This window comes from Cupressus sempervirens, chromosome 6, assembly GCF_028749045.1.
Source record: "Cupressus sempervirens isolate cs-2001-9-10 chromosome 6, ASM2874904v1, whole genome shotgun sequence".
Classification (NCBI taxonomy): Eukaryota; Viridiplantae; Streptophyta; class Pinopsida; order Cupressales; family Cupressaceae; genus Cupressus; species Cupressus sempervirens.
The window spans coordinates 189,694,353-189,766,441 of record NC_143123.1 but is presented as its reverse complement, the minus strand read 5'-3'; positions in this window follow the sequence as shown (position 1 = coordinate 189,766,441).

Genomic DNA, 72,089 nt, shown 5'->3' with positions numbered 1-72,089 from the left:
AGCCTTATTTGGATCGTTCCACTTGTTTTCAAGTGAAAATATTATCTCCATTATACCCTTATTTCCATGAATAATAGGATCATGTATATCATGGAATAAATCACTGAAACCTAGTGTTTTAAGCATATTGTGGAATTCTGTTATTTTGCCCATGTTATTCTTGGTATTTGTTTTGCCCATCGTGGTAAATATTTAAACACAACTACAAGCCTATAGGGGTGATTCAAAATTAAAATCTTACAGACTAAATTTTTTTATATAATATAAGCAGTAAAGTTGTAAAATTTAAAATGCGGGACGTAAATTTTTAGGGTTTTAGTAGTTACACTTACCCATTCACTTTCAGGTTGCCCTTAGTTTCAATTTTTGCAGAGAGCTGAGAGTCTAGAGACTGTAGTTTGTTGCTTTCCTTGGACCACAATCCTCAACCTAGAAATTAAGAATTCGTAACTTTGTTGCGTTGTAACTTTGTAAATTGTAATTTGTAACCCCTTTCTAATTTCTAAATCTGCAGACAACATATAACTGCAAAATTAAAGAAACTTAATGCGCCAAAATTGTACAATCTGTACTCTATAGTCTATAGTCGTCACACTTGTCACACAGTACACTTTCAGTTTAAATGTGAGTGGAATCATGGACCACTAGTGTTACCTAACCCGTCATAATGTATTAATGTCATTCATAACGTCACTGTTAACTACAAGTGGAATGTGATTATGTCAATGTATTAACTGAGCAGTGACACGTGTCATGTTTCCGAGACGCATTTGAAATGATAGGGTTTCTTTTTCCTTTCATCCCAAAACTCAACTTCAGTCGTTGATCTATAAACATCCAACGACACCGGTGAATGGTGTGGTGGCCCCGTGGGTCGTGGGTCCCACTCCCATTAACTAAGGTAGTCAGGCATCAGGATGAGTCACATCGCGAGTCAGACGTGTCAGTGTCACGTCATCACCAAATTGAAACTACATTGTTATTTGTTGGTCGACTGAGGAGTTTAGTGATGCGTGTCATGTTTCCAGGACACGTTTGAAATGACAGGGTTTCTTTTTCCTTTCATCCCAAAACTCAACTTCGGTTGTTGATCTATAAACATCCAACGACACCGGTGAATGGTGTGGTGGCCCCGTGGGTCGTGGGTCCCACTCCCATTAACTAAGGTAGTCAGGCATCAAGATGACTCACATCACGAGTTAGACGTGTCAATGTCACATCATCACCAAATTGAAACTACATTGTTATTTGTTGGTCAACCGAGGAGTTTAGTGACATGTGTCATGTTTTCGCGATGCATTTGAAATGAAAGGGTTTCTTTTTCCTTTCATCCCAAAACTCAACTTTGGTCGTTGATCTATAAACATCCAACAGCACCGGTGAATGGTGTGGTGGCCCCGTGGGTCATGGGTCCCACTCCCATTAACTAAGTTAGTCAAGTATCAGGATGACTCACATCACGAGTCAGACGTGTCAGTGTCACGTCATCACCCAATTAAAACTACATTTTTATTTGTTGGTCAACCGAGGAGTTTAGTGACACGTGTCATGTTTTCAGGACGCGTTTGAAATGACAGGGTTTCTTTTTCCTTTCATCCCGAAACTCAACTTCGGTAGTTGATCTATAAACATCCAATGGCACCGGTGAATGGTGTGGTGGCCCCGTGGGTCGTGGGTCCCACTCCCATTAACTAAGGTAGTCAGGCATTAGGATGACTCACATCACAAGTCAGACATGTCAGTGTCACGTTATCACCAAATTGAAACTACATTGTTATTTGTTGGTCGACCGAGGAGTTTAGTGACACATGTCATGTTTTCGAGATGCGTTTGAAATGACAAGGTTTCTTTTTCCTTTCATCCCGAAACTCAACTTCGGTCGTTGATCTATAAACATCCAATGACACTGGTGAATGGTGTGGTGGCCCCATGGATTGTGGGTCCCACTCCCATTAAATTATGAGTATAGTTAGTATATTATTGTACTTACCGGTAGGCTAGTACTATTGCATTCAGTTTGTACAATAAGTGAATTAGTTTAGAATCAACCAACTAATGAAAATGAACTATTTTTCTTTTTATCAAATATTTCTAAAGTTTTTATATAAATTTATTATTCTCATATATTATCTATACTATTTATTTGAATGATAATTGGTTCTTTTTATTTAGTGTTATAAGACCCCTTTTCTCGGAGGCTGCCTCCATGTTCATTTATTTTCAGCTAGATTCTCGCATACTTTTTGACATAAATTTTCTTTTACATAGATTTCAATATCACAATTTGTAAATTGAATAAGAAATAATTATATTATTAAAAAAAATTAATAATTCAAGAAAAAAGAGTTTATTGGATTAATCTTAAGCTAGGTGATTCTGATAACATTTTGATATGCACTAATCTATAAATTATACAATTTTAAATCTAGAGAAGGATTGGTTAGAACCTTCTTCACTAACTTCATTTTTAAAAATTAAAATTAAATAATTTAGTAAACTATTTTAAATGTATATTTGTATAATTATATATATTCTAATAAAATATTTAAATTATTTTGTACCTAATTAGAATTTGTTTTAATTGAAGTTAAAATTAGTAAATTCATGTCTTTATTTTAACCAATATTAGAATTTTTGTATACCCTTCATAAATGTAATGCAAATTTAGAATTTTTTTCAATTTACTATAAAGACATAATATTTTAGTAAAAGTGTTAAATTTATTATTTAAATTATAATTTTTAATTAGTATAAAAACTATAACTTAACTCCATACTAATTCTATTTTTCTAATTTTTTTATAATAACTTTTAAAACATTAAATTAAATCCTAATTTCTAATTAGTCTGATAACTATTAGGCAAGTACATGCCACGACGTGGCACTTGTTAAATTATATAACTGCAATGATGTATATTAATTAAAATAGTAAAAAAAATATAAATAAACATTATAGTATCATGCTAAATTAAAATTACATGACATCCTAAAGAACATTTATCATACAAAGATATTTATCAACTAATTATACATGAGATATAGATAAAATTGTATAATTTTTTTTTTAAAGAGTTAAATTGATTAATTTCAATTATTAAATTGTTTGATATATCTTGTTCAAGTGACAAATTTATCCAATTGCAAAAGCTGGACAATATTCTTAAGGTTAAATATAATGCATTAAAAAAAAACATAAATTAATTTTAAAATAACATTTATGCTTTAAAAAAACCAAACACACTTATAATAAATAAAGTTGATAATATACCAAGCTAAATAAATTGAACTTTATTAATATTGATACAAAATTAATATTATGTATTTTAAAGTATAAATTAAAAATATCAATATAGTAAAAATTATATATGTTAAATAAATGTATAATCTAATAAAATTATATATATAAATAAAAAATAAAAGAAAATTTATTAAAAGCATTGGTTTAGATATGTAAAAATAAAAATAATTAAATTCTAATTTAAACTAATCCACTTGTCACAAGAAAATATAAGGTTGCAATTAATGCTTGCATTAATAGAGGTGTTGAAAAAAATAGTTGTATTTTTTATGAAGAAAATTGAATTTTTTCATTGCCTTTTTCATCATGAACAAATAAAGTTTTAAAAAAATTGTATTTTTCAATTTCAAAAAAATGCAAATTAATAAACCTTTTGCAAACATTGGTATATCAATGAAATTTTTAGATTATAGAACTAATATGGAACTAGGTGATTCCATTAGTTTCTTGCCAAAGGCAAGAACTAATAATATTTTATATTCGCATAGGCTTTTATAAACAATTCAATAGAAAATTAAAAAATGCAAAATATTGCAATGTTGCATAAGTAAGCATAAGAAGTTAAAACAATGAAATACAATTTTATATGGAATTGAAACTCGAGAAATTTTATTTATATTTCTTGAAATTTAGAAATTTACAAAATCGGGAGAAAACCCTAGACTCTAAAACTACTATACTATTCATTGTAGAAACCACCAGAATTGACCATGGTTGCGAATTCTTGTAGCCAGTTGTTGCCATCTTCCACTTCATCCAAGAAAAACCATTTTCGAAGACAATTCAACCCAAATTTTGTGCATTTCTTATGGTGCTGCAACTACCCAGTAGTCAAGTCCAGTAAAAATGGTTGCAGGACCACATTCTGGCTAGGTTCCAGAAGCTTGTGGACTTCACCCGCCCAAGGGATCCCCACTCCTAAAACTGCATGAGTGACAATTTCAATGTCATCGCCCAAATATACTACTTTAAAAATCTTCCTTAGGAGTAGCAGAATTTCAGCCCTTGCTTCTTTGAGGTCAAGTAGGGAGGCTAGAAATTGTGACGTAATGTCACTGTTGACACAATACTGATTCTCATTCTTCAAAAACTCATGCCCCAGAACCATTTTTATAGAAGCAATAACAAACTTCACACCAGAGCATGGAACAACCTCATTGCAAATTGACAAGAGGTTTTTCTCAGGAATGCGACCTAAAAAGGCCTTCTGCTCCTCTTCCAAAATGAATCTCAGGCAAATAGGGTTGTCCATCTTTACTACAATGTTCAAACTAACACCAAACGATTAACAAACAATTAACAAACCAGACCTATCGACTACCAAAAATGAGATGAGCAATGATGAAAGAAGTAGCTCAATCGCCTATAAATAAGCTTGGCGGGTAGGGTGCCAGAGATTATTTGTTTGTTTCCATCTGACTACCAATTCAATTATATTAAATTAGCAAATATTCTCAAATCTTGAACATAATTGCAAGTACGTGTCGAAAAGGTCAATTGTAATTAAACATTAATACCGTCCATTGTCCTGTAATGCGTGTGAAGCCACTTAACCGATGGAAAAGGCCAATTGTAATTAAGACTAATAGTAATAATACTACTGCTAGTGGACTGTGGCATGTCCTGTAATGCGTGCGAAGCCGCTTCGCCGATGGAAAAGGCCAATTGTAAATTGTAATTAATAGTGACAAGACATCAATATACTATCTCATGCAACTTAAGTGATACACACTAGACAGAAACGTGTCACCATTCCAGACACTTGAACAAGGTCGAGGGTTCATTCTAGACATGGCATGGCATTTAATTCTTTTCGGGTGCACTGTACTCCGTATTCAACTTACCTTGATACATGTCAACATTCCGGTGACTAACTTGACAATTCTTCTTCCTTCAAGAAATGTTGGCCGGAATTAAACCTCAGCCATTGATCTTGGATCATCAGATAGTCTGAGTTCTCAAATAATACATTTAACATAATTACAGTGGTAGTGGCCAATAATTTATGTAAGTTGGTATGTTAGGATATGCTACTTATAATCCATCTTTTGAAAATAGCCATACCAACTATAACTTTCTGAAACCATTCGCCATAACAAATAAATAAATTCAATTATTTGAAAAATAATTTCGCCACAATTTTATAAAAAAGGTATCGGTTATTAAAATATTCGCCAACCAATATCCATATTTCAAAACATAATTCACCATCAATATTAATAATTTTATTAAAAACAAAAATTATAATCGCCATTATTTTATAAAAATTGTCTAAACTATTAAAAAAATCACCACCAAATATCCATCCATTGATGCATAATTCGCCAACACTATTAATTTTTTTTCACCCAAATAACATCTGATCGCCACAATTTTATAAATTTTGGGAGGGGGGATTCCTAAAAGTTATCCCTGCCTAGGGATCATAGGACCCCTAGGGACATATTAGAATGGTTAATATGGGTCAAAGGAGGTCATAGGGTGACCTATGACCCCCTTTGATCCATGGACATATTGGAATGGTTAATATGGGTCAAAGGGGGTCATAGGGTGACCTATGACCCCCTTTAACCAATTAAATGATGACATATGTCCCTAGGGGTCCTAGGACCCCTAGGGACATATTAGAATGGTTAATATGTGTGAAAGGGGGTCATAGGTTGACCTATGACCCACCACGACCCATTAAATGACAAGATATGTCCCTAGGGGTCTTAGGACCCCTAGGGACATATTAGAATGGTTAATATGGGTCAAAAGGGGTCATAGGGTGACATGACGCCCTTTGACCTATTAAATTATGAGATATGTCCCTAGGGGTCCTAAGACCCCTAGAGACATATTAGAATTGTTCATATGAGTCCAAAAGGGTCATAGGTCACCCTATGACCCCCTTTGATCTATAAAATGACAACATATGTCCCTAGGGGTCCTTGGACACCTAGGGACATATTAGAATCGTTCATATGGGTCAAAGGGGGTCATAGGGTGACCTATGACCCCTTTTGACCCATGAAATGATGACATATGTCCCTAGGGGTCGTAGGACCCCTAGGGACATATTAGAATGGTTAATATGGGTCAAAGGGGGTCATAGGTTGACTTATGACCCCCTTTGATGAATTAAATGATGACATATATCCCTAGGGGTCCTAGCACCCCTAGTGACATATTACAATGGTTAATATGTGTAAAAGGGGGTCATAGGTTGACCTATGACCCCCCATGACCCATTAAATGACGAGATATGTCCCTGGGGGTCCTAGGACCCCTAGTGACATATTAGAATGGTATATATGGGTAAAAGGGGGTCATAGGGTGACCTTTGACCCCTTCTGACCCATTAAATGATGACATATGTCACTAGGGGTCCTAGGACCCCTAAGGACATATTAGAATGGTTAATATGTGTGAAAGGGGGTCATATGTTGACCTATGACCCCTATGACCCATTAAATGACGATATATGTCCCTAGGGGTCCTAGGACCCCTAGGGACATAGTAGAATGGTATAAATGGGTCAAAGGGGGTCATAAGGTGACCTATGGCCCCCTTTGACCCATTAAATGATGACATATGTCCCTAGGAGTCCTAGGACCCCTAAGGACATATTAGAATGGTTAATATGTGTGAAAGGGGGTCATAGGTTGACCTATGACCCCTCCACGACCCATTAAATGACGAGATATTTCCCTAGGGGTCCTACGACCCCTAAGGACATATTAGAATGGTTAATATGGGTCAATGGGGGTCATAGGGTGTAGTGCCCGCCCCTAAGTCGCATTTCTGTTATCATTGCCAAACTCTTTTAGGCCAATTTATGTTTGAGGATTAGTATTATTATTTTAGAGATTATCAGATGTTGTTTTACACTCAGTTTATTATATGATGAGATTACTTGGTACTCTATATTTCATGCATATATGATGATTATTCAATGTTTTCAGTTATCGATGATGATTAGTTAGATGGTTTATTATCACATGTGCCTTCTTATGGATACTTACCCCATACTGCATGTGTATGGTGTGCGTGTTTGTTTTATTTATGTATTGTGTTTCTGATGTGGTTAAGGAAGGGAGTCATAGTCACCTGCTAGTCGGGATCTACACGATGCACCACTTCCTGCCATTGTCTGTTTAGCTTAGAATATTGTGTTTGTACATGCGTGGATTTTATGCAGGTTGCAGGTACCGGGTATCGACTTCTCTGAATTGTTAGGATGAGCGTACCCTATCGCATTGTCTCAATGGTAAGAGAGGGGAGATAAACTCTTAAGTCCAATTCCTAAACCCTTTAGCCAATTGTCCTAATTGATAATTAGGACAAGTATCTGAGTTAAGTACCCTCCGAATGCATCAAATGATGTAATTTCGTGATTATAACCCTTTTTGTATGATTTAGTATGTGTTTTTCTATGATGGGTTTTCGTATGTTTCTTTATGAGTCCTTGGTGTATTTTCTACTAATTAAGTCTAATTAAAAAGATTAATTAATAATTTAATTTAATGGAAGATTATTATGATATTTTAATATTTGATTATATTTAATTAATTGAGAAATTAATTAAATAAAAGAATTAAATTTGGAGATAAAAGTTCAAAGATAAATTTAGAACAGGATAATATTTATTTAATTTAATAATAATATATTTGGAGTTCATTTTTAAATAAATGCTAAATATTATTGTTATTTAAATTAATTAAATATGTTATCAATTAAGTTTCTAAAATAAATTAAAAGTTGAAAGATATAAAATTATTAAGAATTCTAGATCGCATGATCTAAGCATGAGTTTAAATATGAGAAATAAATTAAAAGATTAAATAATAGAAATCAATAATGTTATTTTAATTTCACAAAGTGCACATGAGATTAAAGTAATAAATTAATTTAAAATAGAAGTCAAGTAGAATATTAAATAAAGTTATTTAATAAATCAACTTAATGTGCATGAAAGTTGAATGCAAAATAAAATAAAAGATAATAAAGGTTAATTCGGGAGTTAACTGAGTTGTGCAAAGAGTCTTCTCAGGTGAATGCACAATTAGTGCCCCGATTTGAGGAGAAAACTCCTTATCACAACTTTGGGGGTTCATTTTTGTGACACACGTATTTGAACGGGAATTTTTGGGAGACTATTTTTGGAAGCAAATTTCAGAAGGCTGAGATCAAGAAAGTTTTCCAGAGGAAGGTTATTGAGGAAAGTGAATTCTCTTACAGTTCCTGGAGATTGCATAATAGCATCAGGATCAGGTAGGGTCTTGTGTTTTTGATTATCGATTTATTACGCAATTATCCTTTCCTGTCTTCTTCGTGTCTGGGGTTTGTAAATCTAATTTCTCTGTGATGAAAGTTTTAACCTTTCAATATTGTGAATTCATTAATTGTTCGTCAATAATTTCTGTATTCATGGAGACTGGAAGAGTTATTAGAACCCTTGTTTTCTAGATTAAGAAATTAAGATTTAATTGAGTAAGGGTTTTGAATGTAAAATTGAAAGTTCTATTTTTAATATATATATATATATATATATATATTCCTTGGAGGATATTGTCTTAATAAAAATTAAATAAAATTAATTTTAAAATAAACATTATTATATATATATATATATATATATATATATATTGTTTTAATAAAATTAAATAAATCTAATTTAAAATAAAATAAATTTATTTTATAAATTTTTTAAAAACGAAATTAGAGATTTTTTTTAATATAATTTTTTTTAAAAAAAATAATAATATATATTTGGGGTGGGGCGGGGCCACCACTTCCCACGCCCCACACCCTTCCCCACGCTGCCGCAGCAGGTGGTACTGCTACCTGCGGTAGCAATAACACCTACGGCCGCAGGTGGACGGCAGGCCGGTGGGCCTTAAAAAATGTTGTTTCTTTTTAAAGTATTACGATTTCTTTTTTTTAAAAATCATTTTTTAAAAAATTGTTTTAAATATAATTATTTTATTTAATATTATTATTAGTTAATTTAAAATTTATTAAATTTTAAATTGTATTGAAATTTTATTATTTATTAATAATTTTATAAATAAATAAATTATTAATAAATATCATATGATTCTTTATGTATCATTAATTAATCTTATTTAGGTTTGACAACATTGAAACTGAAACCTTATTGTTTAACTCAACTGTATGTTTTCTAATCAAAACCAATTGTGAGACTATGATGTTTTCTATATATTGTTTATGTTTGAGTGTTATGGGGTTGGTTTAGCGTTGACCAGTTTAGGTTGTTACCAGAGGCTCGGGGTTGTGAATGTGATGTCATGATGATTTGGTCTCGATCTTTCTTAACCCGACCATGGTAATGTGATGAAGTGCTCTATGACATGATTGTATTTACTGTTTGTTATTGCTTTCCAGTTTCCTTGTGTGAAGCTAAGATGTATGTATTTAAGATACCTGACTTAACCATTTTTGAGTCTTGATCAGTTATATTTGATAACTATTTTTGAGTCTCGATCAGTTATACTTGGATTGCTTTTCGGTCGCTTGAGAGGACTGAAGTGTTGGTTATATTCTTGATGATGTCATGTTTTGACTTGACCATTTTGGAGTCTTCGATCAGTATTGTAATTTACTATTGAGATACTTTCTGGTTGCTCATTGGAGAACCATTGGATTTTGTGATTTATCATTGATGCCTTCAGTTGCTGATAGAGAACTGTCGTGATCATATGATTATTATTTGATGCTTATCTGTTGCTCATGAAGAACTGATGTAATTTTTGTGGCTTATCTTTTATGATGTTTTTTAGTTGCTTGTATAGAACTGAGGTGATTTTATTATGATTCTTTGATTCGTGATTTCATGAGCCTAGGGTAGGTTATCTATGTGTAGTGTCGGGAAGTGGCTTGCAATGGGGATTGGGGCCCTAAGAGGCTTCCTGGAGTAACCCATTGTAAGTTGTTTTTAATAAGTGAAAACATTTACACTAAATGAGAGAAAATGAACCTAACAAGATAATTGTATGTTCTCTCCCATGCCTTGAGTGCTAGTACAGACTAGGATGGGGTAGAGAGAATGCTTGGTTACGACCTTGCATTCCGTAGTATGCCTCATCAGTACGAGAGGATACTAGTGGCCGTAGGATCAGTAGGGACCCGAGATTCCTAAGGGATTGCTCGGGTAACTTCTACGTGACTTTTGCGATGACACTTTCTCGCTTGCATATTAGGTTTCCTACGTGTCTTGTGGTACCTCTGGGTTTAGATGTCGATCTTTATAGGAACCCTTGAGTTAGCATACTTATAGGATTTCTTGGACTTAGAGAGTATTTATGATTATAGGTTTTGTTATCCGATTTGGGACTTGAGACTATCTCCTCAGTGCAGTGGGAGTGGACCATTTAGGTTCCACGCGGTCGGGTGGTAGTGCTTTTACTCTTACCATTGAGATCCATCCATGGTCGCCGTGGCTAGAGTTTTCTTGGTTGGCATTTACCTTCGTTTTGTACATGGATGTTTTATCATTATGGATGTATTGATGTATCATGTATGGTGGATGATTTCATTTATTTTACTGTACTTTGTATCATGGATTTGATGATGATGTATCTTTATCTTTACATATGTATATTCTTTTAAGCCTTTCATATCCTGTGACTTGTATAGTGGATGATTGAGCATTTTGAATTAATTTGCCAAGGAGCATTCAGAAAAAATGTATATTATGGACATTGGAGTTTCTGATTATTCTTTCATATATATGTGATAGTTGTTAGACTTAGAATTAATTAAATTTAAATATGACTCAACATCTTGGGATCCTTAAGAAATGTAACTTGTGATGTATGGTTGTCGATGAGTACATGTTATTGCTTCCGCTACTATGTGTTTGATGTGTATGTTATACATTCTTACTTTAAAAAAAAAAAGTTTAGCAAACTTAGTGAAACTTTAGGTTAATTCTTTTGAATCCCTTGGCGAGGCGTTACATCTGGTATCAGAGCCCGAGTTTCTACATTGGGAGCTCTGGGTATATTGGAATGCCACTAGTGTTAACTAGTTGAACAAAAATGAAAACTTTAAACTATCATGTGTATCTCTTTCAAACCGAAACTTGAAACTAGTTGAACTGAAATATTATGTAAACTATTAGTTACCTATTTTTCATACTTCAACACTTAGACTTCAAAACTGAAATTATACTTAAACTGAAATTATAGGTAAACTAAAAATTGAAACTATCTTGTTTGCAAAACATGTGTCTTTTATCTATGTGTTTCAGTAGTATGTTTCATGGTTATTTTAGCATCTTATGTCTTGGATATTATTGTAGGATGGTATCTGGGATGAGATCTTCCGTTAGAGGCTGTAGCCTTGGCCATGGCAGAGGTCGTGGATGAGGCAGAGGTATTAGTGTTCATGAGTCTATCCACGAGAGCCCCATTCAGGAAGAGAATAGGGAAGAGCATGTCAGTGAACGTCAGGAAGAGAACCATAGAGAGGAGCATGCTGACTCGGAGGAGGTTGACATGAGGAAAATGATGCGAACCATCATTGATCACCTACCTCCTGTTCATGATCAGGATAGAGCACACCAGGCAGGTCATGAGCATAGACCTAGGTCTAGGAGCCCTCTGAGGGATCGACATAGATCCATTATATCTTCACAGATGAAGGACCTTCAGAGGTCCAAGGTCAAGCCCTTTAATAGGCAGGGTTCTAGATATGTAGCTAAGTAGTGGCTTATTGCCCTTGACAGGATTTTTGCTATGCAGGACTTTGACAATAATGTCAAAGCGAGGTTTGCTATCACCAACCTAGATTTCTTTGGGGCCACCTAGTGGACTATTGAGGAAAAGAAGCTGGGCTTAACCATGAACAGTGTCACATGGGAGTTATTCTTAGAGAGCTTCCATGAGTGATTCCTACCAGAGGAATGGAAGCAACATAGAGCAGATGAGTTCCATAACCTGAGATAGTACACTATGACTGTTATAGAGTATGAGCGCAAGTTCTTTGAGCTCATGCCCTTTTCAGGATTCAGTGACAACCCAGCACAGTTGGCACAACATTTCATTAGAGGTTTGAACAACCGTTTAATTGGGGGTGTTAAGGTGTTTAAACCTAAAACCCTCAAGGATGCGGTACATCGAGCCGTCCTTGTAGAGCAGAGTGTGAACTTAGGACATGGGGGTTTTGTAGGAGCACCTTTAGCATCAGGATCGAAGGGTGGTCAGGGAATAGGTGGCAATAGGAAACCTCCTTCTGGGGGTAATCAACGGTAGGAAGGTACTTATCCTCCAGCTTAGAGTGGTGTCGGTGGTTCCCATACTAGGAACTATCATAACGCTCAGCGCAACAAGCACATCCAGTATGACCAACCATCTCAGAGTGTTCAGTCTTATCCTAGTTGGGGTAGTTTCCAGCAGTCTAGTGCACCTAGAGTTTAGAGGAGCTTCAATGGAGAGTGTTTCTCATGTGGACAACTCGGACACAAGTCATCTCGTTGCCCTCAAGGGAAACCACAGTTCTCAGGCCAGAGACCCGTAGCTTCAGAACCTACAGTTGGTGGCATGGATAGAGCCCAGAGAGTGTACTCAGTGGAGTCTTATCCTCCTACAAGGGGAAAGGGTCCAATGGGACCTGCATAGTGAGTCCTTAGTTTTTCTTTTGTTGTAGGCTTCCAGGAGTAAGCCTAAGTCTAGGGGGGGTGGATGTAGTGCCCGCCCCTAAGTCGCATTTTTGTTATCATTGCCAAACTCTTTTAGGCCAATTTATGTTTGAGGATTAGTATTATTATTTTAGAGATTATTAGATGTTGTTTTACACTCAGTTTATTATATGATGAGATTACTTGGTACTTTATATTTCATGCATGTATGATGATTATTCAATGTTTTCAGTTATCGATGATGATTAGTTAGATGGTTTATTATCACATGTGCCTTCTTATGGATACTTACCCCATACTGCATGTGTATGGTGTGCGTGTTTGTTTTATTTATGTATTGTGTTTCTGATGTGGTTAAGGAAGGGAGTCGTAGTCACCTGCTAGTCGGGATCTACACGATGCACCACTTCCTGCCATTTTCTATTTAGCTTAGAATATTGTGTTTGTACATGCGTGGATTTTATGCAGGTTGCAGGTACCGGGTATCGACTTCTCTAAATTGTCAGGATGAGCGTACCCTATCGCATTGTCTCAATGGTAAGAGAGGGGAGATAAACTCTTAAGTCCAATTCCTAAACCCTTTAGCCAATTGTCCTAATTGATAATTAGGACAAGTATCTGAGTTAAGTACCCTCCGAATGCATCAAAGGATGTAATTTCTTGATTATAACCCTTTTTGTATGATTTAGTATGTGTTTTTCTATGATGGGTTTTCGTATGTTTCTTTATGAGTCCTTGGTGTATTTTCTACTAATTAAGTCTAATTAAAAAGATTAATTAATGATTTAATTTAATGGAAGATTATTATGATATTTTAATATTTGATTATATTTAATTAATTGAGAAATTAATTAAATAAAAGAATTAAATTTGGAGATAAAAGTTCAAAGATAAATTTAGAACAGGATAATATTTATTTAATTTAATAATAATATATTTGGAGTTCATTTTTAAATAAATGCTAAATATTATTGTTATTTAAATTAATTAAATATGTTATCAATTAAGTTTCTAAAATAAATTAAAAGTTGAAAGATATAAAATTATTAAGAATTCTAGATCGCATGATCTAAGCATGAGTTTAAATATGAGAAATAAATTAAAAGATTAAATAATAGAAATCAATAATGTTATTTCAATTTCACAAAGTGCACATGAGATTGAAGTAATAAATTAATTTAAAATAGAAGTCAAGTAGAATATTAAATAAAGTTATTTAATAAATCAACTTAATGTGCATGAAAGTTGAATGCAAAATAAAATAAAAGATAATAAAGGTTAATTCGGGAGTTAACTGAGTTGTGCAAAGAGTCTTCTCGGGTGAACGCACAATTAGTGCCCCGATTTGAGGAGAAAACTCCTTATCACAACTTTGGGGGTTCATTTTTTGTGACACACGTATTTGGACGGGAATTTTTAGGAGACTATTTTTGGAAGCAAATTTCAGAAGGCTGAGACCAAGAAAGTTTTTCAAAGGAAGGTTATTGAGGAAAGCGAATTCTCTTACAGTTCCTGGAGATTGCATAATAGCATCAGGATCAGGTAGGGTCTTGTGTTTTTGATTATCGATTTATTACGCAATTATCCTTTCTTGTCTTCTTCGTGTCTGAGGTTTGTAAATCTGATTTCTCTGTGATGAAAGTTTTAACCTTTCAATATTGTGAATTCATTAATTGTTCGTCAATAATTTCTGTATTCATGGAGACTGGAAGAGTTATTAGAACCCTTGTTTTCTAGATTAAGAAATTAAGATTTAATTGAGTAAGCGTTTTGAATGTAAAATTGAAAGTTCTATTTAATATATATATATATATATATATATATATATATATATATATATATTTCCTTGGAGGATATTGTCTTAATAAAAATTAAATAAAATTAATTTTAAAATAAACATTATTTATTATATATATATATATATATATATATATATATATATATATAGTTTTAATAAAATTAAATAAATCTAATTTAAAATAAAATTAATTTATTTTATACATTTATTAAAAACGAAATTAGAGATTTTTTTTAATATAAGAAATTTTTTTTTAAAAATAATATATATTTGGGGTGGGGCGAGGCCACCACTTCCTACGCCCCACACCCTTCCCCACGCTGCCGCAGCAGGTGGACGGCAGGTCGGCGGGCCTTAAAAAATGTCGTTTCTTTTTAAAGTATTACGATTTCTTTTTTTTAAAAATCATTTTTTAAAAAATCGTTTTAAATATAATTATTTTATTTAATATTATTATTAGTTAATTTAAAATTTATTAAATTTTAAATTATATTAAAATTTTATTATTTATTAATAATTTTATAAATAAATAAATTATTAATAAATATCATATGATTCTTTATGTATCATTAATTAATCTTATTTAGGTTTGACAACACTGAAACTGAAATTTAGGTTTGACAACACTGAAACTGAAACCTTATTGTTAAACTCAACTGTATGTTTTCTAATCAAAACCAATTGTGAGACTATGATGTTTTCTATATATTGTTTATGTTTGAGTGTTATGGGGTTGGTTTAGCGTTGACCAGTTTAGGTTGTTACCAGAGGCTCGGGGTTGTGAATGTGATGTCATGATGATTTGGTCTCGATCTTTCTTAACCCGACCATGGTAATGTGATGAAGTGCTCTATGACATGATTGTATTTACTGTTTTTTATTGCTTTCCAGTTTCCTTGTGTGAAGCTGAGATGTATGCATTTAAGATACCTGACTTAACCATTTTCGAGTCTCGATCAGTTATATTTGATAACCATTTTTGAGTCTCGATCAGTTATACTTGGATTGGTTTTCGGTCGCTTGAGAGGACTAAAGTGTTGGTTATATTCTTGATGATGTCATGTTTTGACTTGACCCTTTTGGAGTCTTCGATCAGTATTGTAATTTACTATTGAGATACTTTCTGGTTGCTCATTGGAGAACCATTGGATTTTGTGATTTATCATTGATGCCTTCAGTTGTTGATAGAGAACTGTCGTGATCATATGATTATTATTTGATGCTTATCTGTTGCTCATGAAGAACTGATGTAATTTTTGTGGCTTATCTTTTAAGATGTTTTTCAGTTGCTTGTATAGAATTGAGGTGATTTTATTATGATTCTTTGATTCATGATTTCATGAGCCTAGGGTAGGTTATCTATGTGTAGTGTCGAGAAGTGGCTTGCAATGGGGATCAGGGCCCTAAGAGGCTGCCTGGAGTAACCCATTGTAAGTTGTTTTTAATAAGTGAAAACATTTACACTAAATGAGACAAAATGAACCTAACAAGATAATTGTATATTCTCTCCCATGCCTTGAGTGCTAGTACAGACTAGGATGGAGTAGAGAGAATGCTTGGTTACGACCTTGCATTCCGTAGTATGCCTCGTCAGTACGAGAGGATACTAGTGGCTGCAGGATCAGTAGGGACCTGGGATTCCTAAGGGATTGCTTGGGTAACTTCTACGTGACTTTTGCGATGACACTTTCTTGCTTGCATATTAGGTTTTCTACGTGTCTTGCGGTACCTTTAGGTTTAGATGTCGATCTTTATAGGAACCCTTGAGTTAGCATACTTATAGGATTTTCTGGACTTAGAGAGTATTTATGATTATAGGTTTTGTTATCTGATTTGGGACTTGAGACTATCTCCTCAACGCAGTGGGAGTGGACCATTTGGGTTCCACGCGGTCGGGTGGTAGTGCTTTTACTCTTACCATTGAGATCCATCCATGGTCGCCATGGTTGGAGTTTTCTTGGTTGGCATTTACCTTCGTTCTGTACATGGATGTTTTATCATTATGGATGTATTGATGTTTCATGTATGGTGGATGATTTCATTTATTTTACTATACTTTGTATCATGGATTTGACGATGATGTATCTTTATCTTTACATATGTATATTCTTTTAAGCCTTTCATACCCTGTGACTTGTATAGTGGATGATTGAGCATTCCGAATTAATTTGCCAAGGAGCATTCGGAACAAATGTATATTATGGACATTGGAGTTTTTTATTATTCTTTCATATATATATGTGATAGTTGTTAGACTTAGAATTAATTAAATTTAAACATGACTCAATGTCTTGGGATCCTTAAGAAATGTAACTTGTGATGTATGGTTGTCGATGAGTACATGTTATTGCTTCCGCTACTATGTGTTTGATGTGTATGTTATACATTCTTACTTAAAAAGAAAAATGTTTAGCAAACTTAGTGAAACTTTAGTTTAATTCTTTTGGATCCCTTGGCGGGGCGTTACATAGGGTGACCTATGACCCCCTTTGACCCATGAAATGATGACATATGTCCCTAGGGGTCTTAGGACCCCTATGGACATATTAGAATGGTTAATATGGGTCAAAGAGAGTCATAGGTTGACCTATGACCCCCTTTGATCCTTTAAATGATGAGATATGTTCTTAGGGGTCCTAGGACCTCTAGTGACATATTAGAATGGTATATACGGGTCAAAGGGGATTATAGGGTGACCTATGACCCCCTTTGACCCATTAAATGATGGCATATGACCCTAGGGGTCTTAGGAGCCCTAGGGACATATTGAAATAGTTCATATGGGTCAAAGGGGGTCATAGGATGACCTATGACCCCCTTTGACCCATTAAATGATGACATATTTATATACTATTAATACTATTGTAGAATAATAATAATAATAATATAAATAAACACTAAATATTAATACTATTATATCTATAGTAATAATAATAATACTATTATAGCTATAATAATAATATATATAATAATACTATTATTGCATAGTATTAATATACATATTAATACTATTGTAGCATAATAATAATAATAATATAAATAAAAACTAAATATTAATACTATTATATCTATAGTAATAATAAGAATACTATTATAGGTATAATAATAATACTGATACTATATATTAATACTAATAAACCAAAGTCGGTTTCCCTCCAATTATTATTCTAATATTAATACTAATATAGAAAAGGCTGTTTTCCCTCCAAATCTCATTGGTTAAGATCAGATATCCGATTTTCCCTGGCACCAGTTTTCAACATATCCCTATCCCTGCAGACCTAACAACATCACTTTTTTTGTTCTTTTTTCACGATTTTTGCAAAAAAAGTGCGTTTTGGGGCCCAACCAATCGAAAAAAATTCGAAAATATAACCTTAGGTGTTCGAATTTTTCATCTCAATAGGGAGCAGTAGTCGTTGAATGGATAAACACAAAAGGAAGATATCCAATGAAGACATTGCAACATATAGGGAAAGAGACAAAATGGAACACCGAAGAAAAAGGCAAGGTATGCTAAATATCAATCAAGTTGATGATGAATTAGTCGAAGGTGAAATCATAGAGTCAAATAATGAGTATGTACAATTGGGGAATGAAAATGTACCTATTGAAAATGATAATGCCAAAATTAAAAATTTAGAGAATGAAAATTTTGAAGATGAAATGCTGCCAAGTCATAATCCAAATTGCGTAATTAACCATGTCGAACATGATAATGCACAGGAACCTAATGCACAAGAACGTTACATATTTCCTAATTATAATTGACATGAAGGTTCTAAAACACCATAATGGATAATTGAAATTGATGAAATGATTATTACTAGTTTGTAAGGGAAAAAATCAGAAAGAACCATTTGGTTATGGCTTCAAGACTATATCAGATGTTTTTTGGCAACAAGACAGTGGTAGAGCAATGTCAGCTTTTCATGCACTTATTAAAGATGCAAAAGATGAGACCTACACTTTCCAAATTGAAGATTCGTGTCAATAAAAAGTTGGAAAGAAATGCCATTATTGTGAAGAATCTTTTCAGTGCTCTCAATGGTATTGAAAAAAATAACAGGGAGAAGGATAACAGAGCTGCTCGAAGGGTTATTACAACCTCTTTGGTAAGTCATCATTTGAGAAAGGGTAGATATATGAGACAAACTTGTATTGTTTTGATTCTAAATTGTACTACTTTGAGAAGAGCACTTAGTCGAAGAGAGAATATTGATGATCCTCTTCAAAATGAAACATGAGCATTTGGTGGGAGACTTCCATGTTTTGATAAGAAGCCATCCGATGATGTGAAGGAACAAATTACACAATTTTTGCACTCTAACTCACAAGTATCACCCAATGCTAAAGATGCGTTAAAGTTGAGAATTGGCATCAGAGACCGCACTCCACATCCTAAACACTATTTGGAGGTAAGTCAAACTATGTTGTTCAAACAATTTAGAGAGAGTCATCCAAGTCTTCATATATCACAAAGGGCTTTTGAATCTTTGAAGCCATTTTATTGTGTGCCACTCAAAATTTGAAATACATGTTGTTGCAAATATCATGTTGAGTTTTCTATGCACTATGAACTATTACGCTCCATCCGTTCTACTTTGCATAGTAAAGAAATGTTGGAGGATTGTGGTGCTAGTGAGCTTCCAAAATCATCAAGAGAATTGCTAGATCAACTTTATGTTGTAGAGTTGATGGTTTTTTCTTTTATGGAAATGCTTGATTAAATGAGAAGTGTTCAAAATGTGGTGGCTTATCCAAGTCTGACACATGTTTCCATGAGGGGTGTGAACAAGATCTTAGAAAGACAATAGTGAAAAAAAAGGTATATGAAAAGGTGAAATACATATTGAAGAGTGGAGGTGAGAGCTCTAGATGTGAATTGGTTGGAAAAGATATCAATGTGGCTAGTTTTATTTCAAATTTCAAGGCAAATCTTGTTTACAAGTATGCAAGACATAGTCACAGGTCTAAGTGGTTGGATGAACAATTTAGAATGTGCAAGGAGACTTTTCCCATTTGCACTATTATATCAGTTGTTGATTTTGCTGAGAACTACACATTGCAACCTCAAAATGAGACACAATCTCAGTATTACAACTCTATTCAGATTGCTATTTTTGTTCACATAACATATAGACATGCCCCTAATAGTGCAAAAGATAATCATAAGATTATTAGAGAGTATTATTTTTATATAAGTGATGATAGATCTCACTCTCATGAGTTTGTGCAACATTGTTTTGAGAATTATTTTGATTTCTTACATGAGCATGCAATTGCTATGGATAGACATATCATTTGGTCAGATAACTGTATAGGTCAATTCAAGAATGCTTGCATGTTTTATTGGTTGTGTAGGATGCACATAGAGAGAGGGGTGCCTCATATTTGGAGTTTTTTTGAGTCCGGCCATGGAAAAGGGGAACATGATGGAGCAGGGGCATGTGTGAAGAGAGCTTTAATCAAGGAGCAACTGAAGATTTCAGCAGCAGAGCTTCTTGATGCTCGTAGTATTGTTGATTGGTGTAGTTTAGGATTATCATAGGGGGGGACTCTTGATTTAGTGGTACACGGGTTCTTTTGGTTGGTTGAGGAAGGGTCTGTAGCTGATAGATTAGATTGTGCTATAGTGAGAGACTCATCAAAAATGCATTTATTCCGAAGCTCTGATTCTAGTACATGGACCATTTGGACACGACAGCTAGCTTGCTTTTGTCCTAGTTGTTTTCAGTGTGATTGGGATCACTATGATTCAAGTGAGTGGGTGGACACATGGGGTCCACATTATCTTACTCCATTGTCTATCATATCCTCTATCAGAAATGATAACATGGAAAGTTCACTTGAGCATAACCATCTATCAGATCTACTTCAGCTAGGACATGTCTTTGCATTGGTTGCACCATAAGGGAATGATGAGAAATTTTATTATTGGTTAGCACATTGTGTAAGAGGTAAACAAAAACTTGCACAACCAATCATAGATGATGATGGATTCACATATCCTACTGGTTCAGTGGTTGTCGCTGGAACATGGCTGCAAACATACATGCTTAGAAGGAATGGAATTCCTACATTCAAAGACTATCAGAAGCACAAAATAATTCTCATATATTCGCATCTTATTATAGCAACAAATGTAAATTTATTGAAGCATCAAGGAACACCAAAAATAAAAGAACTTTTTAATATTGCTAATGTTGATCATGAAGCCCTGTTGGAGACCCTAAAACAGAGAGAGGACCCTATTGGAACACTCGACTAGGTATATTTACTTCTTATGTTATTTTCTTCATAATGATTCAATGAATTGATGATTATCTTGTTTAATACAATAAGTTACTAATTTTTTTTATGATATTGGAATGTAGGTACATCATGAAGAGTTGGGGGGGGGGGGTTGGTATTAGGGAGAATTCCTAAGATTTGTAATGTATTATGATGTAAAATGTGAACTTTTTTTGTATATGGTTTTTGTAATAATGAAAAAGACAGGTTAAACTAGTTGCACATTCTAATTTGTATTTTGGTAAGTTCTTTGTAAGGAATTATAAGAGGAAGATATTGAACAAGTTCTTGCAAATCATATTTGCATGTGATACAAGGCTATAAGGACAATTTTAAGAGTATTTATAACTATATGAAAGATACTTGCTTGCGGATATCTTATTACAAATTTGGTTTTTTCCTTATTTGACATAAAGCTGACATTATGATTATTAAAACTATTTTTATCAAACTAATCAAATAAGAAAAATCTAGAAAGTATGGATGAACAATTAGAATACTTGATTTCTTCCATTTTGCAACCAATGATGGCATTTGAAAGCATAAAGAGTCATAATATTGTATAATGTTTTAAAAGACTTTCATATTGAAAAGTTGTAATGGACCATGAGATTTGAACTTTAGTAATGTCTAAGTTGGCATAAGGTAAGTGAGTCATTACATAGGTCCTAATAAGGTCTCATAATAATCTGAAGTCATTTCATAAGTTGAAACATTCAATAAGTCACTTAAAATTTAGCTTATTGCTTTAGAAAATTCAAATCTTGAATGTAACGGCTACATGAGCATTTTGAAAGAAAACTCTATAGTTTAAATTTAATGAAATACAGGGAACACTAGTGCAAAGAACCTAATCATTTTTCTTTTCTTGATGTAATACAGTTTAGGGATAGATCTAATGATCTCCTTGTGACCATGATCCACATTTGTAATGGACACAAGACCCCATGGTGCAACTATAAGCCTTGGCCATCAATTGGTCCAATAAAGTGGATTATTGGTAAATTCCATGTTTTTTAGGTAAGTCTAGATGTTTAGAACATTATTAGGGTCCCTAAGATATTGTATAGTCTATTTTCAATCAAATTTGCAATAAAACTTGTCTTAGTGCAAAAATTGCAAAAAGTTGCTTAGCAACTTTTGCAATTTTCTTGACAACTTTTCAAAATCTAACTCCTAATGGCTAGAACTATTTGAATCGTCAGTGCCATTAGCTTTGAGTGGGTGAGTGAACCCTAGTGACACCCTTGTTCCAACCACAGAGACCCTCTATCATCCATGGCCACCCCGTATCGAGGAGTCCCCAAGGTTCTCTAAGTGCATTTTGAGGTCGATCTTCTGAGGGTCATAACTCGAAGCTCGTGAGGGCTATTGATGAACTATCAAATTCTACAGGACAGTGATGTTGAGGCCTAAAATAACCTATCTCATTTTCAAGAGATCACATTTCATTTGGATTTGGCACAACGATCTCGCTCGATGCCAAAACTTGTAGTGTGCCTCAGTTCATAGGTGCACCACAACGTAACTTTAAAACCGTTGATCGTGGCATCAAATTTTCAGCACCATTAGCTCTGGATGGGCAGATGAACCCTAGTCACATCCTTGTTCTGGCCATAGAGCCCATCCATCATTTGCGGCCACCCCGTACCAAGGAGTCCCAAGGTGCTCTAAGTGCATTTCGAGGTTGATCTTTTGAGGGTCATAACTCGAAGCTCGTGAGGGCTATCGATGAACTGTCAAATGCTATAGGATAGTGATGTTGAGGCCTAAAATAATCTATCTCATTTTTGAGAGATCATATTCCGTTTGGATTCGGCACAACGATCTCGCTCGATGCCAAAACTCGCACTGTGCCTCAGTTCATAGGTGCACCACAGCGTAACTTTGAAACCATTGATCATGGCATCGAATCGTCAGTGCCATTAGCTCTGGATGGGTGGGTGAACCCTAGTCTCACCCTTTTTTCAGCCATGGAGAGCATCCATCATTTGCAGCCACCCCATACCGAGGAGTCTCCAAGGTGCTCTAAGTGCATTTCGAGGTTGATCTTTCGAGGGTCATAACTCGAAGCTCATGAGGGGTATCGATGAACTGTCAAATTCTAAAAGACGGTGATGTTGAGGCCTAAAATTACCTATCTCATTTTTGAGAGATCACATTCCAGTTGGATTCACCACAATGATCTCGCTCGATGCTAAAACTCATAATGTGCCTCAGTTCATAGGTGCACCATAGCGTAACTTTGAAACCGTTGATTGTGGCATTGAATCATTTGTGCCATTAGCTCCAGATGGGTGGGTAAACCCTAGTCACACCCTTGTTTTGGCCACAGAGACCATCCATCATTTGCGGCCACCCCGTACTGAGGAGTCCCCAAGGTGCTTTAAGTGCATTTCGAGGTCGATCTTTTGAGGGTCATAACTCCAAGCTCGTGAGGGCTATTGATGAACTGTCAAATGCTACAGGATGGTGATGTTGAGGCCTAAAATAACCTATCTCATTTTTGAGAGATCACATTCCATTTGAATTCAGCACAACGATCTCACTCGATGCCAAAACTCGCAGTGTGCTTCAGTTCATAGGTGCACCATAACGTAACTTTGAAACCGCTGATCGTGGCATCGAATTGTCAGTGCCATTAGCTCTGGATGGGCAGGTGAACCCTAGTCACACCCTTGTTTCAGCCATGAAGACCATCCATCATTTGCGGCCACCCCGTACCGAGGAGTCCCCAAGGTGCTCTAAGTGCATTTCGAGGTCGATCTTTCGAGGATCATAACTTGAAGCTCATGAGGGATATCAATGAATTGTCAAATTTTGTAGGACGATGATTTTGAGGCCTAAAATAACCTATCTCATTTTTGAGAGATCACATTCTGTTTGGATTCGGCACAGTGATCTCGCTCGATGCCAAAACTCATAGTGTGCCTCAATTCATAGGTGCACCACAATGTAACTTTGAAACCATTGATCATGGCATTGAATCATCAACTCCATGAGCTTTAGATGGGCGGGTGAACCCTAGTCATACCCTTGTTCTAGCCATGGAGACCATCCATCATTTGCGGCCACCCCATACTGAGGAGTCTCCAAGGTGCTCTAAGTTCATTTCGAGGTCGATCTTTTGAGGGTCATAACTCGAAGCTCGTGAGGGCTATCAATGAACTATCAAATGCTACGGGATGGTGATACTGAGGCCTAAAATAACCTATCTCATTTTTGAGAGATCACATTCCATTTGGATTTGACACAACGATCTCGCTCAATGCCAAAACTCGTAGTGTGCCTCAGTTCATAGGTGCACCACAACGTAACTTTGAAACCGCTAATCTTGGCATCGAATCGTCAGTGCCATTAGCTCTGGATGGGCAGGTGAACCCTAGTCACATCCTTGTTCCAACCATAGAGACCATCCATCATTTGCAACCACCCCGTATTGAGGAGTCTCCAAGGTGCTCTAAGTGCATTTCCAGGTCGATATTTTGAGGGTCATAACTCAGAGCTTGTGAGGGCTATCAATGAACTGTTAGAGGAGACAAGTTTGTAAGAAGTAGTGGCTTAGTGTTTTATCTAAAATAAGTTAGTGGGAAGGCTTTATTAGAGGGTCTTGGCAAAAATAGTGGGGTGCCTACCCACTCTCTAATTTTAGAGACAGTTAGGTTTTGGAGGGAGATTAGGGGAGCTCTACTACAACTATCCTTACCCTAGCTTGGATCAAGGTTGGTATCTCAAACTTGCTTCTTTTCCATTTCTTTCTTTTAGCATGGTTAAGAAAATATGCAAGTGTGGAGTTTATCAATGGAGTATGCATTGCATTGCATTGTGGAGTAGCATTCATGTGAGTGCTTGAATGGTGTTCATTCCATGTAGATTAGTGTGACACCATTGTGCATCTTGTTGTATTGTGTGGAGTATTGTGAGTATGAGGTTTGGATTTCCTCTATTTCCTTGTTGTATTATGGGTGTTGTATTATCCATTGTATGCCATAACCATTCATATCTTGCTGGGGGTGATAAGGAAAGTATGATGTAGAAAGGAAGTTTTAGGAGTTATAGCTAATGGTAGTGGGTTTGGAGGAGGGAATTTGGAGGCCGCGAGAGGGCATTACATTGTTGATTTATGATAGTCCCGAGAGGGCATGAAATTTTCTAAATTATGATAGCCCCGAGAGGGCATGAAAATTGTTTATTGCAGATATGGTTTGGTATGGCAAGTCTCCATTTTAGAACACACCTTCACCCTATGTTTATGGTTCCATCTGTGAAGCCATTGTGAAATAGCCTTGGGGGGAAATTGTTCAAGTTTGAAATGTAATGTTTATGCATTGAAAGATTGTATGTGTATCCCAATTTGAGCCTTGTTCCCTAGAGCAGGGGTGGTCTCTTTGAGGCCTATGGTTGGGTGGAAAGCACCCATGGTCCTTGTTATTTTGTTGTGTTGCACATGCAGATTTGTGTCCAAAGAAGCAATAGAAATGGCTTGGAATGATCATCTTGCAGATTGATGTTGGATGAGAAAAATTGACATTGTCCCCTCATTTGTGAAGGAGGATTCACCAGCTTGTTCACATTCTCAATGATCATGTTGGACAATGTTCATGCTACTCATTGTCCATATCTTTCAATGTTTGTGTTCCTTATGATTTTGAAAAGTCCCTTATGTTGCCCCATTGTGATGGAAGGAGATTGTATCATTGTTACCTAATGTATGTGTAGAGGAAATGATTGATAAGGTTGTATATGCATGTTTCATTTGGAGTTTATAATGTTATGAAAGCATTGGTATGAGTTACAGATTTACTTTGACATCATTGTTATCATTTGAAAAGGTGAAAGAAAGTTTTCTCCTTGTGGTATTATAAATGACTAGTTGATAATAATAATCCATAGATGTTATGTGATACCATTGATTGTATAAATTTAAAACTTAGTAGATTGCTTACAATCTTGTTGTGCACTCAATAATTTGGAAGGAAAATTTTATGTTCATATCACATGCACAAATAAAAGCCAAGATTGATCTTGACCACCCTTCTAAAGTAGCCCCCAACATTTCGTAAGCCATCATAATGCAAAAAGTTTTCTCCACTCCCCAAGGCATATTGTTAAATCTGACATTCATTCTGACATGTCATGTCAAAACCTTTTATCCTTGAGCTTTCCTCCTTGAAAAGGGGTTTCATCCCCATTAATATACTTGGGTGCATAGGAGAAAGGGTTTATGTCACATCCTTGTCTTATGCACTAGTTGTCCCCTCCTTGTAGTAGTGGTCACATGTTCCCAAGCATAGGTAGTTGACTTGAAATTTTTTGCAGTAGTGGTCACGTGTTCCCAAGCATAGGTAGTCGACTTGAAATTAAGGGGGAGTGGGATAGCAATCCCAAGGGATTTGTACTTAGGAGAATGTCAAGTTGACATTTAGTATGACTTTTTCACATTAGGATTGCTGATTGGAGGGATGGAAAAAAGATGTCCTAAGGCTTGGATTAGTCAAAATTCTACACATGACCCATGTGGGACCTTGTGGGGTCCACGTGTAGGAAGAAATGTGGCCTTGGTAAGAGTTAGGGAATGATGAGAATTTAAGATAGATAGGAGATTCACCGTTTAGATTTGTTTTTATTTTTATCAGATAATTATTTAATCATTTCAAGTCTTGAGTAGAGGATAATGAAACTTAGTGTATTTGAGCTTAGTTTAAGGGTAATGCTTATATCAAGGGGCTCATTTAGAAACATGTAACAATTAAACCATATGGTAATCGAAAAGCCCAATATAGGAAAATAAATTAAATGAAATAAATAAGTTTACGAGAATCCATATATAATTGAACATGATGTTAAGTATGGAGGGTTTAATTAAATTAGTGTTAAGACTGTAAATTAGGATAGTTGGATGTAGATATAATAGGGTTAATATGAAGTAAGTTGTCAGGATGATGGGATTGGAGAATCAAGGATAACGATGGATGGTGGATTAAAATAATAACTCAAATCTAGTTTTATCTAGTCAATAAAGCACATTGATAGATAAGAGTTACTAGATAGAATTGAATGCATGAAAAACCTGTGTAGATGTTAGATTTAATGTCAAGTGAATTTTATATTTGGCTTGAGGGAATGTTAGTTAGATAATGAATGTTGTGGATTTGACTGAAGATATTAGTAGAATATCAAAGTCGATCGAATATATATACCAATTTGAAAATGTAGTGTAGGAATAAAGCATTAGTTAGCTAGTATGTAATAAGGGTCAATAGGCATGCCATTAGAGGTAGCTCGTCAGCTCATGTACCCTATGTATAATTAATGATAATATTATTCATGTACACCGCATTTTACTACGTTAGTTGCATGAAATGATGAATACATATATGTTAGAATGACAAGGTATGTTATATACAAACATTATTTATACGCTTGCACCTAATCCTTGCATAAACAATTAATCTAACAAATTTAAATTGACACACTCAATATGATGATGTAGTAGGATGTGTTTAAATACTGATTGTGAATTATTATTGAGTTAAGTACTTTGAATTGGCCCTTAGACTTACTAAGAGTTTCTCATTTTATGTGCTTACTAATTCGTACTATGAAACTACTTTGAATCTTAACATGCTTTAATAATAATAATATTGATAGTGAGAAAGTAAGCTTATGGTGAATAATTAGATGTAATAATGTAAAAAGTAAATGTAATAGTATAGTAATTAAAATAGTAAATGTAAAAGCATGGCAATGTAGCTAGATTAGTTAGTAGTTGATGAGCTAGATAGTTAGTAATTGTCTTTTGTTAGAGTGAGTTTAATTTATGTATTGAAATAATAATTTTTGTGTTTAGGAAACTATAGTGAGTGCTAGTTTGGTGAGGAAGAAATGTTGATAGAATGCATAAGGATGACTAAATAGAGTAAAGAGGGAGAAAATGACTCAGTATTGGTCCAATCTTTGAGAGGACCTGTAACCAGTAAGATATGGATGCAAGCACATGATACACATTTGGCACATAAAACAAATTGTTTATTCCATAAGTTGTGTATAGTATGTGTTGAATGATGGATACTATCAATAGAAGTGGCCCCTTCTCCATAATGTAGACTTTGAAGCTACCTTTGTGGCATATCTTTTCTAATTTCCAATGGTTAGATCCGATATAGTGTGGTAGATAAGTGTACATTTTCTTATTTGACTAAGGGTGCTCATGTGATGAGTACTAAATCTAAATTCTCTAGATACGCGTGTTTAATCGATTAAGATATACTACACTTCCACACCATATAGTAATTGTCACATTAATATATATTGTAATGATTAATGAATGTGTGTACATTGGTAATGAGGATAATAAGTAATTCTGATCCCCTTCCCTTACATGCTAGAATCACGACCTAGTCCATATGATACAACTGACAGACCTTAATAGAATATTAGTATCAGAGCCTTGTTAGGATATGAATTACCTCACTAATTTATGAGTGTTGTATCTTGAACTTTCTCTTTTGACTCGTGATGCTAACTTGAACTAGACTATCATCCAATCTATTTGAAAACCACCTATGATTAAAATGTTACAACCGGATGACACTATCCACATGAGTCTTGAACTCCTATTCAATGATAACCTTGTTTTACAATATGTAATTTCTTATTTGACTTCATAAGCTACAAAAAAAAAATTGTTGTGTTTTTACTAGTAAAATTTAGGGCATGACACATGATCCACGATAAATTGAACAATACTAGATACTAAATTAATATGTATATCATTGTGCACATAAATGACAAAAATATATATCAAAATACATGTATCCATAGACAAAATTTTACACAAATATATATCAAAGATCATGTATCCATAGACAAAGTACTCAAATATATATCAAAATACATAGATCCATATACAAAATGTGGCCGATCATGCCATCGGAATGTGTATAATATCAATGTTTTTGTATACAATGTGGCATATGCCATCTCAAAATGTCTCATGATGCATCCTAAAACAACTATACTATCCTAGGGTGCTGGTGGATGATCAAAATGTAGCCTCTTAGTTGCACAAGGTGGATCAGATGCCTCCCACATAAACAAAAAAGGAAAACCCAAAGTTAGACTACTAAATTTATATGATTCTACGTATCTAACATTGAATTACTCAAATGCATAATGATCTTTTTTGTAATGGAGATTAATACTATCAAAATTTCATAATAAATACCTCTCTCGTCGACCTCCTGCACCGGTCAAGAGTCCTCTCGTATGCCCTCGGCAATTCTGGTACCTCTCTGATTGTGGGCTGTATATGTTCAAATACCTTTGTTAGATGAATCTAAAATTTAAACTATAACATTATAATTTATATCATGCTAAATTTATAACATATTTAATCATGAATTCAAACTACAACTTACTATTATAGGCTCCTCCTCAGGAGTGAGTGGCCATGTCATCAAATCTACATAACTCTCCCGTCGGACCTCCTGTGCACTAGGAGTCTCCTATGAGATACAAAATAGTAGTTGTTAATATCATGGAAATCAGTTTTGAATTTATTTATGAAGATAAGGATAATAAAAAATAAATGATAATTATACATACAATGGGGCTCTCAGTGCGAATGGAAATCCCTGATGGTCTATGACACAAAATCTGTATAGGCTCATCACCAGTAGCAACGCCCTATATACAATAAAGAATGTAATTAAATGGGATTACCAAAAACATTTTACAAGAATTCATCGATATTTAATCAAATAGAAAGTGCTTAAGTACCTTTCCTTTGTCAGTGCGTGTTGGCTCACCCTCTGCACTTTGTCCCTCAGGGACAGGTGCTACCTACAAGATAAAAGAAAGAGTAGCAACCATATATGCTACAATATCAAATAGAAAAATAAATGAAAACACAACATAATGTACCGTAGATGTCTCAAGGCCAAATGAAATGGCCGAGAGCGTGGCATCATCAATCTATCTGAGCTCCTCCTCAGTCATCAACTAAACGTGAATGAAGATCACATACATATAAAAGTCAATATGGCTTAAAAATTAAAATTACTCTATTATAAAAATTAACTTTAAATCACATATGTCATAACAAAAATATATATACATGTATCAACACCGAAGGAGTCCATGCCTCTGCATTCCCCTCCTCTCTCGCATCAGGGTTTGTAGCCTCTGCGTGTGTGTCTGGTGTATCCTCATCTAATACAAAATGATACTCAAGAAGATCACCTATGGGACCTAGGCAAATATTCTTGCACGTAATGCAAGTGTGAGGCACATAAACATGTGATGAGCTAGCCAATGATGAATTGGCACCAGCATCATCAACACAAGGAGGCAGGATTGACCTAGCCTAATATATCATTAGGCTACTCAGCCTATGAATGGCTCTGATAGCCTGAGAGCTAGCCTCTATCATAATATATGGATACTGCACTCGAGGAGGAGGGGAGATATCAATGGGGGGGACAAAAGTGCCAGCTTTCTTCCACTGGAAAGAGGGTCTATCCTGAGGAGCTCCTAGTCCTAAGCCCATGTTGGGCTTCATGCTCCAATAGTTCACTTTAAGTTTCACCACAAATTCAGCATATAATTTTCTAAGGAAATAAAATGGTATGTCTAAATTGCCATGTGGAGGGATATCAAAGACCATCTACCAACGATCCCAAAATTTTGCATGCATGGCATCATTTGTGCACCATTAATTGATAGTTTGAATTTTTTTGAGTCAACTGGTAAACCCATTTTCGGGTTCGCAAAAAGTTGGCCAAATTGTCTTTGCTTATGTTGAGGGCCGAAACCTCATCATAATCCAAACCATCATCAAACATCTCGTGCATTTGATTATGCCAACGAAGAGTGACATTTTGTTGGTTTGTAAGGGTTTCAATGTTATCCACTATGGTGTTTAACGTGGATAACATAGGAGCCAATGCGGGTACATTATTATATATTCTATCCAAACCTCTCAACTCGGTGAGATTTTCATTTATCAAATCCTCGATTCGAGGAGGGTTTTGAGGGGGTAGAGGATCGTTTGGTGAAAAATTTTGTGGGGGTACTGGATAGTTTGGTGGGGGGTTATGAGGAATATTATTCCTTGCCTTAGTGTCATCATTCTAATCAGCCATTCCTATTGAATCGCAAAACGTAATATATACTAAAAAAAAACTTTAATTTTAACATTTTTTTTCAAAAAAACCCTAGATTCAACTAAAACAAACAAAATCATGCTAAAATCTATCGAATTTAGATTATAAATTAGTTTTAAAAAAAGAAAACATACCTCAATATTCGATATCCGATTTTACAACTGATATCCGATCGCGCATCGATACTGGCCCCCAAAATGTGAGAAATAAGGGCTCGTGGGTCTGTTCTTTTTTTTAAAATATAATGCTGCAAGTATCAGATATCTGATATTGTATCGGATATCCGATCGCCCATTATATTTTATATATTTTTATATCATATTTTATATATATTATATTACATTAATATATATTATAATATAAAATATTATATTATATTATTATATTATTATAATATAATAATATTATTATATTATATTATATATATTATATTACATTACAATATATTATAACATTAAATATTATATTATTATAATATAATACATTATAATATAATATTATTATTATAGTCTAATATTATACGATTATAATATTGTAATAATATTATTATTATATTATATTATAATAATAATTATTATTATAATATTATATTATATATTTAATAACAATATTATATTATAATTGTTGGAAATGATTGAAAAGATCATGAGAAAAGTTGTTGGAATGATATATGGAAATGGTAAAGAATGTTCTCAATCATTGTTTTGTCATTGATGTCAAACTTTCTATTTGCAGGACTAACAATTGCTTTAGTGATCCAAATACTATCAATTAGTTGATTGACAAGGAGAGGGCAATCAATAAGATGTAACTAGTACACCAAGAGAAAGTTTGAAGTTATGATGTTGTAATGAAGTATAAGGATCAGCTAAGCCATTGATGAAAAAGTGTGTTGATGACATACTATAAGACACAAAGAATGAGCACACTGAAACATATCAAAAGATGTAAGGTTTTTAGCTAAGACATTTGTAAAGCCTAACTAAAAGTTCATTAGAGAGTAGGTGTCGAGCAAGCTAGAAGGAGCTGATCAAATTCCTAGTTGAAGCCGAGCAAGATCAATATCAAGTGTCGAGTGATATCAAGTGCTGAGTAAACTCCAAGTGTCGAGTGATATCAAGTGCTGAGTAAACTCCAAGTGCCGAGTGATATCAAGTATCGAGTGATATCAAGTGCCAATTAAACTTCAAGTGTCGAGCAGATATAGGTACCGAGTAACACAGAGATGTCGAGCACCAATAAAAACAATAATGCCGAGTTGCTACATTATTTTGAAAATTGAAGATTAGCCAGATCTAAGCCGACAAGGTTGTTATCTAGAAGTTTGTAAATTAAATGGAAGATAAAAATGATGAGCTGGTGGCACAGAACACCATGTAAAATGTTTTAAGGATACAACTGATGAAGTTTCTAGATGAGAACAAGATATGAGGTAGATACATTGTACCCTACCTAATACATTTTGAAACCCTAAAATTGGAGAAGGAGAATTGAGCGGCAAAGGCAAAAATCAGATTTCTATTTAAGGAGACATAAGTTCATGCAAAAGAAAGTAAGGGAGTGAGGCAGTCAATCATGAAAGCATAAAATGCTAAAAGAGGTGCTAAGAAGGAGAGAGAGCATAGTTACTTTGTTTCAATAAGAAGACCCCAGATATGGATGCATTGGCATGATGAGTAAGAAGACTCAAGGAGACGAAGCTTGATAAGAAGACAAGAAATCAGAGCTGAAGTGATTGAAGCGAAGCATAAGGATTGAACTGAAAGTGTGATATGAAATCTTGAAAGTATGTTGTAAGTTATATCAGATCAAAAGGCCATTATTGTTACTTTCTAGCAATTGTAACAGTTAGTTTAAATCCTATGGACTTAGGTTGGTTTGATAGCCATGAGATAAATCCTTTAAGAGGGTGACATTCCAAGTGAATGTTCCAAAGTCCTTTAACCAGGCCCATTCCTAACAATTTGGTGAAATCCTCTAACAAGGTCACATTTAACAGTGTGTTGTAAGCCTTTAATAGGGCAAGCTTTTAACAGGGCATCACTTTAGAAGAGTGAGAATAAAGTAGCATGTTACTAGTGGTTTTTCCCAAATTGAGTTTCCATGTAAATCATTGTGTCATGTGTTGATCTTGAATGATTTATTTCTGCATATTGAATTACTGTAACTTATTAATATGGTTGATTTGAGTTTGGATGGATGAAAATTGTATGGATTTATTTAAAGTGCAAAAAAAGTATTATTAGGGCATTTGGACTTTGAATAACTAATTCACCCCCCCTCCCCCCCCCCTCTCAGTTATTCTAAAGAATTCTAACAATTGGTATCAGAGCTTTACTACTGATTCAGTTTAAAGGAACTATAAGCAGAAAAGATCAAAATGCCTAAGAGAGAAGTTCCCAAGCTCAACAAAGACAAATTTGTTGCATGGAAAAGTTTGATGAAGCTACATCTTGGATCCATAGGAGATTATGCCCAAAATTCAATTGTCACTGAACATGTAGATCCTACTGGTACTCTTACTGCAGAAGACATGAAAAACAAGCAGGAACACAATTAGACAATGCTGGAGATTGCCTCTACACTCAACTATGTTGAATTTGATGATATCAAAGGATGTGACACTACATTCAAAATGTGGAAAGCCCTATCATACATCTATGGAGGAGATCAGAATGTACAAAGAGGAAAAAGAGAAAGTCTCAGAGGAAAGTTTGATGATATGAAAATGGAAGAAACTGAGAATGCTGCTTAGTATGGCGCAAGAATAAAAAAAGTGGTAAGTGCAATAAGATGCTTAAGTGGTCAACTGGATGAAGATACTGTTAATAGTAAGTTCTTAAGAACCTTGCTCCCTATCTATGCTATTAGAGTATCGGCAATACAAGAACTAAGATGTATACCAGGAAACAATCTAAGTTTTGAAGGTATAATAGGTAGACTCATTGCTTTTGAGTTATCTAATTTTGACAACTACAGACCAGAGAATGATGAATCTGCCTTTAAGGCTAAGTTATCACTAAAAGATGCTAAACAAGTGAAATCAAAGAAAGGAAGAAAAATGAAGTATGTATCCAGTGATAGTAGCACTGATGAGGAAGATGTGGAATAATTGGAAGCATTGCTTGCTAGAAGATTTCATAGAGGAAAAAGAAAATTCAAAGGTAAGATGCCTATCATTTGTTTCAATTGCAATGAAGTAGGTCATATTACTTCCAGGTGTCCACAAAAAAAGGATTACAAGGAAGGCAACAAAAACAAATTTAGAAGAGATGATGACAAGAGAGATTACAAAGAAAAAGGTAAGAAGTGTTATATTGTTGAAGAAAATTCTGATGACAATGATGATGAAGTTGTTTATGTATCCATGAAGGATCAATCTGATGAAGAAGAGCCCACAACATTGGTAACATGTATGAACAAGAATGACAGGTGGATCATAGATAGTGGATGCTCACATCACATGACAGGAGACAAAAGTAAGTTTGTTAACTTTACTCAGTATGATAGAAATAGTGTTAGATTTGGTAATGATGCTCCATGTCAAATCAACGGAAAAGGTTCCATTAATCTCATGGAAAAAATTTCATGTGATAATGCATACTATGTTGAAGGATTAAACTACAATTTTCTGAGTGTCTCACAGTTAGGCAATATAGGATGCAAAGTGGAATTTGGAAACAAAACTTCAAAAATCTATGCTATTGATGGTAAACTGATAGGAAAAGGAGATCAAACAAGGAGTAATCTATTTTACTTGATATGGATGATGTTTCTTGTTTTATTGCAAAATTTGATGATGAATGGTTGTGGCATAGAAGATTATGTCATGTCAACTTTGACAATCTGGTCAAGATCAGTAAAATGAAGAAAGTCAGAGGTTTACCAAAATTGAAGAAGCCTGATAATATTATGTGCAAACAATGTTAGCTAGGAAAGACGATAAAGTCAAGTTTCAAAAGCAAAAACTATACATCCAAAGAAGTACTTGAACTAGTTCATACTGACTTATGTGGTCCAATGGAAGTGCAAAGCTATAGAGGAGATAAATACATAATGTTGTTTGTTGATGACTATTCCAGGATGATGACTGTTATGTTCTTAAAACAAAAATATGATGCTTTTCAAATGTTTAAGTGGTATGTAGCTAGAGTTGAAAAGAAAACAGGAAAAAGCTTGAAGTGCTTAAGATCAGACAGAGGTGGTGAATTCACATCAAATGAATTTGAGATATTTTGTAATGATAAAGGAATCAAAAGACAAATGTCAGCTCCAAGAACTCCCACACAAAATGGAATTGCTGAAAGAAGAAATAGATCTGTGATTGATCGTGCCAGAACATTAATGATGGAAAAGATTGTTGCTCTAAAATACTGGAGAGAAGCTGTAAGTGTAGCTGTTCATACACTGAAGTGAGTACAAGTCAAGAAAGGTACAAATACTACACCTTTTGAATTATGGTATGGTCACTCACCTAATGTAAAACATTTCAAAGTGTTTGGTTGCAAATGTTTTATCCTTAAAGATGCTAGAAATGGAAAATTTGATGTAAAAAGCGATGAAGGCATATTCCTTGGTTATTCCACTAGAAGTAAGGCATACAAGTGTTTGAATACTAACACTAATAAAATTGTGGAAAGTGCAAATATAAACTTTGATGAACATACAGAAGTCCAAGCTAAAGAACCAAAAAGAATGGATGAATACAGAACCTTTGTGTATTCTTATGAAGGAATGACTAATGAGGATGATGTCAATCAAATTTAAACTCAACAACAAGTTTCAATTTCAGCCAACTCACAACCAGTGAATGCCAAGTTGCATTCAGAAGCCAAGTTGCAGAATGAAGAAAATGCATAATCTGATTTTGAAATCAGTACAAATGAAAGAGACATATAACTACCTAAAAACTCAGTACATAGTGACCCTGAATCAAAAATATCAAACATGGAAACAAGGACAGAACCAAGATTATCCAAATATGTAAAAAGACATCACCCTATTGAACAGATAATTGGTGACAAAGATGCAAGACCAATGACAAGGAATAGACTAAGACATGAATCATGTCTAATTAGCAAATCTAAACCTAAAATAGTATATGGTGCATTACAAGATGATGACTGGTACAAAGCTATGGAAGAAGAGATTGATCAAATAAAGAAAAACAAAACCTGGACTCTGGTTCCTAGACCAGTTGACAAGAATGTGATTGGCACCAAGTGCGTATTCAGAAACAAGCTAGATGAGAATGGTGAGATTACCAGAAACAAAGCTAGACTAGTATGCAAGGGTTATGCTCAAGAGGAAGAAATAGACTATGGGGAAACATTTGCCCCTGTTGCTAGAATGGAAGGAGTAAGAACTTTACTTGCATATGCTGCATATAAAGATTTTAAAGTCTATCAGATGGATGTAAAATTTTCTTTTTTAAATGGCATACTAGAAGAAGAAGTTTGCATTGAACAACTAGAATGATTTGTTGATGAAAACAACAAGGATATGGTTTGTAAGCTACATAAAGCACTCTATGGTTTGAAACAAGCACCTAGAGCATGGTATGAGAGACTTCACAAGTATCTAATAAAAATAGGATTTGAAAGAACTGATGATAACAACAACATGTACATCAAAGCAGAAGAAGGTAAAGACATTATTGTATCTAAAATCTTTGTGGATGACATAGTGTTTGGTGGAAAGGAAGTGCTTTGCAAAGGCCTTGTTGACAAAATAAAACATGAATTTGAGATGTCTATGTTTTGAGAAATCAAATTCTTTGTTGGATTGCAAGTACATCAACTCAAATGTGGTATATTTGTGACACAATCAAAATACATCAAAGAGATTCTTAAAAAATTTAGATTAGAGGAGTCCAAACCGGTCAGCGCGCCAATGGAAACAGGAAATAAATTATCCAAAAATGATGAATCAACTGAAGTCAATAAAAAAATGCACAGATCTATGATTAGAAAACTACAATATGTTGTACATAGTAGACCAGACATAGCATTAGCAGTTGGAACAATGGCTAGATTCTCTGCTAATCCTAAAGAAAATCATCTCATAGTAGTAAAAAGGATAATGAGATATCTTAAAGGAACTGATAACTTTGGTCTATACTACAAAAAGAATGGAAAATTTGAGCTCAATGCATATACAGATGCAGATTGGGGAGGCAACATTGATGATAGAAAAAGCACAAGTGGAGGTGCATTATTTCTAGGCAAAAGGCTAGTTACCTGGACTAGCAAGAAATAAACATGCACATCTCAGTCCACTGCAGAGTCAGAATATGTGGCAGCAGCAGTCAATTGCATAAACATTGTGTGGCTCACACATCTATTAGAAGGAATGAAAGAAGAGGTAACAAAACCTGTGATATTGTATTGTGATAACACAAGTGCTATAAACATATCTAAAAATCCAGTAATGCATGCAAAAACCAAGCACATCGCAATCAAGTATCATTATGTTAGAGAACTGGTAGAAGACAAACAAGTGAAGTTGGAATACATTCACACAAAGGAACAAACTATAGATATCTTCACCAAACCGTTGCCAAAGGATGCTTATGAATATCTTAGAGACAAGTTGGCGGTAATACCCCTAACTCAAGCAGTTTAAAGCAACAAGGAAGCTGCCCTACATCACCAACAATGAATCATTTAAATATCAGAAGAATAATGCAGAGGATCACAGCAGGAGTAGAAACTCCAAATCAGTCACAAGCATGGTGACAGAGGGAGAAAACAACAAGAAGCCAAAGATCATATTTTACATAATAAAGATGCTACATCTTTGGCATTTATGTCAAAGAGGGAGAAATGTGAAACCTGATCAATACAAAGCAAGAGGGAAATATATATGAAAGAGGGAGATATATGAGATCAGCTAGTAAAGATGAAGCTAGCAGATTCAGTAGCAGATAAAGTATACAATCTTGGTGGTAACTAAGTTGATCAATTGAACAGTTTGGTTTTCCATCAATGCCAAAGAGGGAGATTGCTGGAAATGATTGAAAATATCATGAGGAAAGTTGTTGGAATGATATATGGAAATGGTAAAGAATGTTCTCAATCATTGTTTTTTCATTGATGTCAAACTTGCTATTTGCAGGAATGACAATTGCTTTAGTGATCCAAATACTATCAATTAGTTGATTGACAAGGAGAGGGCAATCAATAAGATGTAACTAGTACACCAAGAGAAAGGTTGAAGTTATGATGTTATAATGAAGTACAAGGATCAGCTAAGCCATTGATGAAAAAGTGTGTTGATGACATACTATAAGACACAGAGAATGGGCACACTGAAACATATCAAAAGATGTAAGGCTTTTAGCTAAGACATCTATAAAGCCTAACTAAAAGTTCATTAGAAAGTAGGAGCCGAGCAAGCTAGTAGGAGCCGAGCAGATTCTTAGTTGAAGTCGAGCAAGATCAATATCAAGTGCCGAGTAAACTCCAAGTGTCGAGTGATATCAAGTGCTGAGTAAACTCCAAGTGTCGAGTGATATCAAGTGCCGAGTAAACTCCAAGTGCCGAGTGATATCAAGTGTTGAGTAAACTTCAAGTGCCAAGTGATATCAAGTGTCGAGTAAACTTCAAGTGCCGAACAGATATAGGTACCGAGTAATACAGAGATGTCGAGCACCAGTAAAAACAATAATACTAAGTTACTGCATTATTTTGAATATCAAAGATTTGCCAGATCTAAGCCGACAAGGTTGTTATCTAGAAGTTTGTAAATTAAATGGAAGATAAAAATGATGAGCTGGTGGCATAGAAAACCATGTAAAACATTTTAAGGATACAATTGATGAAGTTTCTAGATGAGAACAAGATATGAGGTAGATACATTGTATCCTACCTAATACATTTTGAAACCCTAAAATTGGAGAAGGAGAATTGAGCGGCAAAGGAAAAAATCAGATTTCTATTTAAGGAGACATAAGTTCATGGAAAAGAAAGTAAGAGAGTGAGGCGGTCAAGCACGAAAGCATAAAATGCTAAAAGAGGTGCTAAGAAGGAGAGAGAGCATAGTTACTCTGTTTCAATAAGAAGACCCCAAATATGGATGCATTGGCATGATGAGTAAGAAGACTCAAGGAGACGAAGCTTGATAAGAAGACAAGAAATCAAAGTTGAAGTGATTGAAGCCAAGCATAAGGATTGAACTGAAAGTGTGATCTGAAATCTTGAAAGTATGTTGTAAGTTATATCAGATCAAAAGGCCATTATTGTTACTTTCTAGCAATTGTAACAGTTAGTTTAAATTTTATGGACTTAGGTTGGTTTGATAGCCATGAGATAAATCCTTTAACAGGGTGACATTCCAAGTGAATGTTCCAAAGTCCTTTAACCAGGCCCATTCCTAACAGTTTGGTGAAATCCTCTAACAAGGTCACATTTAACAGTGTGTTGTAAGCCTTTAACAAGGCAGGCTTTTAATAGGGCATCACTTTAGAAGAGTGAGAATCAAGTAGCATGTTACTGGTGGTTTTTCCCAAATTGGGTTTCCACATAAATCATTGTGTCATGTGTTGATCCTGAATGCTTTATTTCTGCATATTGAATTATTGTAACTTATTAATATGGTTGATTTGAGTTTGGATGGATGAAAAGTGTATGGATTTATTTAAAGTGCAAAAAAAGTATTATTAGGGCTTTTGGACCTTGAATAACTAATTCAGCCCCTCTCTCAGTTATTCTAAAGAATTCTAACAATAATATTATAATAATATTATATTATAATGTATTATACTGTTATAATATAATGTTTTTATATTATTATAATAATGCCATGAATATCGGATATCCGATAATATCGAATATCCAATGTTAAATTGGATATTCAATATTAGATCTAATATCTGATAAGGCTAGGCCTTTCCTTCTAGGCTTGGTACCTGGATAGGTGGAAAAAAGTCAAAGTGGATTTTGAAGCACTTTTAGATGTGTTCAAACTCTATTTTTTTCACATCACCACTTTTTGGCACACCATGATCCTACACATACCCAAAAATATATAAAGATAGAAGTAGAAGTAGAAAGTGATCTATAGAGAGAGGTAGAGATGGGGAGATATATAGGCATGGAGAGATAACAAGATATACATATAGATAGATATAGAGAGAAAGGGGGGGATATGGAGATGTAAATATTTAAAGGTAAGGGAAGGGGGTGATGGAGAGATGAATTTAGAGTGATTGGGATGAGAGAAAATCAAATAGATGGATAGAGATAGATCGAGAGATAAAGATAGAAAAAATCTAGGGAGATAGAGAAGAAGAAGATATCTAGAAAGAGATACAAATGGTAAGATATATTAATAGAGGGATGGATAGATAAAAAGAGGATGAGAATGAAAGACAAACAATAAGATAAAACTAATTAACTTTCTATAATTATGGTGCACCCATTGCAAACTAAAGTGTGATCACTAGTTTTATTTTGATAGGGAAGAGGCACTGAGAGGATGGTGTTGGGTAGAAGTCAAGATAGATAAGAGAGATACAATATGTGAATTATAATTTTCTTCCCATATTCTATTGCACATTCAAAATCCCTTCATCCAATTCAGCTCTGAAATAACATAGCCAAACCACCAAAAACCTCTTGGTCTACTTTGTTTTAGATTACAGTAAAAGCAAGTTTTGAAGGGACCTGAAACCCTTGACAAAAAATTAAAGATAAACATTAAAGCACTATCAAGTTTTACAAGGACCTGAAAACTAAAGTTAAAAACATCAAAAATAGGTTTTATTAGAACTTGAAACCAAAAGTTTAAACCAAAAAAATGACTAGGTTTTACAAGGACTTAGAACCTAGAGTTTAAACAAGCTCGAAAGAAAAATGTAAAAACCAACACACTTACTCCATAGCCATCACCTACAAAAACTCTTTGATAATGTTCACCACCTCTTTACCTACTTCTACATTACTCTAGATAATGTTAGTTGAAGTAAGAACTAGAGCCTTAAGAGCCTTAGCAACCTTTTTCCTTGTGCTCTACCTAGTTCTCTTACTAGGTCGACCTTTACTCCCCATCCCTGCATTACTAGGAGACATTATCTCCTCATTACTCTTCTTACCCAAATTGGCCATAGTGGAACACAGACTAGAAGTGACCTATTCCATTTTTTGACCACTTTCTTTTATAAGGTAATGAAGCTCCTACTCATATTCTTTAAGCTTATCAAGGATGTTACCAATTTGCACTTCCATCTGAGTTCTCCTAGTGTTTTCAACATCCAATTATTTTTGCATAACCCCCATTTTCTTCTTGAGAACCATTATTTCGTTATACAACCAAGAATCACCCTAAAGAGAAGTCTCCACTTTAAGCTTAGTAGTGTGAAGAAAGGAAAGTTTAACATCTGAAGAGTAATCCCTCCGATCAACCACATCCCTAGGATTAGAACCAACTACAATAGTCACAATATTGATTTGGGTATTGGTATTAATATCTAGATTCTCTGTCCTTTCCTTGTTTTCTTCTTTACTCTGGCTATTGTCCTTACCCATAGGGCCTTTGTCTTCAATCTCCTTACCCGTATCCTCCTTCATTTTCTCCTCACTGGCATTATGAGAAGGGTGATCAATTTGTTTTTCATCATCATGCTTGAGGGCTTCTGACCCAACATTTGAGTTTATATTTCTATCCTTACTTCCCTCCACATTATCTTTACCATTTCACACCCCTTTACTCCTAGAGTAACCATCCAGGTTAGAACTAAGATCCCCCATTTCAATTTTCTCATCATTATACAAATTCTCAAATTCATTAATTTCCTCAACATGTTTCTTAGTCATCTCTTGTTTGATAACCTTCTTGCTAATACTAGCCCCTTCTGCCACCTTTATTTCCTTAGAGTGGGGATCATTGCTAGACCATTTCCTTTTCTCAAGAACTAGAGAGGGCCTTATAGTCTTACTTTTACAAAAGTTTTCAATATGTAAAATTAAACCTTCATCAAGTATAGGATGAGATTCTTTCTTCCTATGTGCATAAAAGGCTTAGAAGTGGAGAGTATTTCAAAAAAAATGGAAAGGAAATCTTATCTTTGTGCTTGAAACGATTTAAGAAAAAAAAGTGAAATTTATGGACTCTCTTAGCCCTACCATCAAGAATAAAATACTCATGAATACATGACAACACATCCCTCCAGATAACTTTTATTTGATTTCATTCGTAGTAGTCCCCATTTTTCTCCAAATTCTTCTCTTCAGCTTCTGTATTTGGAAATTTCTTGAAAGTCACATTGGAAATACTAGTCTGCTTGCTAAGTTTAATCCCTTCCATAGAAAGCCCCATAACCTTAGCAATAAATTCTTTAGTCAATTTCACCGTGACCCCATGCAAAGTAACCCTATCTTCAAACTAGTTCTTAAAGAAGGCTTCCATAATGTGAAGTTTATACCCATGGAGTCTCTCAATGTAGGTGGTCACTTTACCTTTCTATAAAATTTCCCACATAGAGGCCTTAGCCTTCTAAACCCTACAATTGCTTGGCTCTTTCTTTCTTGGTTCCCTACCCATCTCAAAAACCTAATTTTCTCTACAAAACACGAGAGAAGAGAAAACCAAAAAATGGAATAAAGTATTAAAGATTACTAAGGAGTAATTAACCTTACTTATGTGCCAAAATAAAGTCATTATTGTGCAAAGGTACTTCCTAGGGAATCTCAAACTATCCTTCATAAATCCACCACTCTTCTTCATAAAACTTCCAACCTTAGGAAATCTTTCCTTCTCTAGCATCTGTCTTGTCATAATTAAAAATCATCATAAGCTCCACATCCTTGTATAGGTCAACATGCCATCTCAATTTTCTTTTCCTATAGACAACTTGGTTGGTAATCCAATCAACAACTAAATTACCCTCTCAAAAAATGTGACAGAATATTACATTATGAAATTTGTTAATAAGGTTTTTTTTTCCATAATACTTCCTTCAATTGTCCAAGTAATCAAATTCTTGTAATTAAGCATATTAATAATGTTAAGCGAGTCTCCTTCCATCCAAAGATTTTGATAACTAGTTTCCATAGCCAACCTCATAGTATACAACATTGTCATTTCTTCAGCTTTATGGCTAGTTGAAATCCCAATAGGGATGGCAACAACATCATCAATTTTGCTAGTACGGTCCCTCAAAACCCCTCCACAACTAGCTTTGCCAAGATTGCCTTTAGTAGCACCATCAAAGTTACCTTTAATCCAACTCATAGGAGGAGATTCCCATTTAATATTCTACCTCTGATCATCAAATTTGATTTTATAGCCTTTAGTTTGCATAGTATTGTTGATTTGGATATCATCACTCAGTTTTCTATGAGAATTGAAGTTTTCCTTGATAGCTCTAATTATATTATGACCAAGTACTCACTCATAAATTTCTTTGTCTCTGAAAATTCTATTGTTTCTTTCTTTCTAGATTCCCCACCGGAGATGGGGTAGAGTTATTTTCCATAGAAAACCAATATTAACCTCCTTAGAAGGACATGTCCAACTATGGAAGCATTGATCAATATTATTCTACTATACCCAATATAAATTACAGTAGTTAAGGATGTAACTCCACACTTTTTTACTATAATTGCAATTTAAGAAAATATGATGTCTGTCTTTAGAGTCCTTTTTACATAGGCTATATCTATTAAACACATAAACCCCTCTTTTTTACAAATTGTCCAATGTTAAAATTTTGTTTTGAAGCAAGATCCAAAAAAATTGTTTATTTTAGGAATAAGATCTTTAATCCAAGCTTTAGTCCATGTAGGTCTAAATCCCTTTTAATTCAAAACCCCAAACCATTTTATCTTCAATAAGATGATACAGGCTAAAGGCATTCAAGATTAACTGAATAATATAAAAAGACATATTACTTTCAACAAGGTTAACCCATTTATTATTAATCCAGTAAATCTCCATAAGAATACCAAAAGTCTATTTACATTTGTCAACAAGAGTTCTATCCTCATAATCCTCAATCAAAGGATGATCCATAATCCATATATCATCCCAGAACTTGATTTTTTTCCCATTACCCACTTTCCAAATACAACCTTTGATTAAAATATTTTTAGTTCCATGCACATCTCCCCAAATAGCAGAAGGAGATAAAACATTAGGATAAGAAATAAAATCAAACAAAGAAGGAGCATGAAATAGGTATTTATGTTTCCAAATAGTACTCCACTCCTTATTGTCATGATAAACTCTACAACCCTACTTAGCAAGAAGAGCTTTATTCATACTCCTAATAGACCTGATCCCCAGATTGCCATCCATTTTAGGCTTGCAAATATGATCCCAAGAAATTAAAGATATTCTCTTCTTATCCTCATAACTAGACTAGAGGAAATTCCTTTGGATTTTTTCAATAGAATCAACATATTTAGTAGGAATCCTAAAGAGACTCAAAGCATACGTAGGAATACTTTGGAGACAAGCATTGAGAAGAGTAATTTTACTAGCTTGACTCAATAAATTACCTTTCCATCCTACCAATTTCTTGTTGAATTTTTTAATAAGATCTTCCCAAAAATAACCCAAGGGATTAGGCCCTAGAGGGAGACCCAGATAAATACAAGGAAAAGACCCTATGGAGCAACCAAGAATATTAGCAATCTTGCTCTATTTGGAAATAGGGGTATTGATAAAAAACAAAGAACTCAAGTATTCTAGTTGATCAATTGACCTAATGTAGAAGAATAGAGGTTAAGGGCCTTTTTGAGATTCCTTGCTTCCCTAACCTCATCTTCACCCAAAAAAATTGTATTGTCCACAAATTTTTCATGGGAACAAATAAGAGGATGAGAAGAGGGCTACAAACCTTTGATTTCCCCTAAAGAAACTAACTTCCCCCCAAGCAATAGCCATAATAGCGAAGATGATAGGAGATAAAGGATCTCCCTGTCTCAACTCCCTAGTAGATTTAAAGAACTCATAGGAACATCCATTAACTATAACAACAATTGTAGTAATAGAGATCATCTGCAAAATAAGCTTCACCACATTAACACTAAAACCGAAAGATAATAAGATCTTATGAAGAAAGGATCGTTCAACTCTATCATAGGCTTTAGCAGTATCAAATTTCATAATAAAAAATTGATTATTAGAAAGAGATAAAGAGTGGATATTCTCATGCACATATATAATAGAATTAAGGATTTGTCTACTAGGAACAAACCATTATGTTCCTCAAATATAAGATAAGGAAATAGAAGAAATAACCTAAAAGTCAAGAATTTTGAAATAATTTTATAAAAAGAATTGCATAGACTAATAGGCTTGAATTGATTCGGAGAATCAGCACCAACCTTTTTTGGAATAAGGCATAGGAAAGTTGAATTAATTTCCTTCAACATCCTTTTAGCCCCAAAAAATTCTTTAACAACATCACACACATCTTTCCCAACCAGATTCCATTCCTTCTGAAAAAACAACATAGGAATACCATCCGACCTTGGTGATTTATCCCCACCTAATGAGGAAATAGCCTTATAAATTTCCTCTTCATTAGGGATAGAACACAACATTCTATTTTTCTTTTTAGTAACCAAAGAAGGAATAACATCCAACAACTTTTCCTGATGAGTCAAGTCGATATTAGGATCGGAAGTGTCCATCAAAGAAGAGAAAAAGGACACCATATCCTCCAAGATTTCCTTTTCCTTAGTTAACTTCATACCATCTTTATTAAGACTTGAAATACGAGTTTTTGCTCTATGTTTTAAAGTAGATAAATTAAAAAAATTTGTGTTTCTACCACCTTCATCTAGCCAAACAAATTTGGATCTCTGCCTTTGGTAAATTTCTTCTTTAGTAACAATATCATGATACTCCACCATCTTCTCATTTTCTTCCATCACTAAATCAAAAAAGTACCTGTTGTGGTCTCCACAACACACGCCCCATTCCTATCTAGGAATGGGGATCCCCTACTTTTTTTGACTCTCAAACTCATAGTTTGGGAGTCAGGAGAAGAATATACCTTAGGATTTTAGAGTCAATATTCAAAAAAATCACAAAAAAATAAAAAAAACACATAAATATATTAAAAAAATTTTAAATTTTTTTTTTAAAAAAAAAAGTAAAAAAATAATAATAAAAAGTGTCACACGCGCCTGCCTGTGCTCGTGTCAAGCGCAAAGTGCACCGTGTGCCCAAGCGCTAAGCGTGTTGCGTGCACTGAGCACTGCCCGCGCTGAGCGCCACCCGCGTCGCGCGCCCGTGCGCCGCAACATCATGCACCGCACGCGTCGAGTGCCGCCTGTGCCACAGCACCGTGCGTCACGCGCATATGTGCTCGCGCACACATGCTTTGTCACGGGTTCGCGTCTCACGCGTGCTCTGATGCATTTTGTAAGTGTGTGCGCGCGCTCCCAAGCACCATGTGCCTTTGCCAAGCTGCCCTTTCACATCTAGTTTTGCTTGAATAGCCAATGAGAGGGGTTTAAAATATATCATTTAAGTTACGTCAACTTATATGTAAGATATATTTTAATATATGCGAAAAATCTTTTGAGATAGGTTTCAGGCCTCCCGGAGATAAGGTAAAGATTCTAGAAAATTTTAGGGCTTCAAAAATTTAGACTTAGCCAAATTTCAGGGCTTTAGGATTTCAGACTTAGCCAAATTTCAAGGCTTCAGGATTTCAGACTTAGCCAAATTTCGGGGCTTCAAAATTTCAGACTTAGCTAGATTTCAAGATTCACCTCCAATTTTGTTTGAGTAGCTAGTGTCTTTACTATGCATTGTTAACTTTACGATCTAATGTTTGCTTCTTTTGTAGGTAAAAATGGCATTCTCAACTTGTCGAGATCATAACTTTTGACTCGGGCGTCAAAATTCAGAATCGCTTACACTGTTGGAAAGAAGAACTGAAGATCTAATTTCAATCTCTAAAATAGTGAGCCTTTGGCTACCTAGTTTTAGGGATCAACGAAAGTTTCAACTTGAAATTTTGAGCAGAAGACCTCCAAAAAGGTCATTTAAAAATGCTTAGAAAATTTGTGAAAAAATATGAAAAAGTTGCAAACATTTGATCATTTTGGATAATCTGGATCACTTGGTTTCTTGTTGGGAAGGATTGGACAGGTGGAGAGAAGACAAAGGTCAAAGATACAGAGTTGGACACATAAAGAAAATTAGGTTCCTCATCTTATGCAGCTATTGGGGACAAGATTCAATATAGGTGCCTTGAGATATTCGATTGAAGAAGTAGAGGGAGTGCAAGTTTATAAAAAGTAATTGACTATAAAGAGGGTGTAAATAATCAAAAAGGGGCATGGAGTGTATACAAAAAGTGATCTAAAACCCCATTTGAGCAAAACCTAAAAACCATTTTCAAAATTGAGAACTTTGATTTTTTGGCGAATTGAGCTCCACAGGTCCGCAAGTCCGCAGGTCCACAACTCCGCATTTTCATGTAGCTTTTCAATTCAGAGGTGCACCGACAGTTGACTTCCAGTTTTAAAAATATCACTTTCCACGCATTGGGAGCACATTCTGATGGCAAGTTAACTCTGACACACGCCTAGTGAAGGGCCAACTTCTGTTTTTGGTGTCTCTGATGGCTTCCTCCTACTTTCTCTCTCATGCTTTCATTATTTTTGACATGTAAAGGGCTCATGCATCCAATTAATGAATAAAATATGGATGGAGTCCCTCTAAGCACCAGTTAGATGGTCAGTTTGTATATATTTAGTTTTTTTTAATGTTTTAAAAGCATTTTATTGCATTGAGATATCTCTCACTCTCAACACAAATTGAGGATATGATTTTTTATAAATACCCCATTGTAAAATGTAACAAGGACCGCCATTATTATGCAATAAAATTATGCTTTTGGTGCTAGCATTTGGAGTGTAGTTATTCTTGCCTGAATGTGTCATTATTTTGTGGATTTATTCATAAGATTTTGATTGAGCAAAAGGTTTATTGCATTGTTTCTAGTTGTGCGATCTTTTAGTTCTGGTGTTTGCTACAGATATATGAATTTCATTGACGTAATGAGCTTGAGAAGAGACCACCCGATTGTGTCTACATAGCTTTTTCTCTCGCATGAGCACACTTTTTGTGGCCTTGCAATTTGATGAAGAGTGAAACATCATTCAATTTGTTACAGATTCTCACCGACGATTACATCAGTGGATTCTAGGAAGCGCTACTTCTATTTTCATTGGTTTCCTACCGATTTCTTCAAAGGTTTAACTCGCAGCATGTTGTGTTCTGTAGCTTATGTTCATTTAGGAATTTCAATTTTAAGTTATTTGATTTCATGTTATTTGCTTTCAGTTTCGTTATTTGCTTTGCTAACCCCCCTGTTAGAATAGGACCTCATAGTAGCTGCATTGTTAGAGTTGCATTCATTGAAAAATAGAAAATAGAAAATATTGTTCTTTTGGTGTGATATTTTGAGATAGTGAACATATTTTACTTGATTCCAAGGTAAAAGAGTTTTTGGAACTAGCAAAGGCCTCCTCATGAACATTCACATTTATCTTCTACTGAGCAAATTTTGGTACGTCACAAGAAAAACATTGAACCTTGGAGTGGATCCTTAAAAGGATTTGCTTTTTAAGAGAGGAATTACACTATGGATTCTTGTCGTTGACCTCGTGCAAAATGAATGCCCAACAGTACCCTTCCCTCTGAATCCTATCTTGGATTAATTGCAAATCCTCTTTAATTTTAGATTTGTTATAAGAAAATGTTATCAAAACATTTTTTATTCCAAATTTTAACTTTCTTTTTTGACATTTCTGAGTTTAGAAGCCACATGAAATAGAGTAGTTCCTTCAATATTTATGTTCCACCATTTAGCCAACTAATCTTCAAATTGTGGATGTTGCAGCCACATTTTCTCATATCTAAAAGGAAATTTTTTCCTATAATGGATAGTAATCAAAGGAAAATGGTTCGAACCAATCTTCTAAATAGCCTTAAGATTACACACAAAATCTTTAGTCCAATCTAGAGATATAAGAACTCTATCTAAGTGAGCTTGGATACACTCATCACCTATCCTTTTGTTACTCCAAGTGAACTCATTACCATGAAGATCTAAATCCATTAGGCCTTCCTTGTTAATAAAATCCATAAAATCTAGTCTACCATCTAGCTGGCTGGCATTTGCCCCTTTTTTTTCATGCTCATAAACATTAAAATACCCCAAAAAAATCCATCTACCATAGTAATCATTACTCTTTATGTTAGAAAGAGTAGTCCACAAGTTTTTTCTTGCACTCTTGATGTTAGGTGTATACACATTTACAATATACCATTCATTATTTTGGACAATACTATTAATCTTGATCACCATAAAATGTTTATTAGCATTCAACAAGGTTCCTAAGAACAAAGATCACTTCCACATAATCATTTTTTTTTGAGGCTCCTTTTGAGCTACTAGCCATTATATAGTAATTATTAAAAGATTCAAGCTTTTTAGCTTTCTCTCTATCCATTTTGGTTTCTTGGAGCATTAAAATATTATATTTATGCTCTCTGACAAAATTTTGAACAATATCTAATTTATGAGTACTATTCAACCCCCTAATGTTCCAAGTGATAATATTCATCATAAATTTTCAGGGGTAAAATCTAGAATAGTTCCATGTTTCCCATCAGCAATATTTATTAAACTTTCACTTTCTCTAGTTTTTTTAGATGTTTTTCTTCCAAGTTTCTCTAGAGTACCAACATTTGACTTCAATTTTGGAAACAACTCCAATTTATTGCTTCAAGTCTCCACTCATTTCAAATCGATATTATCTTTCTTCTCTATTTTCTTTCTTCAAGTTTGTTTCTATTTAAGTTCCTTATTTTTTGAATTTACATCCATTTCTTTGGATTCAAGGGCATTCTCAAAGGAAATAATCTGTTGACAAAGGGGAGACTCTTGAAACTAAAGTTCAACAACCTATATATTCTCTAAAGACAAAGTACAACTCCTTTCCTCAAGTATTTCACCTTCCTCTATCTCTTCTATTTCTTCTAAATCTTCCCATTCCAATTCATTTTTCTAATAGATAACCAACTGATTCATAGGATCCAAAATATTCTCTTTACTTTGCACACTAGAGATCTCTTCTAGATTTGTCTACTTACTTTAATCCTATTTTTCAAAGATATTTTTATCCTCAATCATCTTCTCTAGTATTGCTTTAGGTTTCCATACCTTTTTCTAAATCTTAACTTCTTGCTTTTTCTCCACATTTGATGCAAGGATACTTGAAATAACTAGGGCCAAAGGCACATCCAGCTATCCAAACCACCCTGCAAGAGTTAATGGAATACCAACACAAAGAACATCCAAAGGAGAGAGAAGAAAGAACACTTTCATCAATTCATTAGGTAATCAGCATACATGCCCAGCTATAAGGCCTTCTAGGTTACGACCATATAACAATTTAATTACAATCCTCAATGATCCTACTTCATATTCTTGTTTCTCACTATCCTCTTTGTTCCTTGCCTTTAAAACTTGATCCTAAACCTCCTTAAATACTTGCAAAAATGGCTTACAGAAGATTCTAGAACCTAGGAAAGCCACAAGTTGGCTCACAATAGTTATTAACTACATAAATTAAATACAAGCAAGATCAACCCAAAAAGGAACTAGGCACAAACTACTTGAAAAATGAAAGCTTTTCCAAAATTGGCACTCAACATCCACACGAGCTTGGCATCTAAAGAATCACTCGACAACAACTATGAACTCGACATCCTCCAATGCTTAGCAACCATAGATAACTCGGCAACCAAAGGACCACTTGGAAACCAAAGAAACACTCAGCATCCAAAGGAAGCACTCAAAAACCAAAGGATCACTTGGTAGAACTAAGAACTCATAAACCACATAAAACTAGAACTCGACATTAACTAGAGCTCAGTAACAACTAGAAGAATGAACAAAAGTGTAGGATTACAAGGCAACCTAGGATGCTCCTGCATCAAACAACTAGGGGTGGAAGAAATGATTCTATTGAATCATTGAGATGTCACAACCTAAGTTGAATCCAACTTAGATTGAGAGATCCATGAGGCATCTTCACTAGGTCTATTCTTCCACTTCACCAAATATTCATAATAATCTTTTCCTCTTGGCTCTTACTAACCCTCTGATCCAATATTTGTTCAACTTCTTCAATCTACTTTTTTGGATAGTCATCTAATACAATGACATTATCATCTGACTCATGGTACTTATATAAATTAGCAAAATTGAATATAGGAGATATATCCATGTCATCAGGTAACTCAACTTCATAAGCATTGCCACTGTCAAACTTCTTCAAGATCTTACAAGGTCCAAACATCTTCATCTTCAACTTACTATATGTTCCAATAGGAAATCTTCCTTTCTTCAAATGAACCATCATCTCATCACCAACTTCAAAATCATAATGTCTTCTAGACTTATCAGCACTCTCCTTATACTTCTAATTACTTTGTACCAATCTCAACTTCACCTCCTTATCCAAAGACTCCATAAAATTAGCAAATGCTTCCCCTACAACACTTCTCTTTTCTTCACTAGCAAAATCCCTTAAATCTTATACTACTCTAGGCTGCATTCAAGTAACAATATCAAAAGGTGTCTTCCCTATACTCCTATTCACAAAATTATTATATGCAAATTCAGCTTGTGCTAATACCATTTACCAATTACTTGGCTTATTCCTAACTAAACATCTTAGTAAATTACCCAAGGTTTTATTCACAACCTCTATCTGTCCATCAAACGTAGAACTAAACTTCAACTTAGTGCCCATCTTCTTCCACAAAGTCTTCCAAAAATAATGAACAAACTTACTATCTCTGTCAGAAATAATACTTCTTGGTAATCCATGCAATCTCATAATCTCTTTGAAGAAAAGTTTAGCAATATGCTTAGCATCTGATGTCTTCCTACATGGTATAAAATGAGCCATTTTGGAAAATCTATCTACCATAACAAATATGGAATCATACCCCTTCATTATTTTAGACAATCCAAGAACAAAATCCATACTGATGTCACTCCAAGGTTTCTCAAGAACAACAATAGGTGTATACAAACTAGTATTTTGACTTATTCCTTTTTCAACATGATAAAATCCACAACTCTTCAAAAAAATTTAAACATCCTTATACATTTGGGGCCAATAAGACTTTTCTTTTAGCAAACTAAATGTCTTATCAATTCCAAAATGTCCAGCCAATGCACCACTATGCTTTTCCTTGATCAAATTAACTCTCATAGAACTTCTAGGGATACATAATTGAATTCCTTTAAATAACATACCTTCTTGAATGAAATATTTGTCATACTTATTGATGTGATCTATCATATCTGATGCTCTGCACTCTCTCCATGCCTTAGAAAAATTAGGGTTAGTATCATACAATTGCTTAAATTCATCAAAACCAAGAACTTCAACCTTCATCTTAGTCAATAAAGAACATCTTTTGCTCAATGCATCAACAAATCTATTACTAACTCCACTCTTATGCTTGATGACAAATATAAAATTTTGCAAATACTCAACCCACTTCATACGTCTCTGATTCAATTTATGTTGACTTCCTAAGTATTGTAAAGCTTTATGATTAGTATACAACACAAACTCCTTAGGAATCAAATAATGTCTCTACTTCTTCAAGGCTTGAACAATAGCATAAAATTCTTGATCATACATAGAATACTTCCTTTTAGCAACCATCCAAATTCTCACTAAAGAAAGCAATAGGTTTTCCTTCTTGACTCAATACAACTCCTATTGCACTACCACTAGCTTCACGTTCAACTTGAAATACTTTGTTAAAATTAGGTAAAGTGAAAATAGGTAACTCAACAACCTTTTGTTTCAAAGTCTTAAAACTCTTATCAGCTCCATGTGTCCACTTGAATTCATTTTTATCTCCTCTTATTGTCTCAGTCATAGCATTACAAATAGAATTGAAATTACTTATAAACTTTCTATAAAAACTAGCCAAACCATGAAATGATCTTACCTCACCCACATTCTCAGGCATAGGCCATTCCAAAATTGCTTTAACGTTCTTTGGATCCATTATTAAACCATTAGCTAAAATCACAAATCCCAAATACACAATCTCCTCTTGCATAAAAGAACACTTCTTCAAATTAATCAGTAACTTCTCCTCTTTCAATCTCTGCATTACTTGTCTAACATGCTCAAGATGTTATTCCTTACTCTCACTGAATATTAGAATGTCGTCCAAATAAACAATCACAAACTTACCTAAGAATCTTTTCAAAACTTCCTTAATCAACTTCATCAAAGTAATAGGTGCATTAGTGAAACCAAAAGGCATAACCAACCATTAATACAAACCATCTTTTATCTTGAAAGAAGTATTTCATTCATCACCTTCTCTGATTCTAATTTGATGATAGCCGCTCTTTAAATCAATCTTGGTAAAATAATTTGCTCCACTCAAACAATCCATTATGTCATCCATCCTTGGCATAGGAAACCTATATTTCACTGTGATCTTGTTAATAGCTCTAGAATTAGTACACATTCTCCATTCTCCATTCTTCTTAGGTGCTAATACAATAGGTACAACACATGGAATCAAGCTTTCTCTGATTAATTATTTTTCCAATAATTCATGCAGTTGTCTGTTAAGCTCTTAGTTCTCTTTAGGTGTCAACCTATATGGTGTTTTGTTTGGAAAACTAGCTCTAAGAATTAGATCCATACAATGGATTATACTTCTTATTGGAGGTAAACCATCAGGTATATCCTTAGCAACAATCTCTTTATACTCATTCAATAATTCTATAATTTCTTCTGGTACTTGGCCACCACTATCTTCTATCACTCGGTCATTACTAGCTTCTATTGCTCAATCATTACTACCCATACTCGGTCTTCTAGGAATAGTAGCAAAACAAACTTGATTCTTCTTTACTTCCCTTTCAAATTGCTTTCCATTAACCATGCAAACTTTTATTGCAATACAATTAACCTCATCTAGTCTTTCAATCAAAGACAATAATATTTGCTTCTTCCCTTTCACCCAAAGAGTATATTGATTCAATCTTCCATCATGTATAGCATATCTATCATATTTCCAAGGTCTACCCAAAAAAATATGACAACAATCCATAGGCATAATATCACACAAAACTTCATCAAAATAATGTCTAATCTTGAACTTCATAATACATTGTTCACTTACCAATATCTTATGCTCATCTTTGATCCATGAAACATGATATGGTTTGGGATGCTTCAACCTCTACAACTAGAACTTTGTAACCAACTCTTCTGATGCCAAATTTTTATAACTTCCACTATAAGTGATCACTTTGCAACATTTTCTAGCCATCTTACATCTAGTTTTAAAAAGACTTCTCCTTAAAATAGGTTCCTCATCACTTGCCTTATTACATAAGGTTCTTCTTACCATCAAATTTTCTCCAGCCTCAGGTCCACTTGGTGAACTCTCAATGTCTTCTTCAATCACAACATTTCTATTATTCTACCTACTTTTAGAGGATCTACATTCAAAAGATCTATGTGCTTCTTTACCACATCTGAAATAATTACCATGAAAACTTCCTCTAGAATAAGAATTACCTCTTCCTTGATAAGAACCAATTCTCCTCAGTAAGAATCACCACCTTTCCATTCAATCTATCCTTTATCATCATTCTACACTTAGATTTGACCTTGTCTTGCACAAAATTGTCAAATTTGCCATCTTCTCCATAAGATCTACCTCTACCTCTCTGGAATTTACCACCTCTACCTCTTTGTCTTTGTTTATGCTTCTTTGTCAAGATTTCCTCATCTTTCAAGGCATATTGATATGCTTCTTCCATGTTTTCCAATTTCAAAAAATGTATTTCATCTTAAATTCCAGATCTCAATCCATTTATGTAACTTACAATTTTCTCAACATTATCATCCACATGTCCAGATCTGATGTCCAATCTATAGAGTTCCTCAATATACTCCTTCACACTCATGTCTCTTTGCCTCAAATTCTGCATCCTTCTCAACAAGCTAACTTGGTAATCAGTAGGAAGGAATTTGTTCTTTACCTTGTTCACTATTTTCAGCCAAGTTTTGATCTTCTCCTTTCCTCTCCTTTCTCTATTAGTTTGTAAATGCTCCCACCACAGTGAGGCATTCCTTTCAACCTTGTAATTGCAATCTTCACCTTCCTATTATCAAGAGTGTATTCATACTCAAAGAACTCCATTTTAGAGATCCAATCCAACACAACATTAGTGTCTAATTTTCCATCATAAGGAACAACTTCTACAACAAGCCTTGAATTTTCCCAAGATAATACTCTCAACAACCTTTCTTCATGTTGATCTTCTTTAGGTTTTGGATTACACTTCAATGCTACTACTTCATTATTACATACATCATAAAGATGTGCTCCTCTCCTCTGGGATGTCTCCACAACATCTAATGTAGTTGCAATTTGTCTCAATGTATCTTATATTACATTATCAACATTTCCTCTACCTCAAACCATCTTTACAAATCAGGTTCTTGCAAGATCATAACCCTTTGCAAGTTATAGGTCAAATTCATAGATCTGCTACCCCACAACCAAATTCACTTAGGGTTCTACACGATCCAAGGTATTGGTACAAACTACCTCACACTTCAGAAATCTACTTGCACACTCAGGAACAACTGCGCTTTGATACCACCTACCACACACTAGTAGAAATTTGCCAAATAAATGACTACGTGACTAAAAAATTTAGTCACAATACTAAAATTTTTAGTCATGTGACTAGAAGTGATCAAATCTTAGTAAGATTTTACATTTTATAAGTATAGGTGACTAAATAAATGACTACTCTAGTCATCCAATAAAATTATAAGGTTAGACAAAGCTAAGTGACTAAATAAATAATTAAATAAATGACTAAACTATTGGTCACTAATAGTTAGTCACCCAAACAAATAACTAAATGAATAATTGATGATTTTTTTATCATATTAATATATTCTTAAACTTTTTTATAACTTTTATTACTCATTCATAAAAAAAAAAAGTGATATTAATACATCATTATTAGTTAAATTCTTTAAATGTCCTCGACATTGATGTTGAACTAGAAACAATCTCAAAATTAACTTAATCTGCACTGTCAAAATCTATCTATCAACTCTTGAAGAAAACAAAAATCTTCTATGCATTCAAAATAAAACTCCAAGTCTACCTATGCATATCAAAAATATTAATTATCAAATACTTATTTTATATTCTCAACATATATATTTAATATATTTTTGTATTTTGTAAATAGTGAGAAGTAATATTTAATAAATGTTTAATATCATCACTAAAGGTCATAAGTGTTTTGACTAGCTAGCTTTTCATATAGAGAATCTTAGTATGATCAATTCATTTTGTCATTATCTTTACTTTCATATATAATTTCTATAGGTGATACCATTCTAGACATTGTTCGTTAAATTTTTTTTATGGGCTTTTAAATATTAGGTTAGTATTCATGAGAAATGCCATGTTGCAAGACTCTTTTGGCATCATGTTAATGTGTATATATCATTTGGTAAAAGAATGGAATGTGATTATAAAGAAAGTTACATAGAGGCCTTGTGAACTACAACTCACTACTCTCATAGACAAGTAAAAGACAAGCAATCAACCCACTACACTACCATTTTATGGTAAAGCATTATATTCTTGATAAGGGATCAAGAGCTTCAAAAGTTGAATTGTCACAAGTACTGAACTCTTGTTGCAAGCACATAACTATTATGTAGTCAATGCCTCATACTCAATGTTACTTTGAATAAAGACATTAAATATAAATTTTAATATATTTTACAAATATATATATTAGTGTTGAGCAAGAATAATAGTAATGAACATTTTTCATATGAATTGTACATTTCATGAGTTAGATCAGGCTATGTGATCATTTATAAGACATTCACATTTTTCAATTCTTTATTATCATGTTTATTTTAAATTAAAACTATTATTTTTAAATTTAAAAAAAAAGAGAATTTAACATCTAACTTTCAAATTTGTTAATAAATAATTTTGTAAATAAGTTACATTAAAACATGCTATATATATTATCATGTTTAATTTTATTATTTTTATTGGGTTATAAAATTAAATAAGTCAAATTTAATTTAGAAACATACAAAAATTTCTATATATTGTAATATGATTGTAATGATAATTATTTAAAATTAAAATAACATGAAAATAAATATTTATGTTTAAATTAAATATCAAAACATGTCAAATCTAATTTAGAAACACACTAATATTTCAAAACAATATCAAGTTATGCCAAATTTAATTTAAACGATATTAAAATTTATAAATTAAATTCAATTAAGAAATAAACTAAATTTATCTAAATTCATTTGAGAATCATAATTTTGAATACTAAATGTAACACATTGTTTCTAATAAATTATCTTTTATGTGTCATGGAATTACAAAGCATGACACACATTGTTTCTAATAAATTAAATCTTATGTGTCATGAAATTAGAAAATATGATATCAAGATACTTTTACAAATTTTTAGTTGATTTTTAAAGAAATAATATTATAAATATATCTTAACAAATTATAGAGAAAATCTGAGATTTTTTAAAGTTTATAAAATAGAAAGATTTGTTTGAAAATTTAAAAGTTTTAGCATCAAATGTTTAAATAACTTAAAAGTACTAAATATCTTAATTAAACCCTAACTCTTAAATAACTAAAACTAAAACCTAATTATAAAACTTGTTTCTCAATTATTTCTATAATTAAATTCTTGTCATAATCATATAATTTTACCATTCTTGGTATATAATTTCCCTCTAATTTTGTACACCCATTTGGTGATGATAATACCTGTAAATGATTATTTTGATGAAAATGTTAATTACAGCTTCTTATGATCGGAATCTTGGCACGAGGCGATGAATTTTAAGGCACTTCATTTCAACAAGAGAACGATGCAAATGTAGGTATATTTTTTTACAAACCTAAATTTCTTTATATTTATATTTGTAATTTTTTGCATTTTTTATTTGGAGATACTTTGTTAAAAAAATACTAGGATGGAAAACTAGGGTTTGTGTGGATGGGAGCTAGGACAATAATTTCTAAGTCGCTACATTCTTATATGGAAATATATGCAATTTATATCTCAATGGCACAATAGAAGATTTATTTCACAAGATCTATGGCAACCGATTTGAAGATCTCATGTCTCATTAAAACCATCAATCATTTCGTCCTCTACACTTGTAGATCCAAAAATTTTAGCCCTTTTTATAAATTAGATTGAGCATTTAGATATTTGACTTGAAAAGGGATGTGGGTATTTGGGAGCAACCATAAAATTGGGTTTGCAAACAAGTACAAGCCATTGGAGAGTATAATTTTTCACTTTTTCAAAAAATTAAAATCCATCCTAATTGTTCATAATTTTAAATTTTCACTTTGGTTGAGTACTAATCCTTTTAAAAATGAATTATGTTCTCGAATTCAAAGTTAGGTGAACAAATCTTACTGCGTAGATGCACTTTCTTTTCAACTCAATCTGCATTTTCTTCATAAGATCTTACTACAAAATTGTTTTAATTTCTTAAGTTCAAAGTCTACAGATGCTGCTACTACAAGGTCCGGGAAATTTTTTCAAGAGAGGAAACAATACTCAAATGTTGAGTCATAAATTGGGTCACACACAAATGAGAAATCCAATTCAAAGATGGTGACAAAAGACAAAATACTTTGTGGAAGAAAATTGGAAGTGTGTATGGATTTTAGACCTCTGGTTTTCTATAGTAGCCTATCTATTTGCATTCAAATTCATACAATAGAAGGAGAAAGTAGTATGTAACATCGCATTGATTTTTCTACCTATTTATTGAAACACCATTACATGGTTATGTAGTAAGACGAAGCTTGGTGTTGCAGTTCCATTTGATGACAACATGCATACTCTAATATCTCATAAATAATAAGAATTCAATAGTTTTAATTTAATAAAATATACATTAATTATCTAACCAATTAAATTGGCTATTAGCACAATTTTGAGGAAATATATGAGATAATGCATGACTCTAACAAATAAAAATATCGTATAGTTTTTTACCCCTCTATTGAAAGCAATATTATTTGTTGGAGTTGAGGAAAGCCAACTCCAAAGATGCCCAAGATCACCTAAATGCGAGAACCTGTCAAAGAGAAGCCAAGGAGAGGAAGAGCATAGAGCAAGGGAAAAATCCTAAACAGACATGAGAGACAATATGTGCAAACACAATGAAAATGTATTTACAATAAGAAGTAATGTGATATTATGAAAATACAATGAGAGAGAGCCCGCTTATAAAGAGCTCATGGAAGCTTGTAGAAGAAACTAGAAGGTGGTAGAAGATAAGGATGACAACTCAGCACATATCCACAAAAGGTGGAACATGCTAGAAGGGAACAAACTCTCGTGTTGTCATCAACTAACCACTACATGCATTAAATACAAAATATTAAATAAATGCATTTACCTAAGTAAGCTTAAGTAAATAGAATAAATAATTAACAATTATTAATTATTTACTCTAACACCCCCCCGTAAGTGCAACTTAGGGAAATGTCTTAAGCTTACAAAACTAAGATGAATGTAGAATGGGTCCTGGCAATGAGGCCACGTTAGGTACCCAAGTACAATGCAAGAAGATGCAACCTCTATAAATGGGGAAAGAGAGAAAACCACATGGGAAAAACCCTCCCCCAAAAAGAGGTAAGAACCTAGTGAAGAACTGAAGAAGCCTCCAACTAAGGAAATGTCTCCTAAAACAAGAACAAGGAGTGATCATGAAGAAGCATCACTGAAGCATGAAGAATCTACAAATTTGTCAAACTGCTGATCTGAAGAACCTCCATGGAAGTAGAAGGCACAAACCAAGCATGTCTATATGGTAGATGATCCATCTCACCGAAATGCATAGGTAGCAAGCCATTGCAATCGCTTTGTATATAGGATCAACCACTGAATACATAGTTCACACTATCGAACCATCAAACCACGGATGCATTAGAACAATAGCATAACCCCCCCTTAATGCAGATGGGGTGTGATGACAGGCAACTGAGAAGGTGGGCCAAATCTCCTGCAGACGAACCAAGAATGACGAGCGAGGGAAAGAGGTACAGACACCTATAAAGACATGGTCTAATTGACTCTGCATGGGGCTAATGTCGTGGAAGGGACACTCACTTGACAAAGGGAGAAGGCCTAAAACAACAAACAACTATCCCCCCCATGGTGCTTTATGAAAATAGTGCATGTACAACTGACTGAAAACAATGTTCATGATTCCCAGAATGCAAAAGATGCACTTTATCTCAATGTGATACAAAAAAGTGCTTCAAAATGATAGCTACAATGATCAAAACTGAAAAAAGGCTGTAACAAAACAAAGTGCAGCTAAAAATAAGAGAATCCATGCCAAGAAAACGATCCTCGGGCCTAAAACACTCAAAATATCTACCATATAGCTAAAATGCCAAAAATATGATAGAAAGAGCATGGGCCAAAAACTCAAGAAAAGGACCACATTTCTGAAAATATGACAGAACCAGCTTTTCAAAAATATAAAGTTTTCAAAAAATAGGCATGGGATGCAAAAGATATGCATGCCGGAGTCAAAAAAGGACTTCAGACTTCAACAGAAAAATAGACAATAAAAATGCATCAAAACTTAAAAATACTTGCACCAAAGTCTCCGTCTCGGAACCAGCTTTTTGGCTTCTTTCGGATCGGAAAAATACCTTCGTATGCAAAAGTTATGGCCAAAAAACCACAAGTAGGTCCAAAAAAAAAAAGGACTTGGAGAGGTGCATGCAAGGATGGATGATGCAAGGATGACATCATGCTGATGTCAGCATTTGAAGGGAAAAATTTTGACAGCCCCATGGCAGTCACTGCAAACTGGGCCACGTGGCAAAGGTGCTGACGTGGCAAGGGCCACGTTGTAAAGTGCCACATGGCAACCCTGCCATGTGTCTCACGCGACTACAAACGGCCTTTCGGATCCAATGGTGATGTCCGTTTGGTCCCAATGTGCTCCAAAAAATCGTTGATCCATTGATTTGAAGAAAAAATGCACAAACAAACTAGGGTTTGTGACTCCAAATCACGGCTTCAAAATTCTTCAATCAAGCAGCAGTAAGAAGGCTCTGATACCATGTTGGAGGTGAAGAAAGCCAACTCTGAAGATGCCAAAGATCACCTGCATGCGAGAACCTGTCAAAGACAAGCCAAGGAGAGGAAGAGCATGGAGCAAGGGAAAAACCCTAAACAGACATGAGAGACAATATGTGCAAACACAAAGAAAATGTATTTACAATAAGAAGTAATGTGATATTATGAAAATATAATGAGAGAGAGCCCACTTATAAAGAGCTCATGGAAGCTTTTAGAACAAGTTGGAAGGTGGTAGAAGATAAGGATGACAACTCAGCACATATCCACAAAAGGTGGAACATGCTAGAAGGGAACAAACTCCCGTGTTGTCATCAACTAACCACTACATGCATTAAATACAAAATATTAAATAAATTCATTTACCTAAGCAAGCTTAAGTAAATAGAATAAATAATTAACAATTAATTAATTATTTACTCTAACATTATTGAGATAATGGGTGTTGCACACATTGCATAGTATTGTTATATTTTATTATTTTATGTTATCATATAATGTTCCACCTAGATGGACGTGCAACATGTAAAGATTCCCATAGAATATTCTTGATGAGTTGTATTGTAACATTGTGATAATATTTTATGTAATTATTTAATATTGGGAAAAAAAATTAAATGCCCAATATTAAATGTGGGGTCAGTGGGTTAGGTAGCACATGGTTTATGTAATACCACTTATTAGTTTTGTGGGACTTGCTACTATAAGCAGCCACAATGGTAGTTGTTGTAGAGTAAGAGTGAGAAAGGCAAGAGTTGAGCGAGACAAGGCTTGACAAGTTAGCCAAGGGAGCATTTGTGAAGGTTGGAAGCATGGCATGGGATGTGTGGATTCACACTTGTTCACATAGTTTTCTCGGTTGTGGCTATGGCCATGAAGGCTTCCATGGTTGTATGAAAATGGTATTTTTTTGCTGAATAATATATGGTGATGGGTGCTTTTGGAGGCTAAGTTTTTTTCCCTCAATGAGGGTTTCCCAGGGTATATCTTGTGTCACAATTTTGTGGGTATGTTTTTTATTCTCTTGCATGTGGATTTTAATTCTATATTTATTCCAGATCTATTATGGGTTATGTGGAAATGGTTATATTCTTTATTGCCAAGTTTCCTTACAAGTGGTATCAGAGCTATGATTTTATTATTGTAACCTTAGATTGAATCAATGGGAATGCATGAGAGGATAAAAGAAAGGGCAAGATATATGAGTGATTTATTGCAGATCTAAGGGTTTTTTGGATTTACAATTATGATGGGATGTTAAAAGATTTGGGCATGTAAAAATTTTTGGACAATAAGATTTTTCAGATGTTTCATTTAAAATGAAGGTTTTGGGGGGTAGCATGTAGAAATGGCCTCCTAGGTAAAAATAGACCTCACCATTGGATTCGGGTCGATGTTTCCATAAATTTTGATATATAATATGCCCTAGTTTGGCCATGTTCAGAGAAAATGAAAGAGTTTTTTAGTTTCAGCCCATGATGGTTGTCAAATTTAATCCTGTCAAAATTTTCGTCACAATAAAAAATGAAAAATTGCAGTGAAAATGGTAAAAAGACTGTCTTAGTAAAATGACCATAACTTTCTCTCATAATATCAGATTTCAAAGTTCTTATAGGCATTGGAAAGCTAATTCAGAGCACTACAACATGGTATAGGTTTGGTTCAATGATTTTGATATTTTGTCAAGTTTAAGAGCCCTAAAGGTAGATGTTTATTTTGAGCACAAATTAGGGCATAACTTGGGCATACAGAGTCAGATTTTGGACTTCGAGTAGTCAATGGAAAGCTCTAAACATTGATTTAGATTTGGTGCAGGTTTAGCATGATTAATTTGTTGATATATTGATCTGAACAGTTTATAGGTATATTTTCACTATGGTAACATTGTGAGTTTATGGCATTGGAGATTTAAGTTTTGATGTCATTGTATACTCAAGTTTGGTCTTATGATGATATGGTTATCAGTGTTTGGTTTGGATATGTATGATGACTTATTGGATCTACAAGTTGTGCAGTGTTGTAAATGGTCTATACTTACAGGTTGCATTTATAACTTGGTTAGAGGTTGTCTTTGCCCATTGATATTTCATTATTGATGTATAGTCAGATTGGTGGCTTGGATTTGGGTTGTCTATGCCCTAAGTCACATGATTTGCTGATTTTTTCTTCATGTAGAAGAGATGAGATGTTGTTACCAGGTATAGTCATGGTGGAGGATTGTGGTTGACTATTTTATGCTAACAGGTTAGACATATTGAGAGCCAGATGCTCGGTTCATGGATGTGATCATGGTTCCATGGATTTTGGCATGACATGATTGGTTATATAGGTACATCCTTTATGTTCATTAGCTTGAATTTTTTATTCATTTATGGTGGTATATCTTCTTGGTTGAGGATCATGGTTATTTGGTTTCTTTTGAGGAGTGTAATGCCCCACCAAGGGATCCAAAGAGTTAACCTAAAGTTTCACTAAGTTTGGTAGCTTTAAAAAAAAAAAAAAAATTAACAAGAAAGATAAACCATTTACAATTTATACTTAATAACAGAAGCAATAGCAACATTTCGAATAAAATTATACATAAACATAAGATAACAGGTTACATTCTTCAAGGATCCCTTCACGTTGAGTTACATCTAAACTAACTATTAATGATTCCATCTAGTACTACATCCACATAAAATAATAATGAAAAGTCCAATGTTCATAAATTACATTTAGGATTGCTCAATTATCCACTGTGCATGACACAGGGTATGAAAGGCTTAAAAGAATATACATATGTGAACTAAAGTATATCATCCTTCTAAATCTAGTCCATGATGCAATAACATAAATGAAACCACAAATAATACATGTTACATCATCATAAAAGATATAAACATCCATCATAAAAGATAGCCATGATCATAAAACACATCTAATCTAAATGCACGGTTTCTCTCAACCGTAAATAACATCATTAGACCATCATGGATCCTACCCATGCCTCCGTGCATAACATTCCAAATTACTGAAGACATCATCGATATTAACATTGTAGGAATGTCACTCCTAAATCATACTACATCATATGTAGAAAGTAATCTAACATGCAAAGTAAAGCATCATCTAACATATGCAAATCATCAATGTAAGGATACGAGTCCACCATCATAATCCATGAAGATAGATGCCAACAAAGAATGCATTAGCCTCAGTGTCTTGGATGGATCTCAAATGATAAGAGTAGAAAAACACTACCACTCAACCATGTGGAACCTAAGTGGTCCACTCCCACCATGCTGAGGAGATAATCTCAAGTCCCAAATAGGCTATCAAATCACAAAGCATGAAAATACTATCTAAGTCCAGGAATCCTAAAAGTATACTAACTCAAAGGTTCCACTCACAAACTGACATCTAATCCCAGAGGCACACAATGACATGTAGGAATCTACTATGTAAGTGGGAAAGTGTCATCGCATATATCATGTAGAAGTTACTCTGGCAGTTAGCTAAACTCCATGGGTCCCTACTGATCCTCATGCGGCCACTAGTATCCTCTCATACTGACAAGGCATACTATGGAATGCAAGGTCACAACCAAGCATTCTCTCTACTCCCATCGTAGTTTGTACAAGCACTCAAGGCATGGGCAAGAACCAAAACAATTATCTTTTTAGGTTCATTTAATCCCCATTTAGTGTAAATGTTATCACTTATTAACAAAACTTATAATGAGTTACCTTGGTAGCCACTTAAGGCCTCGGCCCTCATTGCAAGCCACTTCTTGACACTACAAGTAAATAACCTACCCTAAGCTCATGGAATCATAAAATCACCCCAATCCTATACGAGCGATTGAAAAGAAATACCAAAAGATAATCCATAATAAGAATCATCAAATATCCACAATAAAAGCATCAAATCTCCATGATAAAAAAAAAACATCAAATCTCCATGAGCAACTGAAAAGCATCCATAAATAATCATGACCACAACAGTTCTTTATTGGCAATTGTAGGTATCATTGATAATCAAAAGTATCCATTGTTTTCAATAACCAAAATATATCTCAAGAACATACTGATCGAAGACTCCAAAATGGTCGAGTCAAACATGACATCATCAAGAAATAAATCAACACTTCAGTCTCATCATGGTGACTAGAAAGTGATCCAAGGATAATTAATTGATGACTAAAAAATGATTAGTTCAAGTGTCTCATACAAATACATCTCAGCTCCACTCATGAGCAATAACAATCAGTAAATACAAACATCTCATAGAGCATACCATCACATAACCATGGTTGGGTTTAGAAAGATCGAGACCAAATAAGATCAGCATGCCATCACATCTCATAACCCCCGAGCCTTTGGTAACAACCTAAGACTGGTCAACACTAGTCAACCCAAAAACCCAAAACAAGAAGCATAGAGAAAACACAATGCAAACATATGTTTTGGTTTGCTAAAATTGCATAGTAGAATTAAGTGTGAAGGTTTCAATTTCTGTTTGCAAGTATACTTTCAAGAGTATAAGATTTATCATTTGACCTACAAGTCAACCCATTTGTTCCCTCGATAACGTTATCCTTCCATTATTTAAAATTACATTCTAAGAATAACCATAAGATAATTACTTATTTAAATTACTGAACTAGTTCCCATTGACTTTTAGATAAAATCATTCACATTATTCAAAACATTAGAATAATACTTATCAACTTTCAAATAATTAGTTTACAATTTTCTTTAAACACTTCAAGGACAATCATTTATTTAAAATAATCTTCATTGATTTTAAGTAAAATTGATCTTATTAATTATTTAATTTCATTTATTAATATCTCTTTTCTTTTAATTTTCCCTCATTTAAAAATCCATTTACTTAAATTGACTAATAATTAATTACACTTCTTCTACTATTAACTAATCTTAATTATACATTATTAATTAAGCTCTACTTGCAAAAATGCTGAAAGCGAAGATTTTAGTCAGTTATGCAAGCTCGAATTGAGGGCAAAGGAATAGCAAGAGACACTTCAAGAATTTGTGCGTTATTGAAATAGCGAGGCATGGATGTTCTCCAACGAACCAAAGCAAAACTCATAACCTAAAATATGGAAAGACAAATGCGAGGTTCGATGTCCCCACGGCCAATAGATTTGAGGTATTGGATAAATCAGCAGACGAATCGATCAGCTTCCATCAGAAAGGAAGGCTTCAAAGAGTGAAAAATAATTTGGAAGCTCCTTCTGGCTACAAAGAACAATTAGGAATTTGTCCCCAATTACCTATCTTCATGGTAGAATAGCTCGATAACCAAATCCGAGTTTTCAATATGACCAAGTATGTATATCCAAATTCATTCAAAATTGAGCCCCTGTCGGGGTGCACCTCATTTCCTCCTAGTCTTCCAAATGGTGAATCTAATTTTAACCAACTTCCCCCCCCAACCTACATACCTCCTCACAGACGGCATATCTATACCTCCCACTCTTCTATCCCTAATAATTCTCCTAGTTCACTGCGGTCAAATCCCCATGATAAACTGATTCACGTCACCATTGATGATATTGAAAATTCTTGGTACGACTGTCTAAAGAAAGGGATCTTTGCAATTTGGACTGGTCCTTCCAAAGATATCCATCCCCTAATGGAATGGTTGTCAGGAAACTACAAGGAGCAAGTAAGTATTTTTCACCATTATGGAAATACATTGTTTTTAAAGTGTGAAGAAGAGTTGGTTAAAGATGAATTTATTGTTGTTTCGAAATGTTTTTTTAAAGGTTACTGTGTCAAATTTGTAGAATGGTTTCCCAATTTCCATATTGATAGAGTGGATTGTATGATCCCGTTATGGTTTTCCATGTTGTCACTTCCTCTAGAGCTTTATGATGTTGATATTATTTATGAAATAGGCTCTGCAATAGGGAAAGTTATTGCTATTGATGCTTCCTTTTTTAGTTGTAACAGTGTTAAAATTCTCATTAATCTTAATATCAATCATCCTTTAGAGTTCCAAAAGAAAATTATTACCAAGAAAGCTTCTTATGTTATAAGCTTTCAAGCTTATAAAGGGAAGATCATTGATATCTTAAAATCTAAAATTTCACATAATAACAGACCTGAGGTCCTTCCCCTTACCTCAGACTTCAGGAACAGATTTTCAGGGCTGAGTTCTAAATTAGTTAGAAGAAACAATAATCCAAGAAAATAGAGCCACCATCCAGAAATTCAGATTGGTTTTTCAGACAAGACAAAGGGCTTCATTGAAAAGCATCATTTTAGATAGGATATAAGGCACACTATTAGCCTCAAAAGTGGACTTAATAGAGGATACAAGAGTAATGAAGACTGGTGTCTCCCCCAAAAATGATAAGGAATTCAAGGGAATAGGAAGTAGTGATAATAAGAAGAAGACCAATAAAAGTAGATCTGATGGTATAAAGACTCAGCTCCCAAACGTCAGAAGAAATAGTGCCAGAGAAATGAAAGAGCCAACTCTTGAGCAACACAAGGAAATCAAGGGAACAACATTTCAAGTAAGCAAAGATCAAATGAGAGAGATCCCTAACCCTCTACAAATAGAACATCCAGAAGATATCCAAGAAGATCAAATAGAAGAGCTTGAAAACCTCATACTATTCTCTTCATGCAGGGTCAGTAGTGTCCATAAATCTCAAAAGGATGAAAGCTCCCCAAAACAAAATTAGCCTAGGCCAGAAGAAAGATCGCTCAAGAAACCTACGGAAAAAAACAAGTTTTGGAAAACTCCAGTAGCTACCTGCAACTCACCATTTACTCCTATCAATAGACTTCAGTATCAAGGCAAAGACAGTGACAAAGCAACTATGGTAACAGTTAATGAGTTACAGGAATTTTTGGAGAAGGAAAATTTCTTAGACACCAGTAAAACTGGTTTAGATATGTCAGAGGTAGAAGAGGAAAAGTTTAATCAGCTCGCTGATGAATTAATCCAAGCTTTCTACCCTGAAGATTGTGACAATACTTCGGCAGTTCAGAAGGAAGAACTCATTCAGAGAATCCTTTAGTTAGGAGGAGAGAACTACACTCATGAAGATCTTAGAAGAGATATAATAAACATTAAAATGGATGATTTGGCAACAGATGCTACCAATCAAATGGGTTTAGCTAAACAGATTCTATCTAAAGTTGAGCTTATGGACCAGGAAAAGTCTTTAATAGAAAAAAATGATATAGTGCAGGTAGCGAAAGTTAACCTGGATCAGATAGGTATCTACATGTCCCAAGAAGGACCTAAATCTCCAAATTGTGGAAAAGTAAAGGGCAAAAGAGGCAAGAAATCTCTAAAGATTCTTAGAGAAGTAGAGGGCCTTAGTAACGAACAACAGAAGATAGACCAAATTTTCCACAATGGGAAGGGGAAGTACCTTCCCAAACAGGTATGAAGATCACTACCTGGAATGCTAGGGGTCTCAACGCCCCTAGCAAAAAAAGGTTATTAAAAAATAACCTAAAAAACTTTAATTCTGATATTGTTCTAATTCAAGAATCTAAATTAAATTCTATAGAAATAGATAAGTTAAGTAGGATGATTGGAGTATGGCGGTCCATGTTTCAGGAATCTTCAGGGGCATCAGGAGGTCTAGGAATCCTCTGGGACCCAAGGAAGGTTAGTTTTAGTACTCTTAATAGTTCTAATAACTGGATTAGCGGCAGGATTCAAAGCTTAAAATCAAACCTCAATTTCAATATCATTAATGTGTATGGTTCTATTAGTAATACTAATAAAAAACTAGTTTGGGAAGAAATTGGTCAAATCTTGAATACTCAAAATAATGAATATTTTCTATTAGGAGGAGACTTTAATACCATCTTAGACCTCAACGAAAAGGTTAGTGGCATTCAGGTGCTTTCGCAAGCATCTAAAGTCTTCAAATAATGGTGTGCCATTCATAATTTAATTGACACTCCCACCAATAATGGCATTTATAAATGGAACAATAGAAGAAAGGACTTTGCTTACATTGCAAAGAAACTCGATAGATTTATGATAAAAGGGGAACTAGATACCAAAAATCTTAATATTCAGTCTTCTATTTTACCTATAGCTAGATTTGATCATTTCCCGATTAGATTTGAATTCATAGAATCCCTTAAACCGGCCAGAAACTCATTCAAATGTGAGAAAATGTGCTTCCTAGATCCAAATTTTCTCAATAATGTCAAATCACGGTGGGATCAAGAGAGCTTTGTAGGATCCAAAATGTTTGTCTTCATTAATAAATTAAAAATGCTTAAGAAACATATCCTTAGGTGGAATAGAGAACAGTTTAACAACATTTTCAGAGAAAAATTGGATATAGAAAACCAACTTAAAGAACTCAACTTGGAAGTAACCAGCAAAGGTATGGATAATAAGGGCTATCTCCTTGAAAAAGAACTGTTAGCCAAACAAGAAAATATTCTATCCAAAGAAGAGATATTCTGGAAGCAGAAATTGAGAGAAAGATGGTTGGCAGAAGGTGATCGTAATACAAAATTCTTTCATAACTCCACTATATACAACAGAGCAAAGAATAGAATTTTGAGTGTCAAAAGTCAACAAGGTATCTCAATTGAAAAACCAGGAGAAATAGCGAACACCTTTCTTAATCATTTCAAAAACCTATTAAATAACCATAAAGGTTCAAATTACACAACGCAAACTAGTCTTCTGAAAGTCATCCCTAAAGTTGTTGATCATCAGGATAACATTAATTTGAACAAACCCATTACCTTAGAAGAAGTTAAGAATGTGGTTTTCAACATGAATTCGGATAAATCTCTGGGCCTTAATGGATTACAGGCATTCTTCTTCCAAAAGTGTTGGGATATCATAGGTGTTGACCTCTAGAGAGCAATCAAAGCCTCCAGAAATAGAGGCTCTCTCCTTGCTGAAATCAATTACTCTTTTATTGCATTGATTCCTAAGAAGTCTGACCCTGATTCTCCAGGAGACTATAGACCAATTGCTTTATGCAACACAACCTATAAAATCTTCTCCAAGATTATAGCAAATAGACTCAAAAAGATCCTCCCTAAGATTATATTGGAGGAACAAACTGGTTTCATGCCGGGTAGATCCATTCTAGATGGTATCATCACCATTCAAGAAACTATTCATTCTGCAAGACTCAACAAGGAAGCTTGCATGCTCATGAAATTAGATATTCAAAAAGCATATGATATGGTAGACTAGAGGTTCCTATGTAAAACACTAGAAGCTTTTGGGTTCTCACATCAGTGGATTAATTTAATTTTCAAATTTATTTCCACCCCTAAAATTTCAGTTCTCATGAACGTTACTCCAGAAGGTTTTTTTGATATATCTAGAGGCATTAGACAAGAGGACCCTCTATCCCCCTCACTGTTCATTATTATGGCAGAAGCCTTTGGAAGAGTTGTTCAGGATGCATACAATAAACAGTGGATCTCAGGTATCACAGTTTCCAAAAATGTACCTAATATAACACACCAACAGTTTGCTAATAACACTATTCTGCCTGGGAAAAGTACAATTGCAGAAGCTCGCTCTCTCAAAAGCATTACTAAATTGTATATGGAAGCCTTGAGTTAGAAGGTCAACAATCACAAATCTGAAATTTTCTTTATAAACACCAAGATAGAAATTGAGGAACAAATTTGTAGGATCATGGGTTTTAAGAAAGGAACTTTCCCTTGCAAATATTTGGGTATAGCTCTAGAGAAAGGATCTAAGTTGGATAAGGTTGGGATGACACTTTAGGGAAAGTAGATTCCAAGTTAGGTTTTTGGAAGGATAAATGGCTAACTAAGGCAGGCAAATGCACCAAGATTAGTGTAGTTCTATCAACCATTCCTACCTACCTGCTCTCTTGCCTCCCTCTTTTTAAGTAGAACCTTAAGAAATTTGAATCCAAGATGAGAAATTTTCTATGGAACGATCAGGATGGAGATAATAAGTGGGCTCTCATCAAGTGGGAGCACATTTGCAAACCTAAAGATCTAGGGGGTTTAGGGGTCAAAAACCTTCAATGGCAAAATGAAGCTTTAGGGGCAAAACTTATTTGGCACCTTTACACTGAATATAATCGTAAATGGGCTAAGATACTCTATAATAAATATCTCATCACAGAGGATCCGCTTTCAATTTTCAAAGTTGTTTCTCCTCCTAAAGGATCAGAGTGTTAGAATTTCATGATAAGATGTCGTAGTCTGATTTGTAGATTCCTAACTCGGGATGTAGGTTCGGGTGATGAAGCCCTATTTTGGGAAGATTCCTGGGATGGAAAACCACCTCTCACTCTCCACCATAAGTATCCGACCCGCAAAGATAGATTAACAACTCTTTGGGGTATTAAAGTTAAAGATTATAAGACTCTGATAGATTTAGAAGGTTCACCAAAATGGTCATGGAAATCGCTTAAAGGACTAGGTTTTGAAGAAGAAATAACTAAAAGATTTGAAAAGCTTTTGGAAGGTAGAAAAATTAAACAAACAAATAGAAATGATACTCTAATTTGGGTTGCTTCCAATGATGGGAAATACACTATCAGTAATGAGTATAGGGCCATTGTCAAAGCTCAGCAAATAGAGTTTGTGGATATCCCATCACAACTCTGTTGGGACTCCTCTTGTCTCCCA